General features: G+C 38.9%; 1 protein-coding gene, 1 long non-coding RNA gene and 2 other non-coding genes across 4 annotated transcripts; 1 reads left to right on the top strand and 3 right to left on the bottom strand.

Annotated features, from left to right (window-relative positions):
• Window positions 1–1,670: 1,670 nt before the first annotated feature.
• trnai-aau (transfer RNA isoleucine (anticodon AAU)) lies at window positions 1,671–1,744 on the bottom strand. Its single transcript has one exon. It is a non-coding gene; the product is annotated as a tRNA-Ile (tRNA).
• Window positions 1,745–2,649: 905 nt separating this feature from the next.
• On the top strand, window positions 2,650–2,722 carry trnat-ugu (transfer RNA threonine (anticodon UGU)). The gene has a single exon. It is a non-coding gene; the product is annotated as a tRNA-Thr (tRNA).
• Window positions 2,723–18,007: 15,285 nt separating this feature from the next.
• LOC114458375 (uncharacterized) lies at window positions 18,008–18,711 on the bottom strand. The gene is made up of 3 exons (XR_003673033.1): window positions 18,657–18,711; window positions 18,526–18,590; window positions 18,008–18,066 (listed from the first exon to the last, which is right to left on the bottom strand). It is a non-coding gene; the product is annotated as an uncharacterized LOC114458375 (long non-coding RNA).
• A 2,931-nt stretch (window positions 18,712–21,642) lies between these two features.
• LOC114458386 (NACHT, LRR and PYD domains-containing protein 12-like) lies at window positions 21,643–70,724 on the bottom strand. The gene is given in 14 exon segments (XM_028440763.1): window positions 21,643–21,750; window positions 31,040–31,110; window positions 31,113–31,544; window positions 31,669–31,715; window positions 32,363–32,536; window positions 33,798–33,971; window positions 34,049–35,858; window positions 36,055–36,241; window positions 65,716–65,963; window positions 69,158–69,295; window positions 69,721–69,868; window positions 70,033–70,256; window positions 70,325–70,550; window positions 70,617–70,724. Coding segments are annotated over 14 exon segments (4,095 nt in total).
• Window positions 70,725–72,089: the final 1,365 nt, after the last annotated feature.

The following is a 72,089-nucleotide window of genomic DNA, read 5'->3' as shown; positions in this document are numbered from 1 at the left end:
AAACTCTTCACAGAGTAAAACTTCCTCAAAATTCTCACAGATAAAGTGAAAGGCCTCATTTTTCAGTTGAAACAAAATGGGAATATACCAGACTTTAGTAAACTGCCACAGCCCAATGCATTTTTTTGGACAGAGGTGATCCTTCAGAGCTTCAAAGCATGTTTGTTCCAGACTCTTTACATTGAACTGATGCACTTCCATCATTAGATCAAAAATGTAACTGTTGTCAGAGTGACAGAGATAAAGTAAATTCACTGAGTCCAAGGAGTTTGTAGGTTATAGTGTCTCTCTCAGAAGGGTTTCCCTCATTAAAGAATACTCAATATGCTGCTGAGTCCTTTGATGTGTGACCAGCTCCTGATGATGTCATCAGTAGAGTGTGTGATGATGTCACAGTGAAATTCACACTGACATTCCTTCTGCTGGCTCCTGATTGGTGGATGGCGTGACAGGTTCTGCGTTCTTTGATATCTGTGTGTGTGGGTGGGTCCTCAGCTATCAATCAATCAATCAATCTTTTATTTGTATAGCGCCAAATCATAACCAATGGTATCTCAAGACACTTTACAGTAGAGCAGTCTTAAGGACGGACTCTTCATTTTATGGATACACACATATGCATATATACGTATATACACATACATATGTATCCCACACCCAACATGAATTCATCATGGCGGCAAGGAGAACCTACTGTTAAGCAGCAGGAACCTTGTGTGGATCCCATTCCTATGATGAACAGCCATCCACGTTATGCTGTGTTGGGTGTGTGCAGAGGAAAGGGTGGAGACAGAGTTGTTGAGACTCTGTAACTCCACACTGAGGATCCCACGGACCTGCAAGACAAAAGCCAGAAGGAGTACAGGAGAAAACACACAAGGGAAAAAGCAGACATAGAGGGAGTGTTAGAGAGAGGAATGGGACCCTCTCTGGTCCCTCTCTAACCTAAATGACCTCTCTCTTAACGCCCTCTCCAACCTCTCTCCAACCGAGCATGCCAGACCCCCCCACCGGCAGTCTATGCCTATTGCATCTTAACTATGAGCTATGAGCTGGTTCCTAACTAAAAGCTTTACCAAAGAGGAATGTTTTGAGCCTAACCTTAAAGGTAGAGAGGGTGTCTGCCCCCGAACCGTGGTTGGTAGATGGTTCCAGAGAAGTGGGGCCTGATAACTGAAAGCTCTTCCTCCTATACTACTTCTAGAGACAAATGGAACAACGAGTAGGCCAGCATTTTGAGAGCGTAGTGTTCTGGGGGGATTGTATGGCACTACAAGCTCCTTGAGATAGACTGGTGCCTGTCCATTTAGGGCTTTATAAGTGAGAAGAAGAATCTTGAATTCTATTCTATATTTTATGGGAAGCCAATGCAGAGAGGCTAATACAGGAGTAATGTGATCTTTAACCTAAATTGTTCTGGGATTATTCATCAATAAATTGGTATTTGTCCTACTTGCTGATTTATTAAGATGTCAAAAAGAAGCTTCTTTACTGACAGTCATTCTAGATTTTTGGCAATTTGTGAATTTTCTTCCAGGTGTGGGAATGATTAACAGTTTAGATATTCTTTATCTGTGTTTATTGTATACATATTCATACCTTGTCCTTTCTGACTTATACACTATCATTTACAACACATGAAAGCAGGTTTATGGTCCTTGATTAACATCTGGTCAGTATGGGGTTTGAACCCATGACCTTGGCGTTATTAGCACCACGCTCTGACCAGCTGAGCTAACTGGCCTATGGAGCTGCAAAAATGTGTAAAAATATGGTTGAGTTAAAACAATCATGGTTCTAAACACCTAGAAAGTTGGCAGGTGAAAATTCAGCAGTACTTATCCCTTCGCTTAAAGCTGCAGTATGTTTCTTTTTTTTAATGTTATTTGGTCAAAAATCCATAATCATCGTTGAGCATATTGTAATCCAAAGTGTTCTGAGTAGACAGTGAATCTCTTCTCCTTCTCCAGGCTCTGAAAATGAAGTTTATCAATACAGGATGGATGTCAGCCAATCAGAGTTCTTTCTACCAACACAGCAATCTTATGAGCTGTTTTAAGCATTACTATTGGCTGCTGGAGCTGCTCAATAAAAGTCAGTGTGTTCTTGATCTGAGAGTAGATAAAGTCCCATGACTTTATATTCCAGCAGAAATCTCTAACGTGACTTTTGTCAAATCAAGAGGAAAAATGAAGACTGAGGTGGAGAAGCAACAGAATAAAGGCACAAACATGTTCATGAGGAACAGAGTCACAGAGGTTCCTCTGACTCTGTGTGTGTGGTGGACTTCACTTGATCTGCTTTCAGTCCGTGCACAGTCTGCCCTGAGTCAGAGAGAGTGATAACAAACGAGATAAATAGCTTGTAAAACTAAGAAAAACATTATCTAAGGTGGAGACAGAGAACAGACACATTTCATCTGCAGTGTGGAGTGTGTCTGCTCTGATCAGCTGCTTGTGTGTGAGGATCACACACACACACACACACACACACACACACACACACACACACACACACACACACACACACACACACACACACACACACACACACACACACACACACACACACACACACACACACACACACACACACACACACACACACACACACACACACACACACACACACACACACACACACACACAAGGCCTTATGGCTCAGAGGTTAGAACACTGGTCTTGTAAACCAGGGGTTGTGAGTTCAATTCTCACTGAGGCATTCACTCACTATTACCTACAGGGGGTGTGGCCAATGGTTTTGTTGACACCCTTTAACCGCTCTAGGATTGGTTTGAATGGAAAGCGTTCCTGGTTTATGAAGTCTACAGAGGACCAGGGAAGTGAGCTGAAGCGTCTCCATGGTAACTCCAAGCTGTGACAGCAGGGGGCGTGGTCTCCTTCAGTCCCTGCTGCACATATCTGTGTGTATATTTAACATTTAGATTTAACATTTAGATATAAGATTAAACATTTAGATTTAACATTTAGACTTAGATTTAACATTTAGATATAACATGTAACAGATTTAACATTTAACATTTAGATTTAACATTTAGATATAACATGTAACATTTTGATTTAAATTTAACATTCAGATATAACATATACCATTTAGATTTAGATTTCAATATTTAGATTTAATGCTTTTTTACCTCTATATATGTGGTTACATGTTGTGTTAAATGTAGGAAAATGTGCTAAATATGAGAAAACAGAGATAAATAATGAAAATGTGTTAGCTACAACTTTTATACTACATTTTTACACTAAGCACCCCATAGATGTGGTTAGTTGTGTTTATATTTGGTTACATTCACCAGATCACCATAGTTACAGTCCAGGAACAGTTCAGTTTAATGACCATGTTTTCTGTTATTATCAGTATGTGTATGTGTTATAAAATGATAAACATGTCTTAAACATTAAATGTTTGACCCAAAAAAACTCCTAAAGTGATTATTTGCAGTAAAGACTTGGTACAGTATGGAGTCCATTCATTTAGAATCACACTTGGAAAAATTTTTCTTCTTAAAAAAGAAATGATAACAATATATTATGCTTTCTAATAAAATGTGCACAACTCAATAAGGAGCCATTATAATCCATCAAATCAGTCACAAAAATAATTTCATTAAAATCAATGACCAATAAAAACTGATTTCCTGTCAATAGTCAATATTCTAATTATTGTTCCAGAAAGTTGAATTATGAGGAGAAGAATTGTGGGAAAAAACATTTTGGGAAAAAGAAAAGCCTGTTGATGTAAATCAGAAAAGTTTATTCAGAGAAGAAGAAAGTAGACACACAACTCCCTCAGATTGTTCCCATGACAACAGTCTCTCTGAGTAATGTTTGTCCTCCTTTACACATAATCAATATTATTGATTTAATATAATAAATAAATAAATAAATGGTCCTAAATCAAACAATAAATAAACTACACATATAACACAGGACAAGTCAACAACAGCTGTGTTGCCAGGTTGGGTTTAGAGTTTTTGAAGGAGACGATGTAGATACATTTATGACAGTTTATGGTAGAATTAGAATATAATAACAGCTCTATCTGGATGGCTCTGTGACAGCTACACATTGTTGAGAGGAAAAAATAAATAAACAGGAGACAGAAGGGTCTCATTCATAGACTTATTAAAAAGTTTATTTAGTCACTTTAAAGTATTTAAAAAGCTAAATGAGCCTCTGTTTAGATAGTTTTAGTAGCACAGGCTACATACCTGAGCTAACGTCAGTAAACTCTACTAAACTTACATTATTAGTTTCATGGTTAAAGATGTTAATTTACAGGTTCTCTGTCTGAAAACAGCTGCTGGTTTAAGAGTAAATTAGTGCAGAAAACAACCTTTTGGTCTGTGAAACCATTAAATATTGAGAATCAATCATTTCAGAAAAACAGATGATATTATCAGTTAAACATCTTGTAATAAGTGCAGGTAAATGTAGTATCTATATAGAGCCAGGAGGTGGTGGTAGAGCTACAGTATAGATGTGCTGTTCCACAGGTTGGACCATGCGAATAGATTGTAAACTTTCCATGTGACCAGCAGTGATTAGAACTCAGTGAAGGAGAACCAGCAGACCAACAAGGATGCTTTAAAAGCACAGATTAGTCAGTTCAACTCAGACACAGAGTAGCTCATCTGGAGGACTGGGACCATTCCTGGAGGACTGGGACCATTCCTGGAGGAGGACTGGGACCATTCCTGGAGGACTGGGACCATTCCTGGAGGGCTGGGACCATACCTGGAGGACTGGGACCATTCCTGGGGGGCTGGGACCATTCCTGGTGGAGGACTGGGACCATTCCTGGGGTGCTGGGACCATTTCTGGGGGACTGGGACCATTCCTGGAGGACTGGGACAATTCCTGGAGGACTGGGACCATTCCTGGAGGGCTGGTCTGATGTCAGCTGGACAGTGATGGAGTGTGTGAGGCTGTGAGGGCTTGAAGCACTAGAAATAAAATGTGTTATTTCTGTGTCCAGTAAATACATTTTGTTAGTTTTGTTTTGTTCTCAGAGGAAAAAACTTCAGGGTTCACTGTTCAGTTATTGTTTATTTTATGCATTAAACAGTGTCATAAATGTATTTACCTCCCTATAGGCTACATGATGGAGCCAGTGCACTACTGATACTACTGTAGTCATTTACAATCTCATTCTTATTTTTTTAGTCGAGTCGTAAAAAGTTACTAATAAACAAATTTACACAAATCAAAAAAGAAACAAACTACAAAGCAAAGCCACTCACTGTCACATTAGCATGTGAAGCACAATACAACAACTTAGACTATACACAATGTATCTATAATGACATATCTACAATTACACAAATATAAACATATACACACACATATATTTACACACGCATTAAAACTGTTCTTTCTTGGTTTCTTTTAAAACACTAAAAACTTAGACATATCTCAATATAAACTGTCAATATAATCTCCTGTATAACATAGGAGCAACAAAGACACAAAAAGTGATTTTACCTTTAACTGTAACAACAGATGAATTATATGGTATTTGTCCAAATGTTTCACTATGTTACAATGTTTTTGTTACTTATTCACTCGTTTCACGTGGCTTTTAAAACGTCTCCAGCTGGTTTACCAGGAGATTTTTGACATACATCACAATGCAATGAACTCTGGGTAATTTCCTTACAATACGTCTGTGGAGATGAAACTTACTGAAAAGGAACAAGAAGGGCTGAAAAAGTCAGTGGAAGTTCCCTCACACACTTGATGATGTTCTAATAGGAACAGCCCATCAGCCTTGAATCTCTACTTAATTATGCTTTCAAAAAATATATAGAATGTGAATTAAAACTCAATTTGTCTGAATATTTAATAATTCATATTGAATAAATAATGCATTTATCTATGCATTAGATATGATTTACCATCTTGTTTTTAATAAATGAAGCAGGTGATTAACTATAGATGAAGTTAGTGTACTGGTCATGTCCTACATTTTTTTTTCTCTAAGCAGCATAAATGAAAAATCATGATTTTATTTTATTTTTATTTTACATTAAAGATCTCGTGTTCATCCGTTCTAGTTTTCTTATAAGTGATGTTAACATCTACCTAATAAATCAAAGATGGTCTCTTTGAGTGTGTGTGTGTGTGTGTGTGTGTGTGTGTGTGTGTGTGTGTGTGTGTGTGTGTGTGTGTGCGTGTGTGTGTGTGCGTGTGTGCGTGTGTGCGTGTGTGTGTGTGTGTGGCGTCTGTTCAACCTGAAACTTTATCAAAGCTTGTACACACGCTAAGTGTGTGTATCTGTAATTTTGGAGTAATTTGGTTTTGCAAAACGTTTATTTAAATTTTTCCCTCTTGGAATTGAGCGCGGTATGGAGCGTGCTACTTCCTGTTCCGGGTTCATGACGTCACTGTAGTTTGTCTCTGGTGTGAGAGTGTAGATGTCACAGTCTGTGTTTTCTGATGTGTGTGTGTGTGTGAGACTGCTCCCACTGAGGAGTGATAATAAAAATACAACAGTTTATTAATGTAAAGTTACATTAGGTTAACTGTTATTTATTGCAATGTATATTATAATCATGTTTTTTTGGAAAATAATTTATTTCTTTTCATATTGACTTTTATTATAATCATGTTTTTGGATAATAAACTATGTTTGTATTGACATTACTGCATCAGACACTATTACTTACTCAAGTTATTGACTGAGATTGTCTCTCAGATTGTCAGACTGAACTTGTCATGGGAAATTAGTGAAAGGAAGAAATAATTCTAAAAAGGATTTTCCCAAGAAAAGGAGCCATTCATCATTAGCTTTGACACACACACACACACACGCACACACGCACACACACACACACACACACACACACACACACACACACACACACACACGCACACACGCACACACACACACACACACACACACACACACACACACACACACACACACACACACAATAATCACCCCTGCACTAAGAAATGCTAAATAAATATTATTATTATTTCTATGAATTTATGTCTTTAATCATATTTTACCTAAACCTACAAACTTTATTTATCAATTCATCATGTGCATGTCCCATGGGATTAAACCAGTGAAATCACACACGCTATTTTACTTTGTACCCACAAATATTCCCCTTCTTAACACTACAGAATATGTACACATTTTTTGTACATCTGACCTTCAAAGACATACTCATTTTTTCCATAATAATATAATATATATATAATAATATATAATATAATATTTTCATTTAAATGTTCACCTGCACTATTCACCAATGCACTACTGCACTATTATCTTATTATTATTATTATTATTATTGTATTTTTTATTGTATTTCGTTATTATTATTATTATTATTATTATTATTATTATTATTATTATTATTATTATTATTATTATCTTGGTATTTTATTTAGTTTGCACATATTAGTCTAACTACTCTTATACTTATATATTTATATTTATGTTATACTTCTTTTTTTATTTATTTTTCTTTATTCTAGTTGATTGTTATTATTTAATGTTACACTATCTGAGAGAGCACAGGTCTCTACCTAAACTCCCACATGAATACATACTTCTGACAGACACTGTACTCGTCAAATCAATTCAATGAATCATAAACAATAAGCACTTTATTAATAGAAAGCTGTATTACTGATATGAAATATGTGATTACAAATTGTAAATTGTTTCAAAGAGGTTTGAAGAATATTGCAATTTTTTGTTTGTGGTTTTTTTAATTATTTTTTTCAAAAAAGGCTTTTTTACATTTTTTTGCTATGAGGGGACCTGGGAGTTTTTAATTTTTCAAAGGGGGGTAGAGCAGAAAACATTTGGAACCACTGCATTCAATGACACACTGGATTAGCAGAGTTACTTTAAAAAATAAAATCAGTACAATTACAAGTAACCTGTTAAAAAAAGGAATCAGTAACTTACTCTATGTATCACTATATTATGTGATAGAGTAAGTGATTACTTTTGGATGACTTCAATACCAAACATGCAAATAATGACACAAAAGGATTCTTATTATTCGATTATTACTATTCTCCTTAAGCGCTTTTTTAGGCGTTTGCAGTTATGCACGTGTTCTCCGGTACAGGTTCCTGACACGTCCACCGCACGTAAATCAACCAAAAGTACGTAATCTGTGAATGAAAGAGGTCTGAAGCCAAGGACGCGGGGCCATGATGTCATTATTTTTGGGGATGTCTAGAAATCACTGAACATGGAGTTTTCCCAACGCTTGTAAATGTCATTGAAATCAGTGAAAATGATAAAGTGTACTTTTAATTTGAAAGGCCTTCATTGATAAACAATGTAACAGGTTGATTTGATCAGATTATTGATCAGATTACTGCAGGGTGAGGATCGGACACATTTTTCTGTCTGAGCCACAGTTAAAATCTCTGTTTTTCCCCTCATATTAACACCAGATTAACGTTTGCTTGTGTGGAAAGTCTGATTTTATTTACTTCTTACATTCCTCCATTCCATTCATTCTAAGTTCACTGTCACCCACACATACTCAGGTCCTTTCTGACACTCCCATTTGTACAAATGCTCCATTCTCTCCCTCACCATACCTTCCATTTCTTCCTGTCACCACACAACCTCTCCACATCAGTCCAGTCAAACCCCGCCTCATTCATCATTCTCTTCATATACAGCATCGTTTTCTTCTTCTTCTCACATCCTTCCAACTTATTATTCCACCCTAACACCATTGCTTTCATCAGTCTATCATTTCCCATTTGCATCACATGACCCACTCGCTCCAGCACTTGTTTCTCAATCTTCCACCTTATAGCAGCCTTTTAGAATAGATTTAGGGAAATGTTCAAGTTTTCCTAGAAGTGAATATTTTTATGCATTGGTTGTAAATACAAATCCATCTCAGCTCTAGGTTTCCCTCCAATAATAAATTACATTTACATCGTACGCTCATAAGTAAGGAAATATTTTAAATGGTTTTACTTCTAAATGTTTGAAATGTTTGATATTATTTCCTGGCCATTGATTAGTTTTCAGACTCTTAGTGATTAATGGTTTGGTTGATTCATTTGCACTGTTTATTTTCAAAAGGAGAAGGTTCTGCACTTTAAAGTTCATTTCTCCTCACATTCCTGATTAAATTAGGTTTTCATTTTGTCTCATCTATATTTACATTGCAGTTCTCTGCAGAAAACCATCTTACTGAGTGGAGATGAAATTGTTGCAAATGTACAGCCACTATTTTTTTTCTTCTTTTTGTTCTATAGGCTGAAATGGAAGCAACTTAAATAATGAATCATCAGTCTGGTTTGTGCATTCAGTACATCTTTAGAACCTCTTAAATATTTCTAAGTTAATGCAGAATACTTTTGTCCTACGACGCCAAGAGGTCATCAATGATGACTTGCATGTCAAAGAGTTTCTGTAACGATGGCCTGGCCTTAAGATGGAATCACAGGTTAGAACATTTTCTTTAATGTGACCTATTGTTTGGAAGTATATGACCACCTCTTTCACTAGATATTTCAATCATCTGACAAATTCAGAGAGCATTCCATCTCTATGTTGTGTGTAAACTGTTGTTTATGTGACATATTATATTTTTGTCCCCTTCTTTACAGCTACAATTGTTTTTATTTTTTATAGATTTGTTTGGAATTTCACAGAATTTCACACCACAACCTAAAAACTCATTTCTATGCTGAGTTAGACCAACATATCCCCCGTCTTCTGGCTTTGATCAGTTTTGGATTGTGGTACTTTATGAATGATAACAATGGAACTGGGAGTTTTGGTGAACCTCTGTTTGAACTCCCATGACTTTAGACTAGAGCAGTGCTATATAATGACATCATTACCCACAACAGACATTATAGGAGTTTTTGAATGAATAGCTTTATGCTTTTCCCAGTACAACTCTAAAGCAAGAATGCTTTCACACACTCTTCAGGAACAAGATGATGCCAATATTTGCTGCTGTCCTCGGTACCCACCCAACGTATCTGCATGAAGATGACTCTGGATTTCTAAAGACATGTGACGTAAGTATTTATTTTCATACACTGTATAACATTAGTTACTTTCTTTAGGTGCCACAGCCAGATGAACCAGAAATCAACGACGTACCAGTTCATCTTCTCCTGTCCAGTGCTGGTTCAACAGATACTATTGGCTTCTTCCCTGACAAGGTTGCTGTTGTGCTTGAGGGTAACATAGTTGTGGAGTTCCCCACACTGGCTGAAGGGTATGTCGTGCTTTTCTGACTAATTTATGCACTGCACCTGAGTTACCATAAAAACTTGACCAATACTTGTGACTTCATCCAAAAGTCTTGATGGTCCTGGAAGATGGAAAGTTAAGACCTAGAGTGTTGAGCCTCAAAAATGACCTTTTGTTGAATGAGTAACTGTGATTTCACTTTAAATCATGAAAGGTTAACACACTTGGTTGAACCACACTGAAAGACTGTTTCTTTACATGCGTTTTTAACATAATGTTCAACTTGAAGTTGAAATTGTTCCAATTTTAGACGTGTTTGTGAAGTTTACACATGGAAAGAAAGGTCAATCTTTTGCTACACTTATACAGAAGTTGCTACATATTTTATATTTAAATGTTCATGTGTCATTTAGAATCAGAATTCAGTTTCTTGTGTTTATTTGGTTGTTTAAAGTGATCCTCCACTGTTTTTACAAATGTGGCCTAAAACCTTTGAAATGTCCTTATTAGAAGATCTATGTCTAACAGAACGCATTATTTTGTAACATATTCGTTTTATTAACTTTTTAATATGGGACTACTTTACCATTTTTGAGTTTGTGCAGTGCCATGTTGAAATGACATCAATGATGATGAAAATCACCTCTTTCAGTCCATTGAGTTGTAAAGGAATGAAAGCATTCAGGATCATTTAGCAGCTTTTTTAGTCAAAATGACAAATTGTGCTGCTTTGGGATGCTCTAAAAATCATCCATTCATCCATCCATTTTCAGACCCACTTGTTCCTGACTTACAGGGTCGCGTGGGTCTTCCGGTGCCAATCTCCGGCTCTCATTGGGTGCTAGGCGGGTGTACACCCTGGATAGGGTGCCAGTTGCTCTAAAAATCAGTAAAAGTTAAAAAAGTCGATGCAAACCTCTTTTGTTTACCAAACTATGATAAAAAAAATCCGTGACCCGGAAAAATCTGTGACCGCAGGAGGCGACAGTTCCAACTCTGCTGATTCATAGACACCATGAAGAAGAGAAGAAGAGCTATGGGTGCGTGTAAATACTGGTAACCAGGATCTGCAAAATCCTGGTTGCAGAATCTGGTTCTGCAGGTTCTGCAGGTTGCCTGTATTTATCTGAATATATATATATATATATATATATATATATACACGAAGAGGAGGAAAACCGGGAGAAAGAAAAAGGTAATGTAATGATGGTTGAACTGTATCAGTTTTTAGCTCAGTGTTCTGTTTAGTGCTGCCACACGCCTCTTAAAATACGAAATCTGTCCTTATTTGGCCATTGAATGGGGCGTCCCGTACTGATCCAAAACGGAACACTGTTTGTTCTGTATTTGCATAGGTCATGTCCGTCAGTCCGTCACACACGCACACACGCACGCACACACACACGCACACACGCACACACACACGCACACACGCACACACACACACAAACACACACACACACACACACACAAAAACCTACTAAATCTGAGAATAATGATCAAAATAAAACACAGGAAATACCAAGGCCAGCAACATTGTTGTGACATACGACACACCGGAGCTGTACAAACCCTAAACATGTCCAACTTTAGAGAGTTTTCAGTGTCAAACTGTGGATTGTCTGACATCAAACAGATTCAGGAGAATAGAGATACTTGAACAGTTTTCATTTTTTTTACATGCACAGTCTTTTTCCTTATCCATCAATAATAATTTGAGGTACAACTCTTTAAAATACACCAAAAGGTGAAATTCAAATTTTAAAACAAGCAAAACTTCAGAAATAAATGAATAAAAAGGCCTAAACTCAAGGTTAATGTTAGACGAGACACAGGGAAGAGTTTAGACGAGCCTGCAGACACTAACAATGTATAACAATGTAAAATATAGGAAAGTACAGCTGTAGTAGGTGAAGTGAGGTTGAGTACATCGTGGCATAGTTTATCACACTAGTGGATGCAGTAATAAAAATCACCACTAGATGTCTCAGCCTGTAAAATGCCTTTTTGTACATAGTTTGCACATAGTTTGTATACAAGTATTTTTGTACAGCTTTTGTATGTTGTTTCTGCATATTATAAATGTAGCTTATGTATAGATTTTTTTGTTGTTGCAAACAATGTGGTTATTTAAATTTGATGTTAATTTTTGTACCTTTAATATTGTAATGCTATTATTATTATTTATTCAATGGTTTTTTTATTTGTTGTAAAGATATTGATGTTATATTTGATTTTTATTATTGTCATTTTTTAAGCATCTATTATTGATGCTATATTTGATTTCAATTATTTATCATTTTTTAAGCATCTATATTTTGTAACATGTGTTATACATTAAAGACAATGATAAAAACAAATCTATTAATTTTTTTTTGGTTAGGTATATGTCATTGGGGGGGGGGGGGCACCAAAGAAAATCTGGCCTTGGGCTCCACATTGGGTAGAGCCGACTCTGCACATACTACTATTTAAACTAGACTTCTAACTGGTTAACATTTTTTTCCTGTTCTACTGCATTTATCATTGCTATTGTGAGGCTAATGCAAAGTTATTGCTACGTTAATGTCTTTGCTAGGTTAATGCTAATGCTACATCTATCTATAAAAGCAAGGATTCCTGCATTTCAGGGACAGACAGAGCTGAGACTTTCAACATGGCTGCTGCTTGGTTCAAGAATGTGCAACATCAGATTTGTTTGGACTTTATTGACACCGTTCATAAATTATTTCTTAAATACAGCTTTGCAGATTAACTCAGTGTTGAGAAAATTGTTGATGATGTCACAGGTTTTCTCAAATAAAGCAAGTTCCTTTGCTGATGATGATGTCATAGGTTCTCTCAGAGTCCCAAGCCCGGATAAAGGAGGACGTTTTAGCTAGCAATTCCACCCCACATAACAAACTTTTAATTAAATTTGATATTTTAACATTACAAAACAAAATGTATTTACGTATTGTAGGTCTAAAACATACCTGTCAAGTATCCCGTTTTGGCCGGGAAACTCCCGTATTTTACCCCTCTTTTCCGCCATCTTCCCGTATTAGTATTTTCCCGTAAATATCCCATATTTTATTGTAATAATAATGAAAAGATGCCTTACTAATCTGAACGCCATCACAAGCCTCGTGAGAACTGCACCTGAAATGGCCTGAGTGTCAGTCCTCGCGAGATTAGTGCTGGCAGCGGCAACAAACCCGGAAACAACTCAGAAAAGATGATGAATGAAGACGTTCCAGCGGGAAAAAAACAAAGAACTGGTTTAAATACGTTATTAAATGTTTACCTTCATAAAGAGCAGCAGGATGTGACACAGTTACACGTTCTGTTAGATTTATAACTGAGATTTTAACGTCTACCACAGGGGAAAAAATGACGTAAGTCACCATGAAAAATCAGCCAATCACAAGCTCCACAAATATACACTGTTTTATAAAGTAAGAATGTAAAGTCTAATAAATGTGTCTAATAAGTCATTAGTGAATACCAGAGAACCACATGAGTGAGCTTGAGAAATTATAATAAAATATATAATAAATAAAATGTTAATCTTGAACTTAAAGACAAGCAACGTAAAATTAACAGTAAATATGCAACGTTTTGATTTGTATATAAACTGTAAGTATATTAAATAAACACATGTGCTTCATATACACATTTATGTTTTTATTCAGGCTGTTTTATAATTTAGGAATTAGGGCTATGTTGAGATTCAAGATGTATTGAGTTTTCTATTTTGGCGATATAGAAAAAGGGAGAGCAGTGTTACACCTAAGTGGATAGGGAGGGGGAGGGGAGGGGAGGGGAAAGAGATCAGGGAGGAGAGACTCAAGGTAGGAAATTAAAAAGGTGGGGAAGAATAGATTGTTTCGCAGTGAGGGTGAGATGTGAGGTTGTAGAATATATTGTGCTTATTATGTTGTGTAATCAAGCCAGTATAGTGACAAGTGTGAAGCTTAGCTATAATGGTGGTGGCTGTGAACAGAGGGAATGAGTGAGTGGTAGTACCTAAAGCAGGTATTTGGGATTAACGTGTCTAAGGGTAAGCCCAGTATGAGTTTTATCCCACATCCCAAGGCGTGCCAGTGCATCGTATACCAGTATATGTGCAAAAAAAACCCGCTACTACAAACCCAGGAACTGCCCTGGGCCCGCAGATGCAGCCAGGCCAGCAGAAAGAGCGGGGGCCAGGGAGCCCCAGGCCACCCCGCCGCGGCCGAGCAACCCCCCAGATGCCCCCAAGATCCCAGGCCGAGAAGCAGCCATGGCGCCCCCCACACACATATCCGAGGAAGCCCCAAGCAGCCGAGCACCCAGCGCATCCCCCCACCGACCCCAACCCCCAACCCCAAGGCCCCCCGCCAGCATCCACCCCCCCCCCCCCCCCACCCACCCACACCCAAGTACCCAACCCCCCGAGGGAAGGGCCCAGAGAGCCCCCCGCCCCAGACACCAGCAGAGGAGCCAAGGCCCCCGCCCAGCAGTCGGCCAGAGCCGCACGGAACGCGCAGCCGGCGGGCGCCGGTGGTCCCAGAGCCAGCAGGGTCCGGACCCCAGGCCAGAAGGACCCGGAACGGAAGCAGCACCGAGAGCAGCACCCCCAGGGACGACAACCACGCCCATAGTTGCCGAGGGCACCAAGGGGATGCTGCAAGCCGCCCCGCCGGCCCCCAGGCACACCGACCATGCACCCCAGAGCGCGCCACATCGCCTTTCCTTGATGCCGCCCGCGCAATGTGCCCCAGACAGCAATATTGATTCATATTTGTCAATAATAAATAAACACACAGATTAACACATTCTTGTTCACCTCCCCAAATACTTTTACGTTGGATTTCTAAAAGCGTAGTGGATGTATCAGAAATTGTGATGTGGTCAGTGTTTTTACCAGAAAAGGCCTTCACTGAAGGAAGGTCATTGTTATCACAAGGGTCGTTTCACCTGGTTAGGTGCATTCTTTTCCATTTGCTAATTCCACTAAGGCATATTTATTCATGGGTTCTGTCCAAGACTCTAATAGGATGGACATATTTGTTCCCGTGTCTAATGTAACCCCCTGAAGTTCTCCGTTTATTTTTAGCCACCCTACTATATTGTTCTGCTAAACTGCATGTGAGCTGCCTCTCACCCTCCTGCTAGAGAGGGGAGGGGCCAGGTAGAAGTCCTTCCCACCTCTGAGTGAGCACACCTGAGGGTGATAATGACACAAACCAGTGACTGTGGGTGAAGCTGAGACAGTAGCAGTGCTTAGCTCCAGTGGGAAAGTGTTCTGTCCCCTCACCTGGGACTGAACTTACTGTGTGGTGCAAATGACTCTTTAAATGATTGGATGGGCAGCTGGTAAGCGCTGAGAGATAACTTCTGTTTATCGGACAATTCATTAGACTTAAGACGTAAACGCTGCTAAAATGGAAAATTGAGTTGAATCCATTTATTGTTCATTTGTATAAGTGTTTGTTTTACAGGCAGTGTAAAAATGTTTGAGTTTGATACTTGTTTAGTTTAAGGGGTTATTAAATTTATGTCTGGTGCAAAGTTAACTGTGTTGGTAAAATTATATACATATAAGTATAAATAAGATAAGATTAAATGGTTAATAGTTTATTAAATAAGTAGTTTAAAATGATTTATATTCAGTAGAAATATTAAAGCTGTTGAAAAAGAGACATGAGTTTTTAAGTATTAAGTTAACTTTCTTTCAACAATCTGGGTTTGCTAAATAGGTGGTAAAAAAGAATAATAATTATAAAGAGATGATTTGTTTCTTTGTTAAATAAATAAAATAAACACTAAGTTTATGGTACAGGTTAAATATTTAAAAATGTGGAAGTTAAAATGATTAAATATAATGGACTTATATTGAAGGTTGAAACCCTGTTTAGAAAGTGCCACTTGTTTAAAAATCGGATAACTGCATGAATTATGTGAAAAGAGTTACAGTTGGAAAGCTAAAGTTTATTTCTTTGAATGAATGGTTATCTGATTATTATTGTACTGTGTATTTTTCTTTCGAGGTTTTTCTCCTAAGGCTGATGTGCAAACCTAAAGCCATTACTTCGAAATAAAAAAGAAAGAAGTAAATGAACGTCTGGTTCTTGAGTGAAATCCGGGGCAAACATCCAGTAAAGAGAGGTTCCATCAAGTCAGGAACAGCACAAAATTAAGGAGGACTTGACATATATCGTTTTCAATTATTTCGCATCCCGGGAGCGTGACTTTACTTTGCTCCTTCTCACTTGGTGCAGAGTCTGATAGTCCTTCACCCACTTCATTTTCCAATCCTCCCTCTCTTTCATTAGATTGTCTCTCTCTTCCTTTGTCATTTTCTGAAAATCCTCCTCTGACACTCTCGGACAAGCAGGTGCTCCTTCTTTTATTCCTGAACTCCTTGGTTTCTGACCCCTCTGAGTCTCCCGGGTCCTCTGACCCTCTTGTTGACTCTTCCGCGGAAAGTACCCCGGTAAGTCGGGTCAGATCTGATTTGGGTTTTCCCCTCTTTGACCTCCCTCTCTCGGATTTTGCCTTGGAGGATTTTCTGCCCTGTGATCTCCTTGATATATCTGTCGTGGTACAAAGGAGCTCTGTCTCCTGGGTGTCTGTATTATTTTGGGGGCCCCCATCGTACTCCTCTCTTGTCTGGCTGAAGAGAACTGGCCGTCTGTATTGCGGCCAGAGTTTCGCACTTCTGGCCGCCGCAACTCGTTTTTTGACTGTTTTTCTTCTCTTTGTTGTTTTCTAATTCCCCTTATTGTATCTATTGTTCTCAATTTTTCTTGTCTCTCTGCGTGGGTAATTTTTCTCCATTCCACGGCCACTTCTATTATTCTTGAGTCACTACACTGCATGAGGAACTCCACCTGTTGTGTCTCATTAGCATCACTGCTTATCATCTGAGCCATAGCATGCAGGATATCTATTTTTCCCTCTTTGAATTGCCTCACTAATTTATCTGCTAGTTTCCTGACGGGATCCTGATACGTGTGAGTGGAGTTTCCTTTAGAAAGCATGTATAGAGTTACTCCTTTTCCTAAGTCAAATCTTTCTCTATTTGCTATAGCCTTTGACACCGTTGTATCTTTCAGATGTTTCACTGGGAGCATATCCAATAATCTCACTGCATATTCTCCTGGTGTCTCATTAATCTCTTTAGCTGCTGCCATTTTAAGGATCTCTGATAGACTAAGGACCAGCCCTAAGGGCTCGTCCTCCTCTGAGTCTGAAGCTTTATTAGTTAACATGGATGTGGCCAATTGTAAACTAATATTGGGCCTTTTCTTATTTTTAGGCTTCTGTAACATGTACGTACGCTATCTTAGATTTAGGCACAAGGGTTATACAAACAGATAGTGATGCAATTATTATTATTTGGGCTAGAGTCAGAAGCCTAGATTTAACTCAAGGAGCGGAGAGTAAATACACTGAACACAATTCTGATTTTTGGTGATACCTTATATTGTGATATTTAAATTGAATAAACCAACATTTAGACATTTACAACAATAGACATTATACACATGGCCATACATAGAAAAACACGATATATACAGTTTCTTGGGTCAGTGGGCATTCAATAATTGTGCCATACACATAGTCCATCAATGCCCAACCAGAGTTCCAAGTCCATAGAAGGATAAAGTCCAAGTATCGGAGGGGAATGTATGAAGTTTGTGGGCCCTTACTGTGTTGTGAAGGGGGAAAAAACCGAGGAAAAGAGCGGCTGCACAAAGGAGCCTCCTACCAGCCCGACCAGAGCAGTGGAGGGTCAGTTTGTTCAGTCCAGGCAGAATCTTCAGCTTAGTGCCCAGACTAGGCTCTAGCTCACCATCAACTGGCCTATATGACAAACAGGTCCAATTAAATATACAGTGTGGTACACACATTAAGAAACATTCAAAAATGCTGGTGCTCCATAACACAAGCTGCATTATATTTACTAGTATTTCATTAATCAAATATTGTACAATATAATTAGTTCTTGATATATAAATACGATTAAAGTAATTCTAATATTTGTTATATTAATCAATTCATTGCAGTACTAACATCAACAACCCAGCATCCACAATTAACGTCCATAGCAGCCCAGTGATTGACTGGACTGCATTAAAGTGCATAGATTACAACAAGGAAACTGGTTTAAAGTGCATTCATTCTCATCAACACAGCCATGAGAATAAGCTATAAATCCAACATTGCAATCAACAGATCATAATTAGAGAAATATGGCATACAAGATGTTATTAAATGTGCCAACCAAAGAGCAGCGTAGCAGCTAAGCTAAGCTAAGCTTACCAATTCTGTGGTTCAGTCCGTAAATGGCTCCGTTTCGGACAATCAATGGCTCCGGTATTCGGCTCCTATAGTTGGACATTTACTGCCTTTAGTTTCAAGATGTTCACTAAATAAACAACACCACAACGTACCTGCAGCAAACATCTCCGTCGCATGACCCTCTCACTCCTACCGGCATTCAGCCACAGCTGTGTTTAAACAGTGAGTTGGACGCGCTCTCCCGTGACGGTGCGACGTAACGGCGTGACGTAATGCCGTGACGTAATGACGTAATACGTAGCATTTTATATAAAGGAAAGGAAATTCATTAATTTAATTAATATTAAAGGGTTTTCCACCCGGGTTACACTTCTTCTTCTTCTTTTTAGACTCATATGACTTCTTTTCTTCCTGTTCATCTGACGAGGAATCTTCCTCTCTCCTTTAACTCCTTCTGCCTCTTTCTTGATAAGCAGCAACCTTCCTATTTCTCTCATTTCCCGTGTCCTCATCTGACTCCTCGTCATCATCACTATCCTCTAGACCCTCATTTCCACTCGTGTCTGATCGGTATGAATGGCTCCTGATGCTGTTTACAACATCTCGGTGACATAATCGCGTGCGAGATAGGCCTTTTCAAAGGACTGCGAAACTCCTGGCCACCTGGCTATCTCCGAAGCACTAGGAGTGAAAGATAATTCCAGCGCATGTTGTTTGTCTATCTTTTCCGCGTAATACTCGGGAAATTCAGCGTCATCATCCCATTCTTGAGATTTAGTATCCCAATCTGGGATGTGATTAGAGGGAATGAGGCAATGTCCATTTTTTCCGGCGGGTCTCGGGACCGATCCATCACTACATGGCCATTTGGTATTGTCATATTTTCCCCAATCAATACTTTTTCCCAGCGCATGTTTGCTTCTTACTGGTCGCTCTAAATTTCCTGTCTCATAGTCTGACACATAGAGCTCATATATCCTTTTTGGTTTAATCTTATGTGCCTCTCGTGGTAAAATTGGGGTAGATCGGCCTATTGGTTCTGGTTCAAAAACATCTTCTTCCTCCTCTGATTCTTCCAGTGCATAGGTTACTCTGGATATGGAGGCAGTAGCCTTTTTAGGTCGGATCTCGGGCGTTAGATGAGTTTTCACTCGCGGTTTCTCCAAGACAGGAGACATGTCCTGTAATTGCCTGCCGGCCTCCCTCCTTTCTCTATTAGCCAAATCCATTGTCGCTCTTATTCTTTCTATTATTCCCTCAATTCTTTTTCCTGTTTTATCTTCTAATACCACTATTATATTGGAGAGGGTGTTTTCCACTCCGGTTATGGTTACCCCTAACCATATGGCTATTATTTCAAAAGCCTTTTTATTTCCCCCCATTTCTTTTGGAAATGGGTGTTGACAGTTGAGATCTATCACTAAGCAAGTCTCTTGCATTCCTATCATTTTTAATTGATCCAGAAATCCATCCTGTCCTCATGGTTGAAGACAGACATAGCCTGCCGACATATTCCCGTTTAATGGGAGATATCCCCTTATTCCTATTTTTTCCCATTCTCCCGCTGCTAGTCTTCCAGCCCTAATTTCAGCCTCTCGACACTCATGATGAGCCGTAGTTTTCTTGAAGTCTTCCTTTGAAATTTTCCTGTTTTATTTTTGTTGCTGACCCTGTTTCATAGTCTCTCACCCAGGTGACATGAGTATCTCCGTGGCATTCCAAATTTTGCAGTAGTGCTGTTTATTATTTTTATCTTGCCATTATCCGTCGTTAGCCTTAGCTCCTCTTTTTCTGGTAAATTAATTCTTTTCTCCACTGTCACCATTAATTCTTTCTGTGGTGAGGGAGAGTGTGGCGTTTGGGCAATTTCATCTTCCTCCTCCTCCTCCGTACTTACTTCTATCGGACTGTTATTTATTTTTCTGGGAAGGAGGAGGCTTCCTGAGCTTCTATAAGCATTAATTGTCTCCTCACGCTTTTTTGCCTCTTCTTCTTGCCTTTTTACAATCTGATCATAATGTCTCAATCTTTGTTCCACATGTGTTAACTCCTGTTTGTACTGATCAACTTGTTCCTGGAAAGATCGTTTTTGCAATTCTAAATCGAGCTTTCTCTTCTCTTCAGCTGATCTGTTTGCTATTTCCCCTTTTTTTATTTGAATTTCCTTTTCAGTTTCTAATATTTGTAACTCTCGGTGGTGTTGTTCCTGATTCCTTTTTTCTTTTTCCCACCTTTCCTTTTCAGCCTTTTCACATTTTAATTTTAATTCCTCCAATTTAGATTCAAGGAGAGTTTCTCTTTCTCTGCTCTCATCATTGCTTGGCCCTGCCTCATCTCTATACTGATGATAGGCTGCTGCAGTTTTTCCTTTTAACCACATCCTATGTGCTTCTTCTGCCTTTTTCCAATTCTCGGTATTTTCTTCGAAAACCACGGGCCCTCCGTCGTCTTCTTCTTCACTTTCAGAGCAATCTTCTTTATCTTCAGTGGTTACTAAGTATCGACTACTTAGACCTTCTTCTCCATCTTCCACCAGTGCATCTATTATACCCTCATCTGTGGAATAAGGAGCTGAAGGGGCAAGAGGTAGTAGTTGGGCTACTACTTCCCGATATAGCGAGGCTCCCGCTTGTGGTCCCTCATATGGAGGCGGCTGAGATGTTTTTATCTGATCTTTATCTCCGTCTCTTTTTACTGTTTTAGGCCCTGCACCCCTTTCTTCCGATCTTGATCTTGGTCGCGTCTTTGTCAATACCTTTAACCCTTCTATCTTATAACCGATGTCATCCTCGGGTATTCTTGCTATTTTTGTATGGTGTGAAGCCAAGAGAGTGTTTATATCTTGAAATTTTTCTCTGGTTTGTAGGACCCATATAATCCGACATCCCGTACCTCTGCTTAACCATTTCCTCATTGCTTCATATATCATTAACCTAGCCATATTGTCAGGATGTCCGAACAATCCGTCTCCCCACGTGGTGGTCACCACTGTCTTTGTTTCTCCCGCATTAAAGACAGCTGCCAGAGTTTCCTCTAATTCATCCCAACTCAATTTTGGTTCTTTGTCATAGAAACGGGAATAATACCCATTAACTATTGATACCATCCCGTCATTCTTTATTTCTTCCTTTTCTATCCTTACTTCGTTTGTCGACCTCCTAGGACACGCATCACCAAATGGCGGACCTCGGTCCGGACTCGGACCGAGTGATGGTTCTGTCCGGACCCGTGAGCCGTGACCAATCTCTGATAAATTTACGAGAATAGACGATTTTCATGGAGCATTTTTTCTGACGGTCTGAACTATAGACGGCGGGCGCTGCTACTCGAGTCAATACGGCAATTGCTTCACTCCGTTGAGCCAATCAAATCCTTTGTTTACCCTGCACGGCCGGCGCACCAGAGCAGAGAGGAAGAGACATGGCTTGTTCCAAAAGAAGGAAGGTCGATGCGGAAAACCGTTGTTTTAAAGATGAATGGACGGAGAAGTTTATGTTCATTCTTCCGGCAGGCAGTTCAAAACCAGTGTGCCTCATATGCTCCGAAAACGTCGCATTAATTAAAAGTGGCAACGTGAAGCGGCACTACGAAACAAAGCACAGCTCGTTTGAGCAAAGTTTTCCCCTGAAGTCCGAGCTGAGGGCAAGCAAAATAACCGAACTGCAAGCCCAGTATGACAGGTCTACCCGACTCATCACGCATACATTTACAGCCCAGCAACGTGCAAACGAATGCTCTCTAAAGGTATCGTGGATTTTGGGGCAACAAAAAAAACCATTTAGTGATGGGACAGTTAGGGTTAGGGTTCTCATTAAGAGAAAAAGAACAATCAAAAGAGAAAGGTGATGTCCAAGCTCTGTTCTCATTTTTTTCCCCCTAAAAGAGCAATTTATTATTTATTATGTTCTTAAGATGTTGACCTGTCAGTTTTTTAGGCTGGGACCTCTTTGATTTAAGAAAAATGTAGTCAGTGCTCTGTTTGCTCTTGTTTTGTCCCTAAAAGAGCCACTTTTTATTTATTATTTCCTTTAATTTAAGAGAAAAAATGGTTATTAGGCTCTGTTTTATTTATTTTATTCTGAGGTTTCTGTTTTCTTGAAAAAAAGGCCTTAAATTTATTTGCCTGCAGGACTACTTTTATTTATGGTAAAAGAGCGAGTTTACTATACAAGTTCACTCTGTTAAAGGTTTCCTGCATTGACAATAAATATTATCGAAACCATATGAAATTGTGTGTTGAAATGAAAATGTTCGGACCTTTTACTTGGAGGAAATTCTAGTAACTGGACCTCGGTGACTTTTAATTGAATACCCCTGTCCTAGGATATTGTCTCGTTCTAATATCCCTCCTGTTTTTATCCTTATTGACTGAAATGGGCCATCGCGTTGCCACCCATCTTGCTACTCCACCACCATCTTCCCCACGGGGGTTTCTTGGATTTAACATAGTACATTTAGGCCCTGATATTTCTGCCACCAATGTGTCTCCAAGGTTTGCTCTCACTGTTATAATCACTTTATCGAATTCCACGGCTTCAATCTCTCTGCTAGGTACCCTAGTACCGGTGGAGCATGCTGACATTCCTCCTGTCGACATTCTTCGAGCAGGAGTAAAATGAGGAGGTAACTGCATTTCCTCCGCCATTGCTTTGTCTTACGTTCGTGTCACTGTATTCCCATAAGCGGAGACTGAGGTATCTCCTTAAAAAGGGAGCTCCAATAGCTTTCTTCCCCTCTTATTTCCACGCGTGTTGAATAGGCTTACCTTTACCTGATTCTTTTAATAAAAGACACCTTTCCAATTTTGTGAGCAAAGTGTCAGACCGCACACCTCTAACCTCTCTTTCTTTTTCTTTGCACACTCTATTCAGGGTGATCAGGCCTGACAGAGTGACAAATACTAAAGAGTTTGAGGCTTCTCCACTACTTTCGTACTGAGTTATCTTTTATTCCTTATAGAGTGATAGCCAATCTATTCACTCTCTTCCCACCGACCAGTGTGGTAGGGCAGTGAGACTCTCTTCCTGTATCTCTTTTTTAGGGGCACTCCGTAGGTTCTTTAACAGCATGAGTTAGCCCACCCCGGGCACCCCTATTAAGAGGATACCAAGGGCAGGCTCACTTACCAGAGGCCTAGAAGTGTGTCCTCTACCCAGGCGCCGTCTCAGATGTGGGTGTTTGCTGGCGGTTAATTTAATCAAGTAGGCTTCTTAATAGTTAATGAATTTTTATTATAGGTTTACAAAAATTAAAAGTCAATCAAAAAAGTTTCAAAGTATCAGTCTTAAACTATCAGCCGATAGAGAAAGAAGGGGGTTTCATGAACAACTAGAATGTCCGTGTAAGAGAAGCCCCCGAACACAATATATCAGTGATATATATAGCCTGAAGCATGGCGTGATAATATGTCATAATACATGATCTGACCACCTAAGCGAATAGAAAAACAGGACAAAAGTTCACACAGATGTCATGGCCCAGCTGGCGTAACAGGTGTTCACAAAGGGTGGTTTCCATACTAGTTGTTGTTGTTTGTGGTTAACACTTGATTCATAACAAGGCGTTGTCTTTCTGTTAATTAAAGTGTGACTTCTTACACCTAAAGTGTGACTTCTTACACCTCGAGGTGATAGTTTTAGCACCTTCTGTGGAAAACAGGTGTTGTTTTGGGTATCACTTAACAACATTTGCTTTGCAGCTGTGTTTTTACAAGAAGCTGTAAACAGGTGTGACATGTCAGAACAGGCGAATAGCTGTAATGGTTAAATAAGCATTTTTTGCAGAATAATGAATGAATGATTATTACACACCATACAACACTCTTTAAATCTTTACTCAACCCTTTTGGAAGTGAACCTTTACTTGTTTTATAAATCATTTGGACAGTTTAGAGTTGGATGAGATCTGGAGTTTTAAATAATAATAATAATGATAATCCATGTGTGTGTTCTCTGTATCCTGGGTTATTCTAATGGATCTTTTTTACATTATGAATAATGGTTGGATGTTCATCATGTATGTATTTCCCTAAACTTCTAGACAGTAACTCAAATATGGTAAAACAAGTGTATAATAAAGAGTGTGCAATGCTTTTTTTTTTATTAAGAATTAGCCTTGTTTTGTCAAAGACAGCAATAGAAATACTCCAGTAGATCCCGTGGTCCAAGATCACACCTAAACATGTGACTTTGTTCACTCTTTTTATGTCTATATTTACATCTATATTTTTCCTCTGATTACCAAATAACAAAATTAGTTTTATTTAGGTTTAATGATAATTTATTGAGATCAAAGCATTGTTTTAGTCTACACATCTCCATAGTGACCATCCTCAAGAGCTGCTGCAAGTCCACATCAGTACAAAGCATATTGGTGTAGCCCCTTTAACCTTGATATATGATAAATGATCCCATGATATGTTTATTTATAATTTTAATGTGCTTGGGTTTGTTATTTTTACTTTCACATTTGTTAAATTATACCAAATAAAATGTAAAGACCAGCCATCACACAGAATTCATTAAAGTATCTTTAATTTTTCCTCATGGCTGGTGGCAAACAGTGGTGCAGTATGCAACCCCAGTCTCAGCAACACATCTGTGGCTCCTGGTCCAAACACAGAAGTGCTGCCCGCCTTCCACAACTCACACAGTTAGCTCCTCCCCATCCACTGAGCAAATGGATGCTAACTCTCCACGTGCACTGACGGCAAACTCTCATGCACTGCTGTCAAACCCACACTTAAGCAGAGAAAGTCTGACCTCAGGCTGAATGTCCATGGGATTCTCAGACTAAATGCTGTCATTGTCCCGTGTGCATGACTCTAAACCAGAATCACAAGAACAGCAGCACCACCTTCCTTATCATCTGCCCTTTCTCCTCTCCCCCCTGCAGTGGCACCGTCCTTTTTTTTTTCTCATTCCCCTGTCAAAATAAAAGCTTCTTCAAAATAAAATGCAGTTAAACACATATAACATAAACATATTTTCAGGTCAAATAAACATCAAATTTATTTTAACTTTTAATAAACAACTTATGAAGAAGTTTTTATGATATTAACCTTCAACTGTTAAACATTGTTTTCTTAACCTGGTTATATCTTCTTAACCTGGTTACATTGGTATCATCTGCATCATCACTTTCTTTACAAATATCATTGATATACATTATGAACATTTTCGGGCCTAAAACCGACCCCTGTGGTACCCCACATTTAACATTCAAACAACATGATTTGTTCTGGGATATCTGTACAAACTGTTTTCTGTTACATAAATAACTGTTTATCCATTAAACTGTATTAAATGCCTTCTTAAGATCTAAGATCACTTCAATTACATATTCATTTTTTATCAATACTATCAATTATTTCTTTGATTAAATCTGTTAGTCCTTGTGCTGTTGATCCATTATTCCTGAAACCATACTGCCTATCTGTTAATAATTCATTTTTTTCTGCAAAACTATCAAATCTATTTAAAAATATTATTTCCAATATTTTAGTGAACTGTGCTAATATTGAAATTGGCCTGTTTCAAAGGACAAGTTAAGGCAGACATACACAGTGCAATTTTTGGCCCATTTTGAGCCGATTTTCGACTCGTGCGAGTATTTTGTGTGAGTCTCTGCTAGATCGTGTGTCGTGCATCGTGTAGTATACATGGGGTCACAAGAAGCGATTAACACCTCACGACCAGCTCCCGATCAGTAATCGTAGGTCGTAAGGAAATCAAACATGTTTGAAATCCAGTCGCTCCTCGTGTGGTATCTCACAGTTGAAGCAGCGCCACGTACCGGCTTACCGTAAACGCTCACACTGCGCATGCGTGAACACCGTAGGACCGCTGTAAAACTGATGGACTGTACTGTCCACGTCTGTCCAGCCAGTTCCTGGTTCATCACATCACCATCTTTTCTTTTTTAAAGCTCTTTTTGCTGAGATTTGCGAGTGTCTCTCCAATTCGGGGTTTTTCTTCTTCGTCCGTTTCAATGGCAACGCTTCAGTCTTCTTCTTCTTCTAATTTGTACGTTGCATTTCCGGAAACAAGACCCCGACGTGTCATATATGAACGTACAGTGTGAGCAGTCAGATCGTATCAGAGTGTCGGTCCGTACAGTGTGAGAACATGAATCCTGAGCTGCAGACATTCAGGTTCTGCGTTGCACAGTTTGAGCTGGAGCTGAGTACAGCAATTGGAAAAATCACACAGTGTATCTTAGCCTTAAAATAGATCTACTAATGGTGCACTGATTCTATCAATCACACACTTTAAAGTTTGTATATCTATATCATCAACATCTTTGCTTGTTTTGTTCTTAAAACGTGTGACTATGTCACAGATTTCTCTTTCTATTGGTTTCAGATTCATTGTGTTGGGGTTTGAGTTGACGTCATCTGATGCATCTATTTTTGTTCCTTCTAACTTTATTTATTCTGCCAGTTTTGGTCCAATATTTATAAAATAATGATTGAATCTATTTACTATATCCTCCTTATCATTAATCATACTGTTGTTTTCCATAAAGTATGGGGGGTATCGGTTATCATTATTTTTATTTCTCATTATACCATTTAATATTTAACATATACCTCTTTAGTTATTCTTGTTGTATCTAGTTTATTTATAAAATATTCCTTTTTACACATTCTAATTATGTTAATGAGTTTTTTTAAATACCTTTTATATTTATTTTCAGTTTCTATTGTTCTATTTTTTATAAATAATCTATATAAAGTGTTCTTTTTTTACAGGCATTTTGAAGCCCTTTTGTCATCCCCGGTTTATCACAATACTTTGAATTCCTTTTATATTTTACAACTGGACAATTTTCATCATACAGCATTTTAAATATATTTAATAATTCTTTATAAGCTGTATTTACCTCCTTTTCCTTATATATAGTTTTCCAGTTTAGTTTTTGTTGTTCATTCTTGAATTTATTGAGCGTTTTCTCTGTTATGATTCTTTTACACAGTTTCTCATTCTTTCTTAATTTTACTGCTACAGTTGTAGACCACAAAGACTGGGAGATAATCACATATCATTTATTAAAACTCCATATATTATGTTGTCATCCATTATGTTGGTAAATATATTATCTATTTATGTGGCACTATTTGATGTTATTCTTGTTGGTTTATTTATCAAAGATAAAATACTCATACTGAACATTATGTTAATAAATTCAGCTGTACCTCTATTGCTACTTGTATTTAATAGGTCAATGTTAAAGTCTCCACAAATGAACACTTCTTTGTTATTAAAGTTAGAAAATAGTTCTTCCATAGCTTTAGTGAAAGTATCCATTTTGGATCCCAGAGTTCTATATACACAACTAACAAGGATATTTTTCTTTCTTTCCCTGATCATCTCTAATGTTATACCTTCCATTACTTGCTCAATCATAGTTGTCATCTTTTCAACTTTAATAAAGTTCAGGTTTGTGTCAATATAAAGTGAAACTTATCTGTTCTATCTAAATACACAAATTCATACCAGGCCTAGTGGTTAAGGACGCTGGGCTTGTAATCGGAGGGTTGCCTGTTCAAGCCTCACCTGGGCCGTCACTGTGGGATGTTGAGCAAGTCCCTTAACCCCGAACTGCTCCCCAGGCGCCGCAAAAATGGCTGCCCACTGCTCCTCAGGGATGGGTTAAATGTAGAGGACAAATTCCATTAATGTAATAACATTACATGGCCAATTAAAGGCGAAAGCCCCAATTTAATCTTAATTTTTAAGATTAATTTTAATTTAATCTTTAATCTTTAATTGTTTATCAATCAGTATTTACAATTACTTACTAACACATTAAAGACATTTTTTTCAGGGTTTATGTCATTTTCATACATAGCTGTCATATTGTACCCATGTATTTGTTACTATATTTAATACTGGATTACCAAGTTGGCAACACGATCCCTGATTCCATCATTTGTACTTTTGGAGCTCCTCCATTTCTCTGATTACTAGAACCTTTGCTTCTTCAGGCGTGTCCAGTCATTTTATCCAGACTTTACAATTCCTGGTCCATGTGGACTGAAGGTTCCCTTGTTTCTTCAGGGCACTAGCTTGTCTCAATATGTCTGAGGTCTTTTTTGTTAAGTGCTCATTTATGTACACTGCTGTACCTCTATACATTATTGAGGGGGATACATTTTCTATCAGGCACAGTGAGACAGGCTGAAATCATTTGTATCTCCTGATAACATGTTCTGGTCCACAGTCCTGTATCACCATGTATCTGTGTTGAGAATGTCTGAATAAATGCTATGAAGTTATGATGATCAACAGAGGGTGAAATAAAAAAATACACCAATATCTAAAGATCAGATCTCCTGTGTAAAGGAAAGTGAGTTACATCAACAACTACTGTGGGCAGTGCTGCAGTAAGTTCATCAGAACATCATTGAGTGAAAAAGGTGGATCTGAGTCTGACAGTGTGTTCAAATGTTCACAGTGGTGTTGATTTTACTGTATCACAAGTTGGACACATTGATCTATAGACTGAATTACAGCGTGTTTGAGTCTAGAACCCAGAGAGTATTTAGCTAACGTTTAGTTAGCAGGCTGGTAGCCTAGCAACATTACACTTTCATAGAAAAAAGAGAATATATGACATTGTCAAGCAGAGCTATGAATACTATTAACATGAGCAACACGTAATGTACAGAATAGAAAATTGCATTTATTTCGGTAGACATATTATTATTATCAAATTATATATCATTTAGGGGTCTATTGTGTCTGCTTTATAGGTATATATGAGTTGTTTAATGTGTATTAAGTTAAATATTTAAAATATAATTATTTTTATTTAACGATTTAGATTGTTACGATCATGCACTTCATGCATGATCGTAACAATCCACATTTAGTTCTAATAATAAGCGAAACTGATATCTAAACACAGAATTGGAGCTCCGTCCTTCATGCACGCTCCCGCAGCAGGGGATACAGATTCTGTTGGGGGTCACTGCTTAAGACAAGGCAGCTAACGGCTGTGTCCTAATGTTCCCTCCTATCTCCTTTCTGATACATCCTTTACCACAATTCATTGCGGCAATATTTAAAGGGAAGGGCACACCCGAGCGTTTATGGAAACTCACGATGACCGATGAGTAACAGAGATCATGTAAGTTATCAATGCAATAATATGAATAACTTTAAATACATAATCTAAAACCCATATATTATTATATGCAGACACATCAGATTATAACTGACATAAAACAGACACTCTGTGGTTCTAGAAAAAGGATCAGAGACATTTTTATCCACATGATGTTTTATTCAACATAATTCATATTAGTGAGTAGAAGGTGAGTGTGATCAACCATTCTCAATGTGACGTTCTCTTAGTTTACCTTTAGTTCCTCGTAGCCATGGTAACCTCTTTACCTTTGATCTACATTCAAACCTGTGATTTTTGACAAATCAGTGGAAAGTGTTAGAAATGAGCTTTTAGTCCATTTTAGGAAATGTGTAGTTTTTTATCCACGACAGACGTCACTAACCTTCACCACTGTCAGATTATTACGTCACCTAGTGGAAGTGTGTCTGATTGTCAAAACAAATGTGATGGTCATTTTATAACTCCTTTCCTTAACTTCTTGATGTCATCCACAGGGTTAAGGAAAAGTGGATAGGAAAGGAGATAGGAGGGATTATTAGGACGCAACCAAGGACCTCCAAAGACAGGAAGTGACTTTAATGTGGAAGTGTTGCAGCTTTGACCACTGGAGGGAGGCCCAGGATCCTTTAGTTTAACTATTAACTTCATTAGAATTAAATTATTAATAATTATTCATTAATTTATTTGTGTATCAAAAAATAGAATTAAATAGTTAAGTATAACTGAATGTATGGAAGATATTTAATTTCATGCCTAAGGAATGTTAAAATGAAATAATTCCAATAAGTGAAGATGGTCCATTTGCTTCTCCTTCTATTTAAATGTTGTTTAGTCTTGAAGCTTAAATTAAAGTAACTATGAGGTTTGTGAGAAAATAATATTGATCTCAAATGTTTAAGTTCTGACATTTGTTTGTTTTTCTGTTACAATTCAAGGATTTTCACCTGAGAATCCTCCTCTGTTCAATGTTCTAATCAATACATTCATCAACTCAGAAATAAAACCACTTTATTATAGGAATCAACTGTTTCATTTATCATAGAACTTCCTTGAGTTCTGCATCTTACTGCTGATCCCACAGTGCAATAGACTCACACACAAGTCAACTCATCTAAGTCCAACAATAAAGAGACAAAGATGCTCTAATCGTAGATCTGCTCATATCTACAGTAGACCTGTTGGTAGAAGCTTTAAAAGGCAGCTATGATGCAGCTGTTTGGTCTCTGAGTTCATCACTAATCAAACATCACTAACAATTACACACATTCAATGAAAACACACCAGCCACCAACGAACCGCAATAAATGAGAAGAGTTTTAAACCTAGATGACTCAGAGACACGTCTGTCTGTCCGTCTGTCTCATAAATGACACACAGACACTGAGGAACTAATGGAACTTACGGAACCAAGAGGACAAAACCCAAAGCCAGGATACAGAGTGTCAGTGAAGGAGGTACAGACGGTGTGGTGAGTGTCAGAGAGTCAGAGGAGACTTCATAGAAGGACAGACGTCCAGCAGGACAGTCCACATACACTCCTACTCTACTAGAGGAACCACAGGGACAGATACGCCTGTCTATGTTGTTGTGTCTGAAGGTGTAAAAACCACTGATACTGTTACATCTCAGACTCCAGGAATGATTATTATGTCCAAACCAACTATCATCAATGATTCCTTTCCTTCTGATTCCTCTGTAACTCACTGCTATATTAACATATCCATTCCTCTCCACCTCCCAGTAACAGCGACCAGTCAGACCAGTACTACACAGAACCTGCCAGGTATGAAATCTGTCCTGATGATGAGGATAAAACTTCAAAAGCACACATGTCACCATCCTGTTGTTGTCAGACAGTCTGAGGTTTCTGCTGATGGAGTTTTTGTCGAGGTGAATGTGACAGAAATCTGATGAGACACAAAGAAACAACAGTTGATCATGTGATGCTTCATTCTCTCTGTATCACTGACATGTTCATTCACTCAGAGCTTCATGAAGACATTTTGAATGAACACACACACACACACTTACACTTCCTCAAACCAGCTTTGATCCTCTGGTCTCCTCCATGGTCCACCCTGCAGGAGCAAACACAGGCAGTGATTTACACACCTAAAGAGTCCAAAGTGCTGCTCAGAAACCTGATGCCATCTCCATCAAGCTCTCCATGTTTCTACTGGTTTGTCTTCAACAGCTTCACCTTCTTCATCTCCTTCAAAGTGTTCCTCTCTTCATCCTCACTGATTGGTTCCACCTCCTCTGATCTCTCTCATTCCTTCATCAGCTCCTCATAGTTCTCCATCAGCCTCTCCTCACTCCTCACTACCTTCTTATCTCTGTCCTTCATTCCTCTAACCTGTCCCAGTCCTCCTCCTTTAGTGTCCCACCTCTCACACCTTCATCACATTCCTTTGATACAGCTCTCTGTCACACATGTGATGGGGATTGATGTGAACATGTGATGAGCTGCTGTGATGTGTCTCACCTCAGAGTCTGCAGTCTGTGAGAGAGCAGCTTCACTGCTGAGTCTCCTGGATGGTTGTAGCTCAGGTCCAGCTCTCTCACACTGGAGGAGTTGGAGCTCAAAGCTGCTGCCAGAGAAGCCCCGCCCACCTCTGTGATGACACAACCTGAAAGACTGGATTCAGAAAAACATCCACAACTCAGGAAACAAGTGAGGAGATGAGGAACAGGACAATGTTGATGGAACATGTGATCCACTGACCTGAGAGAGTCCAGTTTACAGTGAGGACTCTTCAGTCCTTCACACAGCAGCTTCACTCCTGAATCCTGCAGATCATTGTTACTCAGGTCCAGATGTTGCACACTGGAGGACTGAGAGCTGAGGACTGAGGACAGAGCTGCACAGCTTCTCTCTGAGAGACCACAGAAACTCAGTCTGTGGGAGAAAGACATTTACTTATTAATAATAATCATCAACATCACATTATTGACAGGATTCAAACATCTGCTGTACACTTCATCTGCTTTATTACCTCCACCAAGGAGGAAAGATTTCAGCTGCCAGAGGGACTCCTGATCAATAAACTGATTCTGGATCAGTTTCAAAGAAAAATGTCTATCTCTCATCATCATAATATATCATATCTGGGTTTGTAATTGATGGGTCTGTATAAAATGTGACTCAGTTATATTGGGTTGGTTGATCCCACTGAGTTTCATCCAAATCAGATCCAGATTGTGAAGTTCATTGATTTATTTTCTTTTTTTAAAGTGTGTGTCCATACATTGTGACCTACTGGATGTTTATTAATGTGACATAAATGTGGGTCCAAGCCTTTAAAGTGTGAATGATCATGGTACCATGATCAGGATCATTGATCATTGATAACTGATCATATCTGTGAAGAGGAGGTTCAGAGCTTGGTGGAGGTTTGCACCTTACACTGTTCATTTAGTAGACTAAACATTTTCAACATAGTTTTTGTTGATTAAAGTTTTTCAAGTGACAATAACTAAACTGCAACTAATTTAGTAAAACTAAACTATAGATATAGATATATATATCAGGCCGTTTGGGTACCCTACATTTATAGCACGTAGGCAACATTGTGTCTATAAACATTAGGTAAGAAGTTGGTACCACCCACTCTACTTTTTTCTTAGAGTATTTTTGTGGATTAGTCAGCCTATTTAAGTTATTTTTATTTCTGCTGAGATTAGAGGTTGATAGGCTGGGGTTTTGTTTTAATTACATTGATTTGGAAAAACCTATGGGTCCCTACCTCCCCCACATCTTTATTGAAAAGTGCTCTGCCTAGAAATATAAAGGTTTGTTTGCACAATCTCTTTGTTGTCCACCTTCATTTTGTGTCTTTATTCAGTTATGGTCTACCTTTTTGTGGCCATAACATCAACTAAAACTAAGTTGCATTTTAGTCAAAAGACTATGACTAAAACTAAATTATAATGTGCTGTTCAAATGAACACTGGAGCTCTCTGAGTGCTTTTGTTAAATTTACTAATGAAGATGACAATTTTTTTCTTGGAGTTGATAAATTGTGTCTGAGAAAAGATTAAATGTATTTTCATAAGATATATTTATATTTTTGTTATGAACACAATTCTCACAGAAATCCAGTCTTAATGTGAGGGTTGTAAAAATGTTGAGTCCTTCGATTCCCTGTGTTCCCACTGACCTGAGAGAGTCTAGTTTACAGTGAGGACTCTTCAGTCCTTCACACAGCAGCTCCACTGCTAAATCCTGCAGATGGTTGTTACTTAGGTTCAGATGTTTCACACTGGAGAACCGAGAGCTGAGGACTGAGGACAGAGCTGCACAGCTTCTCTCTGAGAGACCACAGAAACTCAACCTGATGAAGAATCAGAGAAACCTTACAGATGTTTGTCTGTGAGTGAATTAAAGACATGTTCTTCTAAAGTCACATACTCAGCTTTCTTGGAGGCTTTGATCACTGGGAGCAGCTTCAAAAAAGCTTCCTCTGAAGGAGAGAAACTCTTCAGGTCAAACACATCCAGATGTTCTTGTGATGACAGTAAGATGAAGACCAGAGCTGACCACTGAGCAGGAGACAGTTTCTCTGTGGAGAGATTTCCTGATCTCATGGACTCTTGGATCTGCTCCAGCAGAGAGCGATCATTCACTTCATTCAGACAGTGGAACAGGTTGATGCTTCTTTCTGTGGACAAACTCTCACTCAGCTTCTCCTTGATGTATTCAACTGTTCTCTGATTGGTCTGTGAGTCACTTCCTGTTTGTGTCAACAGGCCTTGTAGGAGCCTCTGATTGGTCGGCAGTGAAAGACCCAGCAGGAAACGGAGGAACAAGTCCAAGTGTCCGTTTGGACTCCGTAAGGCCTCATCCACAGCGCTCTGATGGAGAAGGTTTAAGTCAGGCTTAACTCCACTATGGAGAAGGTTCAGAGATTGATGTTCCAGCAGGTTGACTTTAGAGCTCATGAAGGTTTGATGGACGTGAAGAGCAGCCAGAAACTCCTGAAGGCTCAGGTGGATAAAGGTGAACACCTTGTCCTGGTACAGGCTGATCTCCTCAATGAAGACCTGTGTGAACACTCCTGAGCACACTGAGGCTGCTCTGAGGTCCATGCCACCCTCTGTCAGGTCACTCTCATAAAAGATCAGCTTTCCTTTCTGCAGCTGCTCAAAAGCCAGTTTTCCCAGAGACTCCATCATCTCCCTGCTCTGTGGACTCCAGTGTGGATCTGTGGCAGCTCCTCCATCAAACTTCACCATCTTGACTTTGTTCTGAAGGACCACATAGTGGCTGTAGATCTGAGTCAGTGTCCTGGGCAGCTCTGCCTTTTCTCTGCTCTTCAACATGTCCTCCAGAACTGTAGCAGTGATCCAGCAGAAGAGCGGGATGTGGCACATGATGTGGAGGCTACGACACGTCCTGATGTGGGACATGATCCTGCTGACCTGCTCCTCATCTGTGGACCTCCTCCTGAAGTACTCCTCCTTCTGAGGGTCAGTAAACCCTCTGACCTCTGTCACCATGTCCACACACTCAGGAGGGATCTGATTGGCTGCTGCAGGCCGTGTGGTTATCCAGAGGCAGGCTGATGGAAGCAGATCTCCTCTGATGAGGTTTTTCAGCAGAACCTCCACTGAGGTGGTCTCTGAGACATCAGTCAGGGTCTGAGTGCTGAGGAAGTCCAGAGGGAGCCGACACTCATCCAGACCATCCAAGATGAACAAAACCAGGAAGTCCTGGAAGCTGCAGATTCCTGCTTCCTTGCTTCCAGAGAAGAAGTGATCAACAAGTCCCACCAAGCTGAAGCTCCTCCCCCTCAGCACGTTCAGCTCTCTGAAGGTCAGTGGGAATGTGTAGCGGACCTCCTGCTGGACTTTGTCTTCAGCCCAGTCCACAGTGAACTTGTGTGTTAAGAATGTTTTCCCAATGCCAGCCACACCCTTTGTCATCACTGTCCTGATTGGTCGAGGTCTTCCAGGAGGGGCTTTAAAGAGCTCTTCTAGTGTGATGGCTCTTTCTGCTGCGTCTGATCTCCTGGATGCTGTTTCTATCTGCATGACCTCGTGCTCCTGGTTGACCTCTCCACTCCCTCCCTCTGTGATGTAGAGCTCTGTGAAGATCTCCTTCAGGAGGGTTTGACTTCCTGCTTTAGCCACACCCTCAGACACACACTGGAACTTCTTCTTCAGCTTGGACTTCAGCTTACATTGGTATCGATGAGCCTTTGTTCCTGAATGAAAACAAACTTAATGTTAGAGTGGAGAAGTCAGAGCAGGTTTGAACATTGGAGATCAAAGTGTGTGATGTTCTCAGTGTGAATGGTTCCTCAGATTAAATGTGACTGATTGAATGATGCTTTGAAAAAGAAAAGCCAGCTTTTTGTCCTTCATGTGATGTTCCTCACAGTGAAGATGTTCACATGCTCTTACTGCTCTGCAGACGCTCAGCCAGCTCCTCCTGCTTCATCCTCTTCAGGAAATACAGTGTGATGTTCAGAAAGGCCTCCCTGCTCAACCTCTGCTCCTCATCTTCATCCTCCATCTGACTCTCTGAGCACTCTGGATCATCTCCATCCACAATCTTCTGTATGTGTTTGAGTTCAGCCTTAACAAAGCTGATGATGTTGTCCTCCAGCAGCTGGAACACAAACACATTAAAGGTGATGAGTGAAGGCCTGCTCCAATCATCAGTGAGAGCCTGAAGCTGTGTGTGTGTGTGTGTGTGTGTGTGTGTGTGTGTGTGTGTGTGTGTGTGTGTGTGTGTGTGTGTGTGTGTGTGTGTGTGTGTGTGTGTGTGTGTGTGTGTGTGTGTGTGTGTGTGTGTGTGTGTGTGTGTGTGTGTGTGTGTGTGCAGTAGTTAGATCACAGACTGACACAGGTTTAGTGTCTTTGTAGACGTACACACCGTAAAGATGGAGTCAGGCTCAGCTCCAGAGGAACCATCCACACCCTCCAAGCTGCTGTGGAGAAGACACAGACACTCAGACATGCTCAGGAGCAGATGGAGGAAAGCACAGGAAGCTCTGCTAACATCATGTGAACATCAATAACAGTGGGTGCTTTCCTGCAGAGCCACAGTGCAGTGAGTGTGGAGCAGCCTTTGGAGCTCAGCTCACGTGTGGAACATCTCAGCATGTTTCCACTGAACAGGAGAACAAGTCTGTTGGACTGAGGCTTTATTTGGCTTCAATCCTTCACAAATCTGATGATCACACGCTGTCTAACCCGGGGTTTCCACTGGATACGTCTCCGCTGCGCCACAGCACCGCTGTCCGCCGTCCGGTAATTCACACCGGTTGCGTTATGAGTGCGCCGCGGTGCACTCCGGTTGAACGAATGTGACGTCACGAGACCGAGCAGTTCTCACGATATTTATATAATCGCGCGAGAACGCAGTTCAAAGTATGTGATATAACCCTCTGATTATAAGGCCAGCATCCTTAACCACTAGGCCACCACTCCCACAACATGTCATGCTGCTGTCATTCAAACAACAACACAGAATCACACAGAGATTTTAGAGAAGTCTGACCCTCAGCTCTCTTCAAAAAGTCACACATTTCACATTTTAAACATTATTACTGTTCACGTATCAATAAGTGAGTCATTGTTCAGGATGTTTGTTTGTTTCTTGATCCTTGATTTCATTCACAGCTTTGGTCAGAATCCACTGGAAAAAGTCTGTTCACACATTCTTAACCTCCTATTATCCTCAAATACCACCAACATATTTTACTCTTGGGGTCAATCTGACCCCAGGGATATTTACCTCCAGAAAATCATTTTTAAGTTTTAAGGGGTATGTTACTAATCTAGATGACCTCTTATCTCGCTAATTTCCAGGATTTAATCAGTGTGTGTTGAACTACAAAGCTAGCTAACGTCTTACCGAGCTAAATCACCATGGTAACTTGTGCTGAACGGCTTGCCTGCTCGGCACCAGGTTTTTCTCCGGCTAGGATCTTAGCGAGTGATAAAGTCCCGCCTCCTGACCAATCAGATCTCTTAGAAAGCGAGCTGTCCAATAAAAGGTGATGTGTGAACTTGTCACTGTGTGGATCTGATATGATGCTGACAGGAGAGAGAATATTTAGACATTGATGAAATCCTTTCATTTACTGATGACATCATTTAGTAAACATATAGATTCATATCTGATGAACTGATCAACAGTCAGTATGACAGATCGTACGCACAAACGGGTGAAGTCATATATTAATTCAATGAATTAATTCATATATGACTTCACTCGTCCACACATACAGATCTAGACACAGGCTTCATCAGCTGACTCTGTGATTGCGTAAAAACATAAGACTATTAATGATATTAATCCATTAATATCATAAATAATCTCATTTTTATACATTAACAGTGTGAGCAGCTATAAATAGCGTGTTGTTATCGACCTTCGTAAGACAGCTTCTCTCTGACAGGGAATGTTTGGTTAGTTGACGCCCGTTAATGGAGATTAATCCAGGATATAATAATCTAGATTAGTAGCATAGGGCCTTAGTGTCAGACACTTTGTTTATTTGTTGAATCTTTAAATAAGGCCTTGATAATGAAACATAAACCTGTTCTCTAGCGCCACCATCAGGACAAACTTCTATATCAGAGGTCTTCAACAGGGGGTCCGCGACCCCTATGGGGTCCGCGGAGGTACTGCAGGGGGGTCGCGAAAGTTTTGGTTAATTTGACATTTTTTTTATATTCCCCCCGCAATTTTTTCAATAAATTGAAATGTCTTTAAATACACATTAACATGAATCCAACACACTGTAGTGAACAGATAAATGGAGGCAGAAGATGTCTTTCAGTCAGCAATGCACACGTTCAGCGACACACAGGAGCTCTTTCAAGCTGGGCACTGGTTCATTCACCTGTCCCATCATACATTAGTGACTAATGTATGCCATCCATAGCTGGTTTGAGGATTCACTGCCCATACTACATGTATGTTTAAGATTAAAACATGAATCTGTCAATTATGTTAATAGTTCAGTATTGTATGCAAGATAACAGGTATGTTTATGCATGCCAGTGGCACTAACAACCATCAATAATTTTCGTTTCCACATTTATGTTGAACAAAAATGTCCATTTGAACAGCTTTTATGCAAAATGTTGTTACATGCAATTTGACAGACATTGTTGATCTTGGCAGGTATTAGTTTATTATGTTATGTTATGTTTATGAATGGCAGTGGCATGGCCACCCTACTCACTGTACCTTGCATATGTTTAAACTAAAAACAAGAATATATAAACTTGTGTGTTATTTGAATATCTTAGTATTGAATGCACAATAGTACATTTATATATGGCACTATAGGACCAGTTTAATATAAAACACAATTTTATACAATATATATAAGTAGGGGGTCCCCGCTCCATCTCTCCATCGGTTTGGGGGTCCTTGGCCTGGAAAACGTTGAAGACCCCTGTTCTATATTATAATTAATTTATCTGGAATATTTTTTATCCAAATCTTCCAACATTAATGAGCACTAGAGTATGAACCCTATTTGTTGTGGTGATGGTATGATCTTTGACCTTTACTGCAGCGCCACCATCAGGTCAAACTTTCACTTTTACAATTAGTGGATCTGGAAAATATTTCATCTAAATATTTTCTAATGTGTGGTGAACATTCATGAATCTCACACAATGAACCATAGTGATTGATGTTGGTGACCCCCCCCATAGACATATTGATTTACTTTTTTCTATTTTTTTTATTGTAACATATATAATAATAATAATAATAATAATAAAAACTCAAAGCGTGAACAGAAACAATTATTAATTCACACCAGTCATACTAGTGGTGGTAAGCTACATTGTAGCCACAGGTGCCCTGGGGCAGACTGACAGAAGTGTGGCTGCCATTTGGTGCCTACTCTGACCACCACCACCATCATTCATACACAGTTCATACACATTCCTATGGAGTTATTCACTATAAAGTTTCACTCCTCTTTTAACAGCAGCAGAGTTATTTATTTATTTATTTATTTATGGTTTTATTGTTTTTGTGGTTGTTTTTTTTTGTGTGAGTGGTTTCACATGTTTGAAAATGAAAAAATGAAATATCAGTTTTACTTTACAATGTCATGTATCAACTCTGCCTCTGTAGGTGTGTAGATGTAAAGTCACACACACACACGTTTTACACCAATGTGTGTAATATGTGTTCATCACAATGAATAAATATCATCATGATCATCTTATGTTTAATCAATTGTATCAAATTAAGAAAAGTCTTATTTGTTGAGTGATAAAATTGTCAAATTGTCAAATTGACCCCAATAATAATAGGAGGGTTAAAGGGATTGCTGCTACCGTATATGGTCAATTGGAGGCGTGTCTTAATGTAAATGAGCCTGAACGTGTGCTAGCTTTAGAACAGGTTGGATTAATCAACACTGCTGTGTGTACGACCTCTGTCCAAACGCTTCATCAGTGGCGGCTGCTGGTCTTTCATGCAGGGGAAGCTCATTTTCTGCCTACTTCAGAAAACGTATCTGTTTATTTAAATGTGAATTCTACCCTACGTTCCTTTAAAAGAAAATGATCTGTGACCCTGTCGTACCATGGTCAAAAGTCTCACAACACAAGCAGTAACAGTCTCCACAAACACCAAAAACAGACACTAGGTTTGTCAGAAGTTGATGAAAACAAAGACAAATTCGCTATGAGAGGATCAGCAAAGTCTCCGTGTCAACACAGAGCAACGGACTGAAATATTTGAAAAACCCGCCTGTGTGCTTACAACGTCATACTCTCTGATTGGCTCATTTCGCTGTCAATCAAAATTGAATTAGCCTGAGACAGATCATCCAATCATCATCCATTATTCCAGCGTCCGGAACAGACAGAGCCAGTCCACTGCTCCATAGACCTCCTGTGAATCCCGGCGTCCGATGGGCGGGACTAAGTGCGTCATAACCGAGCATTTATCCAATGAGCGTCTAGTTTGACTGCAGTGGATCAACCACTAAATCCTCTCCCATTGAAGTCAATTGAAGCTGAACTTCACCACTGTTTATTAATTCTGAACTAAAGATACATGTGTTCCGTCATATATTTAGTCAATGAAATGTACACACAACACTACATATTTGACCACTGATTTTAGGGGAAGCTGAGGTTCCCTTGTAGTCTTAAAGCATCCGCCACTGCGCTTCATAAATACTGATTCTTTTTGTACTGGTGCACATTCTACATTTCATTGGTCTGAACGTATTTAGAACCAGTTCTATGAACAATCAATAAATGAGGCCCCTGGACCATCAGGAAGACAACCAGCAACCTTCTTTATGTGGACTCACCGTGGGTCAGTAGATGGAGCTACTTTGAAGTTAATATGTTTGTCCATGGACTGGTCACTTTGAAAGGACACACAGCTGGGTCCAGGTGTGAACTGCTTCCTGGTCCTTACACACACACACACACACACACACACACACACACACACACACACACACACACACACACACACACACACACACACACACACACACACACACACACACACACACACACACACACACACACACACACACACACACACACACACACAGTGTAATGCTGATGTACAGAGGTGTGAATGCTGAGCTCTGACGTGGTCTCACCTCTGATCTTCAGTCTGGACCTCATGTTGTTCCTTCACCGTGTCCTGATCCATCTCCACGTCATGAGATGATGAGCTGAAAATATGAGTGTGAGACAGACAGAGCTACCTGAGTATCATGGTAAAGAGTGACAACACATATTAGAGAAGATAAAAGATGTCAAAGCTCTAAGTTTCACAACTGATATTTGGAGCTCTGAAGTTTAACAGCACACTGACTGGATGAGAGTTAGTGCTACACGCTGTGATGCAAACGCTAAATGCTACACACTGTGATGATAACGCTTAATGCTATATACTGTAATGCTAATGCTAAATGCTACACACTGTGATAACGCTAAATGCTACACACTGTGATGATAACGCTAAATGCTACACACTGTGATGCTAACACTAAATGCTACACACTGTGATGATAACGCTAAATGCTACACACTGTGATGCTAATGCTAAATGCTACACACTGTGATCTTAACTAGGGTTGCCACCCGTCCCTTAACATACGGAATTGTTCCTTATTTGACCTCCTTATCCTACACATTAAATCAAATCCCAGTAGTTTATTAAATCAGTCCAACCATGATGTCTACTGTATCATTCTCAGGAGATGATGATGATTGTTCATATCTACAGTGTTGTTTTCCTGAAGCTGTTTGACCGTGGGACACTGAAAACTCTTTAAAGTTGGACATTTTTAGGGTTAGAGCAGCTCTGGTGTGTGTGTCGTCTCTCTACTCTCCAATAGTCCCTGAAAGCACCACACACACACATCCATGTACACAGGACACACCACAGAGAGCAGGGGTCCTACGTAGATCCCACCACCACAATGTTGCTGGTCTTGGCATTTCCTGTGTTTTACTTTGTGTGTGACGGTCTGTTTAGTGTTCTGGTCATTTATGCAAATACGGAACAAACAGCATTCTGTTTTTGCTCAGTACGAGACGCATCATTTAATGGTCAAATAAGGTACGATTCCGTATTTTAAGGGATGGGTGGCAACTCTATTCACAACTAAAAAATAAAAACTAGAATATTTGCATTTCTTGAAGAAAATGCAAGTGAGGATGCAGGTGCTGGCACTGTATTAGCTTAGCATTAGCGTTAACTTAGCATTATTATTAGCCTAGCATTAGCAATAGGCTAGCATTAGCAATAGCCTAGCATTAACACTAACCTAACATTAGCAAAAACTTAGTGTAAACATTATCCAAGCACTAGCATTAGCCTAATGAGTTGAAAAAGTTATAAGTTAAGCATGAATTCATATATATGAACAGTTCTTTTCACCAGTAGGGTTTGGATTTAGAACCAGATTCAACAAAAGGAACAGGAACTGGTTCCTCACGTTTAGAACCTGTTTATCACACTGTCACAACTTAAACAGTAACATCATCACTCTCAATGAGTGACTTAAAGTCACACCTAATAGTACATATTCCTGTCTGCCACATATACACATGTGAACTGTTCAGCAGGCATTAGGCTAATACAGTAGCATTAACATATATAATATGAATAATTATAACCTTTCACTATTAGGTCTTTACAATTACTTGTGGTGCATTCAATGTGCCTTTGAAAAACAGGATAGATTTAAATAAAACATTAAAAAAATGCCCCGTGACCCTGAAAACAGGAACAAGTGGGTCAGAAAATGGATGGATGAAAAAATGGCTGCAACCATGGATTTTACTGATGCAGGCACGCAGTGACTGATGCATCTCGATTTCACCCGTCAATTGTACCGATGCACGCTGAATGGATCGATACACTTGCATCGCGCATGTTTGATTAGTATGGATTCATCTCCACATGCTTAGTTGGTTCAGATCCTTTCACAAGGTTCAATGTCGAGGCAAAGCCAGCTTTGTACTGACCCTCGTTACTGAAGCAGTCTGATTTAAAGTGGTTAGCACACACATACAAGCTACCACGAACCGTAGCTAGCACGTTGTCTGTTCTTCTGTAGCTGGGACAGAATATAGGCACTTGTGTTGATTTGTACAACCAACAACATTGAAAAAAACTACTGCTATCTCATTGCGGGACACACCAAACTCCACCTCGGGGATGAACGCCCCCCTCTCGACTGTCCGCTATTAGTGCTCAGAGGAGGTCGGCCTATGAAAATGACTCCTTTGGTGACATCACGACAGGAGCTTAATCTGAACAGCCTGTAGGAGCACCGTTTAACCAGTGGGTGGTCTGCAGAGACCATGCAGGAACCACTTGTTTTCCTCATTCTTGGAGTTAGAAGGCTCAGGGAGGACCAGTTTATAGATGTAGAGACCAGAAAAGCTCAAGGTTGTTTCTGTGGAAATAGCATAGCTAGCAGCAGCAGTTAGCATAGTTAGTAGCAGCAGTTAGCATAGCCAGTAGCAGCAGTTAGCGTAGCTAATAGCAGCAGTTAGCATAGCCAATGGTAGCAGTTAGCATAGCCAATGGTAACAGCAGTTAACGTAGCTAGTTGCATCAGTTAGCGTAGCTAGTAGCAGCAGTTAGCATAGCTAGTAGCAGCAGTTAGCATAGCTAGCAGCCTTAGTCAGCGTAGCTAGTAGCAACCTTAGTCAGCGTAGCTAGTAGCAGCAGTCAGCGTAGCTAGTAGCAGCAGTCAGCGTAGCCAGTAGTAGCAGTCAGCGTAGCCAGTAGTAGCAGTTAGCATAGCTAATAGCAGCAGTTAGCATAACCAGTAGCAGCAGTTAGCATAGCTAGTAGCAGCAGTTAGTGTAGCTAGTAGTAGCAGTTAGCATAGCTAGCAGCCTTAGTCAGCGTAGCTAGTAGCAGCAGTCAGCGTAGCTAGTAGCAGCAGTCTGCATAGCCAGTAGCAGCAGTTAGCGTAGCTAATAGCAGCAGTTAGCATAGCTAGTAGCAGCAGTTAGTGTAGCTAGTAGCATCAGTTAGCGTAGCTAGTAGTAGCAGTTAGCATAGCTAGTAGCAGCAGTTAGCATAACTAGCAGCCTTAGTCAGCGTAGCTAGTAGCAGCAGTCAGCATAGCTAGTAGCAGCAGTTAGCATAGCCAGTAGCAGCAGTTAGCATAGCTAGTAGCAGCAGTTAGCATAGCTAGTAGCATCAGTTAGCGTAGCTAGTAGTAGCAGTTAGCACAGCTAGTAGCAACAGTTAGCATAGCTAGCAACATCAGTCAGCGTAGCTAGAAGCAGCACGTGTAGCGATGATGCTAATGCAAGAAAACCTGCCTCCAACAGACAGGACACAGGAGTAGAAATTGGTTGGATTTTTTTTTTTTTTTGTTTTAATTTTAAAAAAGTATGAAAAGGTTGAATTGGTTTAAAAAGGTTGAACAAAGTTTAAATGAGTGTAAAAAGTGTAAAAAAGTTGTAAAAAGCTGAAATGTGTTGAAAGTTTTGTGATAAAATGATAAACTGGTGAAATCACAACAGTGAAAGTCAGCATGTTTATGCCTTCGTCCATCCACTCATTTTATTATATCCATGTCTTTTAAGGCTCTTATTAAATAGTCTAGCCTGGGGTTCGGGCCGCCACCATCTTAGCATATGTCGTCACCAGTGCGTGAATTTAGACTCCAATTACATTAATGTATATAATATCTTCCTTGCAATATAAACTGGCTCACAATATGCTATATTTTTTATAGTTTCCACTGTATCCAGAATAATAATAATCTTTCTCAACAGGAACTGTTGATTGATTTGTCACATGACTGCTACAGAGTTTGAGTTTATTTTATTTAGTTTTACATCTACCTGTAGCTCTATGTTTTTTAGACTATGTTTTGCCATTACAGTTGGGACCTTTGTAAGTGAATACTTTAGTTACATTACAGCAACCAAATGAAACTGTATCAACTCAGTGAATTAATAAAAATAACCTGTGTAAAGGCTTTTTCAAATAAAAAAATTATCCTGTGAAATATGTGACCTGTTGACCTGCACAACTCAAAGAATCAGAATCAAGAATCGTTTAGAACAGGAATCAAAATTGAGAATCAGAATCGTTAAAATCCAAACGATGCCCAACCCTAGTCCAGAACCATCTCTTGGGTTTTTCTTCCATTGATGGTGATAAAGTTGGCATCACACAGCCAACAAAGTGAGGGATACAGTGTCATCAGAACATAGTTTACATTAACACTGCTAGTGTTCTATGTTTCTAGTCATAATGTCTTCCTCTAACAGACTGAAGGTCATTTGAAGGTCTTCAGTTAGAACATAAACAAAGCTCATTATGGTTTCTCTTTTAGTTCTGTGGCCTTGTTTCATAGAAAACATCTGTTTGTTCATTAGCTCTGATTGATTTAAGATAAATGGACATTAGTGTTTGTCTAAACTAACACGTGTTCTTTCACTTTGAAAACAAAAATAAACAAAACTGAGATATTGATATTTTATTTTTATTTATTTTTTAGTAAAAAATTATTTTATTGTAATGCGCATGTGCATATATGCTCATAATCGATCTCAGTACGAGGTAAACTCAGTCCGTGACACAGGTGTTTATGAACGATCCTCAATCATAACTCTGTTGATCACTCTATCAAAGTCACTGATCTTCCACTGGCAGCTCTTTCCTTTTTCTGCTGACTCATTACATCCATGCTCTCTGTCAGTTTCAGGGGTGTCCAAACTTGGTCCTGGAGGGTCGGGGGTCCAACGTGTTTTTAATGTGTCTGTTCTAACACAGCTGGGAGACTCATTAGAAAAACTGCTTCAGGATATCAGAAGTGTTGGATCAGGGACACATTGACATCCTGGTGGACCACGTTTAGACACCCCTGGTATAGACATATGAACTACAGATACATGAGGTGTGGCCACACCCCCTCCCATTTGCACCCCCACAGCCCATCAGCCTCGAATCCCTATTTAATTATGCTTTAAAAAAAAATAAGAATCTGAATTAAAACCCAATTTGTCTGAATAATTAATATTGAATAATTAATGCATTTGATATGATTTTCCATCTTGTTTTTAATATCGTTATGTTTGAAGGCTGAAATGTGGCAAAAGGTCAAAAAGTTCAAGGGGGCCGAATACTTTCGCAAGGCACTGTATATCTATGTACATTTAAATGCTTTTATATTTAGTACATTTATAACTCAAATCACTCTCAAAATTGTGTAGGAAGTTATTGTCTCTTTAAAATGGACACATACTGTTCTTACATCAACTTTATATGTTTATTTCCTCTGATATCTAATTAATAAACATCCACAGTGACAGGAGGTGTCACCACCTTGTTTTCTTTACACATCTAGCAGCCGAAGAAGAAGCGGTGGGCATTCTTGTTTCAGATAGGGGGTGTTCCCGTGATAAACGGAAACGCCCATTTTTGGCCGCGGATGGACGATCTTGAGTTTTATGGGGTATGTTACTAATCTAGATTACCTATTATCTAACGCTAACTTCCAGGATTTAATCAGTGTGTCCTGGACTACAAAGCTAACGTCTTACAGAGCTAAATCACCATGGTAACTTATGCTGAACGGCTTGCCTGCTCAGCACCAGGTTTTTCTCTGTCTCGGATCTTAGTGAGTGATAAAGTCAGAATATTGATGCAATCCTTTCATTTACTGATGACATCATTTAGTAAAGATATAGATTTATATCAGATAGACTGATCTACAGTCAGTATGACAGATCATATGCACAGACGGGTGAAGTCATATATTAATTCAATGAATTAATTAATTTATGACCTCACTCGTCCACACATACAGATCTAGACACAGGCTTCATCAGCTGACTGTGAATGTGTAAAAGCATGAGATTATTTATGATAATCCATTAAATGTGATATTTCATCTAATGGATTAATATCATAAATAATCTCACACTTTTACACATTAACAGTATCAACAGCTTCCTGTCTGTGTTCTTTCATTCCTACCTTTTCTGTAACAACTGTGTTGTTTTTGGTCTGAATTATGGATTTTAATTATTCATCATTTTAAACTTCAGTAACACCTGACCTGGTCAGACCAGATTATGAAGTGGATCAGATCTGAGGGAGTACAAAAGCTCCGCCTCCTGGTGCGCTGCACTACTGTTGCTATTCACAGTCATCATGGATATAAATTCATGATATTTATTTAATCAATCAATCAATAAAATGTTATTTATAAAAAGAAGCTGCTTTCATACAGTAAGTATAAGATCAGAAGATGTTCCTCCTGTAAAGACACTGACAGTTTTCTCCATTGTAGTGATTGGTCAGACGCTGCAAGCTCCACCCCTTTCATGTGAATGTGCACGTATCCAGACTGAAAACACTTGGCTATAATTAGCGTGTTGTTATTGACCTTCGTAGGACAGCTTCTCTCTGACAGGGAATGTTTGGTTAGTTGAAGCTAACAGAGATTAATCCAGGATATAATAATCTAGATTAGTAGCATAGGGCCTTAGTGTCAGACACTTTGTTTATTTGTTGAATCCATAAATAATAAACCTTGATAATGAAACATTAACCTGTTCTCTAGCGCCACCATCAAGACTAACTTTCACTTTTACAGTTAGTGGATCTGGTGAACATTCATAGACATATATATTTACTTATTTTTATCTCTTTATATAATGATAATAATAGAGTCAAAGCATGAACAGAAACAATTATTCATTCACACCAGTCATACTAGTGGTGGTAAGCTACATTGTAGCCACAGGTGCCCTGGGGCAGACTACCACCATCATTCATACAGTTCATACACATTCCTATGGAGTTTTATTTATTTATTTTTTACTTTATGGGTTTTTTTTTATGTTTTTGTGGTTGTTTTTTGTGTGTGAGGGGTTTCACATGTTTGAAAATGAAAAAATGAAATATCAGTTTTACTTTACAATGTCATGTATCAACTCTGTAGGTGTGGAGATGTAAAGTCACACACACACACACACACACACACACACACACACACACACACACACACACACACACACACACACACAGTGTAACACTGATGTACAGAGGTGTGAGTGCTGAGCTCTGACGTGGTCTCACCTCTGATCTTCAGTCTGGATCTCATGTTGTTCCTTCACCGTGTCCTGATCCATCTCCACGTCATGAGATAGAAATATGAGTGTGAGACAGACAGAGCTACCTGAGTATCATGGTAAAGAGTGAAAACACACATTAGAGAAGATAAAAGATGTCAAAGCTTTGAGTTTCACAACAAATATCTGGAGCTCTGAAGTTTAACAGCACACTGACTGGATAAGAGTTAGTGCTACACACTGCCACATCCTAAACAGAAAATCAAATCCCAGTAGTTTATTAAATCAGTCCAACCATCATGTGTCTACTGTATCATCCTCAGGAGATGATGATGATTGTTCATATCTACAGTGTTGTTTTCCTGAAGCTGTTTGACCGTGGGACACTGAAAACTCTCTAAAGTTGGACATTTTTAGGGTTAGAGCAGCTCTGGTGTGTGTCGTCTCTCTACTCTCCAACAGTCCCTGAAAGCACCACACACACACATCCACACATGTACACAGGACACACCACAGAGAGCAGGGGTCCTAAGTAGATCCCACCACCACAATGTTGCTGGTCTTGGCATTTCCTGTGTTTTACTTTATGTGTGACGGTCTGACGGACATGTTTAGTGTTTTGGTGATTTATGCAAATACGGAACAAACAGCATTCTGTTTTGGGACGCACCATTTAATGGTCAAATAAGGTACGATTCCGTATTTTAAGGGACAGGTGGCAACTCTATTCACAACTAAAAAATTAAAACTAGAATATTTGCATTTCTTGAAGAAAATGCAAGTGAGGATGCAGGTGCTGGCACTGCATTAGCTTAGCATTAACGTTAACTTAGCATTATTATTAGCCTAGCATTAGCAATAGGCTTGAATTAGCAATAGCCTAACATTAGCACTAACCTAACATTAGCTTAGCATTAGCAAAAACTTAGTGTAAACATTATCCAAGCTTTAGCATTAGCCTAATGGGTTGAAAAAGTTGAAAAGTTAGAAATTGCTTAAAACAGCATGAATTCATATATATGAACAGTTCTTTTCACCAGTAGGGTTTGGATTTAGATCCAGATTCAACATAAGGAACAGGAACTGGTTCCTCACGTTTAGAACCAGTTTATCACACTGTCACAACTTAAACAGTAAACAGTGACATTCTCAATGAGTGACTTAAAGTCACACTTATAATAATAGTACATATTTCTGTCTGCCACAGATAGTAATGTGAACTGTTCAGCAGGCATTAGGCTAATACAGTAGCATTAACATATATAATATGAATAATAATTACAACCTTTCACTATTTGGTCTTTACAACTACTTGTGGTGCATTCAATGTGCCTTTGAAAAACAGGATAGATTGAAATACAACATAAATAAATGCCCCGTGACCCTGAAAATAGGAACAAGTGGGTCAGAAAATGGATGGATGAAAAAATGGATGCAATCATGGATTTTACTGATGCAGGCACGCAGTGACTGATGCATCTCGATTTCACCCATCAATTGTACCGATGCACACTGAATGGATCGATACACTTGCATTGCGCATCTTTGATTAGCATCGATTAATCTCCACATACTTAGTTGGTTCAGATCCTTTCACAAGGTTCAATGTCGAGGCAAAGCCAGCTTTGTACTGACCCTCGTTACTGAAGCAGTCCGATTTAAAGTGGTTAGCACACACATACAAGCTACCATGAACCGTAGCTAGCACGTTGTCTGTTCTTCTGTAGCTGTTGTACAACCAACAACAAAGCCATTTGCATGTGTTTAGCTCTGAGCGACAACATTGAAAAACACTACTGCTATCTCACTGCGGGACACACCAAACTCCACCTCGGGGATGAACGCCCCCCTCTCGAATGTCCCCTATCAGTGCGCAGAGGAGGTCGGCCTATGAAAATGACTCCTTTGGTGACATCACGACAGGAGCTTAATCTGAACAGCCTGTAGGAGCACCGTTTAACCAGTGGGTGGTCTGCAGAGACCATGCAGGAACCACTTGTTTTCCTCATTCTTGGAGTTAGAAGGCTCAGGGAGGACCAGTTTATAGATGTAGAGACCAGAAAAGCTCAAGGTTGTTTCTGTGGAAATAGCATAGCTAGCAGCAGCAGTTAGCATAGTTAGTAGCAGCAGTTAGCATAGCCAGTAGCAGCAGTTAGTGTAGCTAATAGCAGCAGTTAGCATAGCCAATGGTAGCAGTTAGCATAGCCACTTGTTTTCCTCATTCTGGGAGTTGGAAGGATCAGGGAGGACCAGTTTATAGATGTAGAGACCAGAAAAGCTCAAGGTTGTATCTGTGGAAATAGCGTAGCTAGCAGCAGCAGTTAAAATAGCTAGTAGCAGCAGTTAGCATAACCAGTAGCAGCAGTTAGCATAGCTAGTAGCAGCAGTTAGCACAGCTAGTAACAGCAGTTAGCATAGCCAGTAGCAGCAGTTAGCATAACCAGTAGCAGCAGTTAGCATAACCAGTAGCAGCAGTTAGCATAGCCAGTAGCAGCAGTTAGCATAGCTAGCAGCAGCAGTTAAAATAGCTAGTAGCAGCAGTTAGCATAACCAGTAGCAGCAGTTAGCATAGCTAGTAACAGCAGTTAGCATAGCCAGTAACAGCAGTTAGCATAGCCAGTAGCAGCAGTTAGCATAACCAGTAGCAGCAGTTAGCATAACCAGTAGCAGCAGTTAGCATAGCTAGTAGCAGCAGTTAGCATAGCCAGTAGCAGCAGTTAGCATAGCTAGTAGAAGCAGTTAGCGTAGCTAATAGCATCAGTTAGCGTAGCTAGTAGTAGCAGTTAGCATAGCCAGTAGCAGCAGTTAGCATAGCCAATGGTAGCAGTTAGCATAGCCACTTGTTTTCCTCATTCTGGGAGTTGGAAGGATCAGGGAGGACCAGTTTATAGATGTAGAGACCAGAAAAGCTCAAGGTTGTATCTGTGGAAATAGCGTAGCTAGCAGCAGCAGTTAACATAGCTAGTAGCAGCAGTTAGCATAACCAGTAGCAGCAGTTAGCATAGCTAGTAGCAGCAGTTAGCACAGCTAGTAACAGCAGTTAGCATAGCCAGTAGCAGCAGTTAGCATAACCAGTAGCAGCAGTTAGCATAACCAGTAGCAGCAGTTAGCATAGCTAGTAGCAGCAGTTAGCATAGCCAGTAGCAGCAGTTAGCGTAGCTAATAGCATCAGTTAGCGTAGCTAGTAGTAGCAGTTAGCATAGCCAGTAGCAGCAGTTAGCGTAGCTAGTAACATCAGTTAGCGTAGCTAGTAGTATTCTTCCTGAGTCTTGGAAGAGTGCGGACGTGTTTCAGGAGCTCTCTGGGAATACAACACTCCCGTCTGATAAACACGACCTTGAGCGAACAGCTGCATCTGAAGGGAACCAAAAGACAGCCTGAGCCTGGGAAAACTGGGCCCAGAACATGTCTACAAGAGGAGACAAAAAAAAAACTGGATATGGAAGAGATGAAAGAAATGATTAAGGACCTGAGACAGGACATGAGACAGGACATAAGACAGGAGATCATGTCCTTAAGAGAAGATATCTCTATGAAGATAGAGAACATAACGAAGGCCCTGGAGAAATCATTGGAAGCCGTGGAAAGAGAAGTCAAGGTACTGAAAGAAGAAAATGTAAAGAATGCTGAAAAGATAAAAACGCTGGATGCGAGGGTTGAAGATCTGGAAAGAAAAGAAAAAGAAAAGGATCTGATCATCACGGGCCTAAAGATTAGGCCAAGGAGCTACGCCAGTGCGACAAGACAAGCAGATGATCAGACGATCGAAGACACAAAATCGATTGAAGAACAGGTGATTGATTACCTGGAATCGAAAGGTATCGAAGTAAATCCTGACAACATCAACAACTGCCACCTGCTGCCAAAACGCAAAGATACCAGAGATGTGAAAATCACATTCACCAACGTGAAATTCAAAGCTGAACTACTGAAACAAGGGAAAAAACTTATGGGAACGATGGTGTTTATGAACGAGAACCTGAAGAAGCAGAATGCAAGTATCGCATGGAAGGCACGACAACTGAAGAAAGGAGGAAAAATTGTGAAAACTTGGACCAGAGGCTGCAGGATCTACATTACACCCCCAGGAGGAGAGAATGGAAAACCCATTCTCATCGAAAGGATGGAAGACATGGAAAAATACGAATGAGGTACCTAAACGACAAGAACACTGATAAAAATCATGGATATGGAAAGAATCACTAAAAATCATCCACAACATCATCAACACCAACAACGGGAGATTAATCAAGTGGACGAAGTGGACCCGAACAACTTTTCACACTGGAGACAATACATGAACTGCCATTACTACACAGAGGATGAATTCAAAGTGGAAACAAGGACAGAAAAATTTTGAAGACATTAAGGATTACATCTCCACATTGTATAATTTTGACATAATAGCACTATCAGAAACTTGGTTGAATGAAAAAAAAGGGATGGAGTTTATGATGAAAGGATATGAATTTGTCTATAAGAACAGATTACATAAGCCAGGAGGAGGGGTGGCACTATTCATAAAAGAAAATATTGAGATGGAGATTATAGAATCGATGAGTTTAACCATGGAAGAAGTGATGGAATGTATAACAGTGAAAATTACAAGTCCAGAGGGACGTAAGATAATAATCTGTTGTTTGTATCGTGCACCTGACTGTAAAATAGACATATTTAATGAGAAACTAACTAAAATGATAGAAGACATTAAAAATAAGAAATTACTGATATGTGGAGACTTCAATATAAACATTCTAAATCCTTTAAAAAATACACACATTGAAGACTTTACTAATTACATGTACACAAATGAATTAAAACCTCTCATAACGAAACCAACCAGAATTAATAAACACAGCTCAACACTGATAGACAACATCTTCACAAACATACAAAACACAGATCTAAAGAGTGGTATACTAATAAATGACATCTGATCATTTACCAATATTTACGATACTTAACACTAAAAAAAAGAGGAACCTTGGAAATCATAACACACAGACATACAGAAGACTGGAAGGAGAAAAACAACTAGAAAACTTTAAACAACAGATAAAAAGAGAGACGTGGAAGAGTATTTTCAATGAAGAAGACGTGAACGTAGCATATGACACATTTACAGACACAATAACGACAATTTACGATAAATGCTGCCCTTTGAAACAAATAACAACCAAAAGTAAAACAAACAACGTACCATGGATTAATAAGAAAATAGCCAACGCATGCAAAAAGAAAAACATATTATATAAAAAATATATAACAGAAAAAACATTAAAAGCAGAAGTATGTTATAAAAAATACAGAAACAAAGTCAACAATTTACTAAGAGAAAAAAAAAGAGAATATTATGAAAAACAATTAAAAGAGAATAAAAACAAAAACAAAAAATTGTGGGACATAATAAACACCATAACCATGCGCAAAAGTAAAGAAAAAAATGCAGACCATTTTATAATAAACAATGTAAAAGAATACAATAAAAATATAATAGCACAAGAACTCAACAGTTTTTTCATAAATACTGGAAAAAACACGGAGAAACGGATTAATAAACACCCAACACTTAAATGGAACCATTTTGACAATGAGAAGAAAGACATTGATAAGTACCTTGTACTTGAAGAAGTAACAGAAGCAGAGGTGGATAGAATAATCACAACTTGTACCTCAAAAAAATCTAGAGACGTTAATAATCTAACAATGAGTCTAATAAAAACCATAACAGCTGAAATAACCCCACCATTAACACATATAAGTAATCTATCATTTAAGAATGGTGTTTTCACAGAAAAAATGAAAATTGCAAAAATCAGACCGATTTACAAGGGTGGAGAAAAATGTAATTTCACTAATTATCGACCTATATCAATATTACCACAATTATCAAAAATTCTGGAAAAACTGTTTATGAACAGACTCGACAAATTTATAGAAGACAATAATATACTACATGAAGGGCAATATGGATTTAGAAAAGGACGTTCAACAGCAATGGCTATAATTGACATCACGGAGAATATAAGAGAAGCATTAGCAAAAAAACTATTTGTATTCGGAATTTTTCTGGACCTAAAAAAAGCCTTTGACACAATTAACCATGATATACTAGAAGAAAAACTTCAAAATTATGGAATAAAGCACAACGCCTTAAAATGGATTAAAAGCTATATGACAAATAGGAGACAATATGTTGACTTTGAAGAACACACATCAAAATGCCAAACCATACAATGTGGTGTGCCACAGGGTTCAATTTTAGGGCCAAAACTGTTCATTTTATACATAAACGATATTTTCAAAGTCTCAAATTGCCTCAAACTAACGTTGTTTGCAGATGACACAACCATCCTATGCTCAGGTAAAGATATTAAAACTCTAATAGAGTCAACAAATGATGAACTATCAAAAATTCAAACATGGTTAGATGTAAATAAACTAGCCCTAAACGTCAGTAAAACAAAATTCATCAAATTTGGAAAGAGAAAAATAACAGGAGATATAAGACTGAAACTAAACATGGAAATAATAGAACAAGTAAAAGAATATAGGGTTCTAGGAGTGTGGATGGACGACAAGCTGACCTGGAAAAAACATATACAAATAGTTAAAAACAAAGTTGCTAAAAGCAGTTACATCCTATGGAAGCTTCAACAAATCCTACATACCAAATCACTTAAAACAATCTATTCTTCACTCATAGCATCACACTTAAATTACTGCTCTGAAATATGGGGTAATAACTACAAAACGTATCTTGAACCACTATTTAGGCTACAAAAAAAAGCTATAAGAATTCTACATAAAGCACCATACAACGCACACACAAACGAACTATTCGAGAAGGCAAAATACCTAAAACTGCAAGAAATAATACACTACAACACACAAATACATGCATTTAGGGCCTCATCTAAGAAACTACCACATCAAATACAAAAACGTTTCACATACAATCTAAATTCCTATGACTTAAGACATAATAATGTGTTCAGACCAAACAGGATAAAATCTAACGTTGGTAAACATAGTACTGTGTATAGAGCCATGATATTCTGGAATAGCCTTGACGCAGAGACACAACAATCAGTAAACCTGACAAGATTTAAGGAGAAAACGAGGAGGATGTTTCTACACACATACAGATCTCAAGTCAACTCCTCATCGAACTCTACAGCGACGACATGGAACTCATCAACTGGTCATTGAGCGCCATTGACAAAATCTTCACGACGAGAGTTGGAGGAACGTAAACAACGACTGGAAAAGAAAGCTCGAGGAGATACGGAAGAAAAGGACAATGAGGAGGAGTAACAACAGGAACAATGACTGAGACGAGAATACATCACAAAAAAAAAAAAAAAAAAAAAAAAGATGAGAATGTTTGACAAGGGAAGAAACGAAGTTTGATGCAAAATTATCTGTGATTAAAATAGGGGACGGATCTGGATAAGCATAATGCTTTTTTCCGTCGCCCTTTCCGGCATGCAAAAGGACAAAAAAAAAAAAAAAACAATGATGTGATTTTGCTCTGAATGTCAAAATGAAATTTTGTGTTTGCAACCATGTCGGAAATGAACTGAATAAATAAATAAAATAAAATAAACCATTGACTTTGCATGTAATCTGTTCGCTTGTCCCGCAGAAACCGCGTTTGGTGTAAACGCAGCATAAGACTGTACTTTAGGTGAAAGAGTGGGAACTGGTGCAGCTGTTGAAGCAGGTTGTGAAGGAGAAGGAGTGACTAGGATAGGTTCAGTAGAGGTAGGTAGACATTGGGCACGTCTGCACATATTGCGATGAACTTCTATATGACCCACATCTCTGCACTGTAAAGTACAACAGCAAATCAACATATCTAAAACAAATGGAAGCAAAATAAAATGATTACTACAGACAAAGAGTAGAACAAGGACAAAAATAACTTGTAGAACTAATAGGATCATTTTTTTAATCAGCATTGATATCAGATGTGCATTTACACAATAGGCTGTCTGCGTCCATGTGAATCTTACATTAAAATGTTATTGTATTTTGCACATGGACATCAAAGTGCTTCTCCATATTAAATAACTTAAATGACTGTAGTTTTGGGCAAATGGGGCAGTGATACTGCTTGCAGCACGTTGTGCAGCAGCTCACCTCAGGTTTGACGTCTTTTTTGAAAAATGAAACGTGCATCTGACAAAAAAAAAAAAAACGTTTAAAACATTAACATCAGTGAGTGAACAAGGTTCATTTGGAAAAAGTTGCTTTAATTCTACAACAATAATTCTTCGGTTATTTTGTTTCAAAACCAGATATTTTCCGGTCTAGATGTAGAATCAAAGGTACTTTTTTTAAAAAAACAAAACAATATGTTACCATTGGTATTTTGATTATCTTAAAATAAATCAGAAATGCATCGTTTTTTTTTTGTGTTTTTTTTGGGGAATTTGGTTTTCCAGTTTCTGGTTTTAAATTAATAAAACAGAAAAACAATCCATATTTTTTAAATTTGGTTTTGAAACTAAATAACCAAAGAACGAAGGGTACACAAATCCGTGTATCATTCATTCATCGTTATGTAACAAAAACATGAAAAAAAAAAACACTCATTATTTGATATTTGTTTCCAAAACCAAAATGAAAAAACAAAAAAACGCCTTGTTTTTCAAATTCAAGCTCTTTTGCTTCAGTACAGAAAAGAAAAAACAGAAAACAAACACCTTTATTCATTTTCTCCATCACCGATTGGTCAAAGAATGTGACCCGGAAGTAAAGCGTTACACATTCTGTGATATCTTTAGCTCTGCAACACTTAGGAGTCTCTAAATCCTCCTAAATGTCTGTGAGGAGGTTCTGTGTCCAACACCAGCTAAAGTGAAAAGGACACGTTTCTGATGCACAGTTGGAAGCAGCGATCTTATCAAACCAAACTGGATGAGAGTTCACTTCTGGGTCACGTACTTTGGCAAATATGAAATATGATACACGGATTTATAACAAACATTGGTCAGAGAATGATTTCTATGTAACAATCGACACAAAACCTTCAAATCTACATTTAAAATGTGTACAGTTTCAATTTACATTATGACGAATCTCTGCTAAATAAGACAAACCATGCCATCCTTTTTAATGGACACATTAATACAATAATAACTCAAACGATATTGTTATATTTCCCAGGGTAAACTGTGAAACCGTTATTATAAAAACACACTCGATTACGACTGTAATTACAATCTACTGGTATCAAAATTAACCCTTGCGACTAATTTCAATGGCATGACATAATAGAAAGCTTTAAAATTTTACCTATTTTAAAGAAAAATAGCCCACGTTAGCTCAGCCTCATTTAAAAAAAATGCTTTGTGCTAATGTTGTGATTGTATTTTACATCAACAGATCATCTGAAGAAACTAATAGTAAAAGTCTGCAGCTGGACCCCTCTCGTCTGAACACCGCAAACGTTGAAAATTAATAATTTTATCGATAATTTAACATAAACAAAACTCTTTACTTACCATGTTCTGAGCAAGGCTGTTCCGAGAAACACGTGTACCACTACTGTCTCGTCTAACAATAGAAGAAGAAGAGTAGCTTCTTCTTCTTTGGTTGTTGACGGCAGTTGGCACCCAAAATGTTGCATTACTGCCACCTTCAGGAGAAAAGCTGCTGTGCAGGAACTCATATATGGAGGGTTAGCTTCCGGGCCAGGGGCATGGAGGTTCTGCAGCTGGACCCCTCTCGCATATTTTGTGTTTTTCCTGTTGAAACAATCAGGGGTTCTCGTGACAAAAGCTTTAAACAAACATAAAAATTGTTTAAAAATGATAATAAATTGTATATCTATGAATAGTTCTGCAGTAGTTGAAAAGATCTGATGCAGTGGAAACAAAAATAATATTAATGGATTACATTTTTATTGCCTTTTTATGAGACAGAGGTTTGTAGACAGGAGTACAAGTGTTATTTTTTTCTTTAAAACTGTCCTTGTGTCAAAAATAACAATGCATTAAAATCAATTCTGTTATCAATAATTGTCATGGTTTAGGCTGTATTATTAACATCAAACATATTTCACTTTGCACCTTATTTTTTGGAGATATCTCATATATTGTGTTTTTGCTGTTTAAAATATCAGAGGTTCTCATTATAAAAAACTTCATACAAACATATAAAGGGTTTGAAAATGATAATAAATTGTATATCTATGGACAGTTCTGAAGTATTTGAAGAGATGCAGTAGAAGTTAAAAAAAAAACTCATGCAGTACAATTTTATTGCACTTTAATGAGATGGAACATTTGTGTACATGAAGTGTACAAGTGTATGTAAAGATAAAGGAGTGAACAAGGGTTCATTAGCATGTTAGCTCTCTGAAAAGCTTCAAATCTTTCTAAACAGATTCTGTAACATTCACAGCTTCTCCATCAGCTGCTCTGCATTTCATTATGAGGTGCATTCACTTTCCCCAGGAGAGTGTGGGAAAATAGAGTCTCTATAGGAAACCCTAACATATGATCCCTGATATCCAGGTTAGAAGAGTGTTTAGATTGATCAGAAAGAGCTGAACTAGTTTGATCTAAAACACTTCTTTATCAAAGTCTCTTCTTTACAGTAGAATATATTCAACCATTAGCAGGAGCCAGAAAATCCCAGGTTGAGTGAAGGCAGCACAGGTGCAGGTGGTTAATTGTTCACCTCTCCTCTCTGTGTGACCTGACTCACTTTGACTTTCACACGTCATTGAACACTAACTAAACCAGATACACAGACTCATTGTGACCCTGTATTGACTGTGTTTGGGGACAATCAGCATCACTTCTAGATTGTGGATATCCATCAGATGGTACTATTGATATGTTCAACAGTGATAAACAGTGAATGAAAGCTGCTTAAACTGTTTACTGTTATTAATAATTCAACTTCACTTCCATGCCTCTTATTAAGAGATTTTATTAACTCACCTGTTCACTGGTGTTGTGGATTATCCTGCAGCTGCTCCCAGGGTTTTCTCCAGTGCTGTTGAGCGTAGGGGACCCCAATGTTGTAGTGATGGAGCCCCCTACGCGCCGTTTTCAACAATGTAGGGGGATTTTCTGTTGTTTTTTCATTTTTTAATCAATACTATCGTAATAATTGTTGCACACTTGGACACAAAGGGACTTCCAGATGTTCACGGGTTTTTTGATCTGAATAATCCAGAAAGACATACATCAGCCTCACCATCTATTTAATACAGGCGATCTGGACGGATGCTCCAGTCTTTACCTGAGGACCCCTGCAGCCCTTTAGCTGCCCCTGATGCTGCCCGTGTGTATGTAATAACTGTCCATGTATATAAGCTCTGAGGAGAGCAGACAGTCTGTTCTCCTCAGAGCTTACAGACTGGAGAACACCACCATGTAGTAGTTTTCATTAAAATCCTACATGTCCCATGATTCTTAGCTCTTGTCTGTAGTCCTTGTTCTCCTGGGACGTGTTTTAAAGGTGTTTCTACTGTCGTAGCTGGTCTGTCAGTCTGTCCTCTAAGCTGGTGTTCATCTCTCCTCTGTTTCACCAGGAGGTGAAATACAGGTGTGTTACATTTATTGATGGTGGATACAATGCTGAGCAGTGTTTACTGTGACACCAACTACACAGAGACGTCCACACGCTCCTAAAATCTGAGTTTTACATTTATTTGGTGCTTCACTGGTGTCTGCCTGAGTATGTTTGAGCCTTAAACAGTGTAGCTTCAACCAGGACGTAGCATGTAGCGACACATGAAGCTGTTTGTCATGTTTATAACTCACAAAGGATCATTCTACATGTACACGCACGGATCTGATAATCAAGATCACATTACTCCTGTATTAGCCTCTCTGCATTGGCTTCCCATAAAATATAGAATAGAATTCAAGATTCTTCTTCTCACTTATAAAGCCCTAAATGGACAGGCACCAGTCTATCTCAAGGAGCTTGTAGTGCCATACAATCCCCCCAGAACACTACGCTCTCAAAATGCTGGCCTACTCGTTGTTCCATTTGTCTCTAGAAGTAGTATAGGAGGAAGAGCTTTCAGTTATCAGGCCCCACTTCTCTGGAACCATCTACCAACCACGGTTCGGGGGGCAGACAACCTCTCTACCTTTAAGGTTAGGCTCAAAACATTCCTCTTTGGTAAAGCTTTTAGTTAGGAACCAGCTCATAGCTCATAGTTAAGATGCAATAGGCATAGACTGCCAGGGGGGGGGGTCTGGCATGCTCGGTTGGAGAGAGGTTGGAGAGGGCGTTAAGAGAGAGGTCATTTAGGTTAGAGAGGGACCGGAGAGGGTCCCATTCCTCTCTCTAACACTCCCTCTATGTCTGCTTCTTCCCTTGTGTGTTTGCTCCTGTACTCCTTCTGGCTTTTGTCTTGCAGGTCCGTGGGATCCTCAGTGTGGAGTTACAGAGTCTCAACAACTCTGTCTCCACCCTTTCCTCTGCACACACCCAACACAGCATAACGTGGATGGCTGTTCATCATAGGAATGGGATCCACACAAGGTTCCTGCTGCTTAACAGAAGGTTTTCCTTGCCGCCATGATGAATTCATGTTGGGTGTGGGATACATATGTATGTGTATATACGTATATATGCATATGTGTGTATCCATAAAATGAAGAGTCCGTCCTTAAGACTGCTCTACTGTAAAGTGTCTTGAGATACCATTGGTTATGATTTGGCGCTATACAAATAAAAGATTGATTGATTGATTGATAGCTGAAACAACCCCCCCCCCCCCCCCCCCCACCCACACACACATATCAAAGAATGCAGAACCTGTCATGCCATCCACCAATCAGGAGCCAGCAGAAGGAATGTCAGTGTGAATTTCACTGTGACATCATCACACTCTGCTGATGACATCATCAGGAGTTGGTCACACATCAAAGGACTCAGCAGCATATTGAGTATTCTTTAATGAGGGAAACCCTTCTGAGAGAGACACTATAACCTACAAACCCCTTGGACTCAGTGAATTTACTTTATCTCTGTCACTCTGACAACAGTTATATTTTTGATCTAATGATGGAAGTGCATCAGTTCAATGTAAAGAGTCTGGAACAAACATGCTTTGAAGCTCTGAAGGATCACCTCTGTCCGGAAAAATGCATTGGGCTGTGGCAGTTTACTAAAGTCTGGTATATTCCCATTTTGTTTCAACTGAAGTATGAGGCCTTTCACTTTATCTGTGAGAATTTTGAGGAAGTTTCACTCTGTGAAGAGTTTTTGCAGCTTGAGGTGCAGGAGCTGGCTGATATCCTGGGTCAGGATGACCTTACTGTGACCCAGGAGATCACAGTTTATCAAAGTGTTTTAAGATGGATAAACCACATGCCTGAGGAACGACAGGGAGCCATTTCTACTCTGATACCAAAGGTACGACTGGGGCTGATGGACAAAAGTTACATCACAGACAATGTGCTTAACAATGATGTGGTAAAAACAAACCCTGAGTCCCACCTCCTGGTCTCTGATACCCTTAAAGTCATGTCTCAACCTTCGTTACTCTGCTCTAAGTCTGGGATCAACAACACCTTGTTTTGCCGTCGCTTGCCAAATGCCGTCTTACTGATGTTTAGATTCTTTTCTAAGACCATAGAGGCCTTTGACTACAGAACTAATAGCTGGATCACAGTTCACACTTATCCTAGTCTGGAGGATACCATGACTCACTTATTCGTCTACAGCACTGTCTTCCTTGGTAGATGCTTCTACATTGTGGGTGGTGGTTCAAGATGGACCAACCCCTCTAACAGAGTGTGGAGGTATAACCTAGTCACACACACTTGGCAGGAGATGTCACCAATGCAGGAGTCACGGGCCTTAATGAGTGTTACTGAGCTAAAGGGATACATCTACGCTATGGGAGGCTACAGGGATGATTTTACCTCACTAAGAACTGCTGAACGCTACCAGCCCAACATCAACCAGTGGACGTTCATTGCATCAATGAATGAAGAGAGGATCAGCGCCAGCTGCACCACACTGAACAACAAGATTTACATATGTGGAGGAATGAATAATACAGTACTGAATACTGCTGAGTATTACAACCCAGACACCAACCAGTGGACACTGATCACTCCCATGGGAACACCTCGGTATGGACTTGGAGTCGTTGCATATATGGGCCACATTTTTGCAGTTGGAGGAAGCTATGGGTCCAGAGATCTGAAGTCTGCTGAGGCTTATGACCCAGTGACCAACACCTGGTACGATGTCCCTGAAATGGTCCACAGACACAGTTACTTTGACATTGCAGTGATGAACAAGAAGATCTTTGTTGTCTCTTGTCGCGCAGGAAACAGAATTGTTGAGTGCTATGACTACACTACAAATACTTGGTCTGTAGTATTTTCTGGCATAGACCACAATGATTGGGTGAGTTGCTGTGTGATTTCTAGACTTCCCAACATGGCTGAGTACTGTTCACCTCATTAACCCATCATACCCAGGACACAGGTCTAAAAAAAGTCTAAACTAGATACTGAGATGGAGCAAATGTTATTTTCCATGATCCTAACTGGGAGTGTAACCTGCTCTGACCAGGTCTGTGTGTATCAATAAAAGTGTTTAAAGACATTAGAAGAACTAATGTGTGAATAAATGGATCAGTTCATGTCCCAGCTCAAATGGAATGGTTTTAATCAGCCTGGATCAACCTGAGTTAGTGATGATCTAGAAAAAAAATACTACATTTTAGTGGTGACAACATATAGCAGACGTGTAGATGTACTGAATTTCATTAGAATTAATGTTGTGATTAGCACATATTTACTTTAAATATCAAGACAGAACAATGCAATTCTGTGACACAACAAATCATTGAACATTTTTTTTTATATTTTTATATTTTAACATTTAGAATAATGCACTATATTATAATACAACACCTACAGGTATAGTGTAAATGTCTCAAGGGAACAAAAACAACAATGGTGCAGGACAAGGACATTTCTACTTTCTGTTAGTTTACTACTAGTTTACTAGTCAGTAACACAAATCTTAAAATCAAAGAACACAATGTGTGAGAAGGCCGGCCCTGGCCTACATCATAAGGTGGACAATATTTATATTTTATAATATCAACAGAACTGAGGCTCTCTGTCACCAACATAATACATGAATGTATGAATGAGGTTTTATCAGCTGACTAATGTAGATATAAATCTATATGTTTCCTATAGGATGTGATGGTAAATAAAGGATAAATATTCTCTCTCCTGTCAACAACACATCAGATTCAAACACAGACGTGTTCACAATGATCCTCCTTTTATTGGACAGCTTGTTTTCTAAGAGAACTGATTGTCAGGAGGCGGAGCTTTAGTACTCGCTCAGATTCTAGCCAGAACATAACCTGGTCCAGACCAGGTTAGGTGTTCAGCCTAAGTTACCATGGTGATTTAGCCTTGTAAGAAGTTAGCCAGCGTCTGAGTTAAATGCAGGAAGTTAGAGAGAGAGAGAAGAGGAAATCCAGTTTCAGAGGACAGGGTCTTTGTGTATTCTTCTTGTTTTATGTTTATTAAGTTATTCATGTTTGTTTGGGGTATTTTCCAGAATTTTTGTGCATATTTGTGGTCATTTTGTGAAATTCCACAGTAAATTTGTGTACTTTTGTTGTCCTTTTGTTCATTTTGCTATTATTTTGTGTGTTGTTCCTTCATTTTGAGCGTTTACTTTGGGGTGTGGCCAATACTAGACTGAGTATTGTGTGGCCCACGTCTGGTCCAAACCTAAAGCTAATAAATGATTGCTAATCAGGAAATGTCCAAATGAAGCTCTGTGATGATGGGCTTTTATTGTTAGACACGTTGTCCTAACCAACAGGACAGAGGAGTTCATCTGTTGACCAATATCATAGTTAATGTTGTTGTGGACTGTCCAAGAAAAGCTGCTGCTCTCTATTTGATCTAAAAACAAAGCCTTTGCTGCAAATTAGAGATAAAATATAAGAAAAAAACACTACATTTGAGGAGAATTCTTAAAACAAGAGACATTATCTGTTCATGCAGCAAGTTAAATTTACTAAATAATAAATCTTGAAAAAAATATGTTAAATTCTAAAATAAGAAGGTCCTGATAAATATTATAAAGGGTTTAAATAAGCAAAAATGACTGATTAATAGATTAAATTACTTGAAATCAAACTTCCTACAGCACAATAAGTGAAATATACTGAAAAACAAATTATTCTTGTTAAAAAAAATGTTTGTTTTTTTTAATTTTGCAAATGAAAGCTTCGGAACAAGAATAAAACAACTAATCTAAGTAAACAATGACTCAGCATTAGTGAAAAATGATTAAGCTGTTTCTTGATACAAGTTGACTCATTTTGAAATAAACCTAAATCTATATTAAAACTAAAACCAAAATTTTAAAACCAGTTTTTGTTCTTAGAATAAACATCTTATCAGAATCACAACCAGGAGTATGAGTACCATCAACATTTATTAACAGTATGAACCGTACACCAGAAACACTGGTTGCTGCACACTTTTTATGTCAAATTTAAGACAATTTAAGACTTTTTTTTAAAGCAAAACCAACAGCAATGAACAAAACACATAATATGCTGCTGTATAAAGTGCTGTGATTTGTCACGTGAAGAAGGCAAAAACAAAATGATCAAACATTTGTGCAACACTACAATGTAAAGTATTCAAACATGTCTCAGTTCAAGGTCCATCTAACATGTGAGACCTAAGGACACTGAGGGAAAACTTGTGGCGTAGCTAGCCAAGTCAGGCACAAAACAACTTATTCAAAGGCATTGCAAACAAAAACAACTGTGAACTTGTAATAGAGAATAAGAACGCTACGTCAACTGTATAAACTATGGAAGTATATCTGTACCATAATTCAATTTAAAATCCATTAACAGAAATGCTTTTTTCATTTTCAGAATATAGCTGCATTTTTAACTCATAAATAAAATGAATAATAAATCATCCATTTTCATTTTCTTCTTCCCTTAAACATGACGCTCTGGTGGGAGGAGTCAATGCAGACTGGAGAAGAATTACAAACGGTGGAAAATCAGATGATTTCAGGTCAAAATAATGTGAGCAGCTGATTTTCTGAGGGTGCACAGATCCTAGATGACTAAGATAGTTTATAAATGTGATGACTGGACTACAATAGAGTTACACATAAGTAGTTTGATATTTGCAACCACTGTTTATTTGTCAAAAGTCACATATTAATTCAATTGTGATCCTGCTGTGTAATGGAATTTTATTTTGTATTGTGTGCTGTGTTTTTAGTGTGCTTTGTATTGGTTTTATTTTTGCAGTGCATTTTTAGCTTTTGTTTTATGAACCTTGCCAGTCACATGCTGTCAGTTGATCAACCCCATCACATGACTATGTCCAACCCCTGAGGCTAATCATCACACCTGAGGTTAATCAGCACCTGTGGCTGGAGCACAACAAAAGGGGCAGACAGGAGAAGGAGCAGAGGGAGGAAAAAATGACAGACAGGAGAAGGAGCAGCAGGGAAGCTGTGGGTCATCACCAGGTTCCCAGGGCACAGGACGGCACATGCACCGGGGATCACAAGTGTTGCGAGGCGATATACACGCAGGGGCAGAGGAGGACTCTGCCTTCCGTGTGAGTACTCTTGGGGAACGTAGTAACACTTGTTGGACAAAGTCAGATCGGGGATATTGTTGTGGGACGTTTGACTGCCGATAGCTGTTCTGTGTAGGTGTCCCAGCGTGTGGAGGACTGGAGCCAGCGGGAAATATCGAGACTGATTGGAGTGTTAAGAGCCACATACACGCAGAGGCAGAGGGGAACTCTGCCTTGCCCTGTAGTGACGTGGCAACACCCCTCCTTCGGACGTAGTCTCGGACCCCCGTGCTGGCCTATGTTTTGCATTTTCACGGGACCCTGAGCCGGTGACCAGAGGGATCTACCGCCTTGGGACAAGAGAGAGCGGAGGACCTGGGTGTAGCTGCACATTGCACTTTATCGTGGATAGTGACTTTTTCCCTTACTTTATTCGTTCCTTAGCCCACATTGTTAATGGATTTTAGCATACATTGATTTTAATTTGTGTGCATTCTAATCTGTTTTACCTTAATCTTTGTAATAAATTTGTGACTTCTGCAGTTGCTGTCCTCCTTGGTAACTAAGGGGTGCTCACACCCGGTCACTTTACTCTCCCTCCATAAACATTTGGTCAATTCACTGTTATTCAAACTTCCCCAGTAACTCCCCAACCCCCATTACACAATGAAACTTTATTTATACAGGGACAATTCCAACAATAGTCACCTCGTAGCGTGAGATAACAGGCAACACATTGTGTAATCATTGGTTTCTAAGAAGGGTTTACAGATGAAAAGCTCTATTATAGCTAAGTGTGGCTAATATGCCAACTATTGTAATATACAGTTTTTAATAGACATGATATTTACAGTCATAATATATTGTGTTTCTGGGTGTGCAAAGGTTGCCGATGTGTTTGAGTGAATTAATATTCTTTTGATATTTATTTGAAAATATGTTTTAAATAATATTTCATCCCAAGGTTCCTTTATCAATGCAGATATGGTAAACAATACCAAAAGTCCATATATTCATAATAAAACTTTATAAATCGTGACCAAACCATAACACTGCATTTTTATTTTTTTTATTCATTATTAAATAATGATGACATGTATGGTGACCATATGTGTGGTTTTAGACATGTCCTCTTTTGTTTTCATGTGGTGTCAGGGCTGTGTGGGGATATTTTACAAATTTCTGGGTTTTCCAGGGACTTTGAACGCATCTCGAGGCATGCGTTAATTTAAAAGACGTACCTCCACAAAAATGTGTTCTGTCACCTGCAGTCACAGATTTTTTTATGATATAGATATAGAATCAACTGCACTTTGTAAAAAAGACAAACAAAATGATATAACGTGTTACCATTGTTATTTTGATTTAAAAAAACAATCAGAAATACCCCAATTTTTTTTGTATTTGGTTTTTATTTTTTTCCTGTTTCTGGTTTTTCTGTTTTCCTGATTCTGGTTTTATATTAATTAAAAAATTACAGGAAAAAAGTTCCACTAAAGTAGATGTTTTATGTAATAACATGCTCCATAGTTAATTATTAGTTATTTTTGCTGTGTCAGCATGTCTTTCATGTAATGTACAGGAAGTGACTTTAATTCAATTTGTTAAAAATTATTTCCTAGACAAACAAATGCAGTTATTCTGCATCATGCAGTGATAGACACAAACACATATACAGCTGTTATGTTACTGCACAATATCATATAAGTTAGCTGTTAGCATAATAGCTTTATATTGTAACAGCTCTGCTGTTTGTTGGATGTGTCCGTTGTAGATGTTCCTAATTCCTACAGCGTTGGCAGTCAGTGAAGGCAACTTGAGGATGCGTAGTGGAGATGTGTGTTTACAGTCTATGGTGTAGAGAGTTTGTGTCAGAAATTAACTTTGGATTCATCTTTGTAATTTACCTTTCCATGTTTTATTTGGTGTGGTCACAGCAAACAGTGACTCAGTGTGTGTGTGTGTGTGTGTGTGTGAGAGTGTGTGAGAGAGAGAGAGAGAGCATTTAGGGGCCCCATCCATGAAGTCAGCAAAATGAAGGTCCATCGTTCTATGTGATAAACACATGTATTTATTTATCTGAATAATATTCACTGTTATGTAGGATGTTTACTATTATTTGGGCCATAGTATATCGTCATCTTAAAGATGTAAATCCTTGTTTTAATCAGAAATAAAAATGGCCAAAAATAGTGGAAAAAGTTGTGAAATGGGATTTTAAAAACCACAGAAATTGGTTAAAAGTTGCAAATTAGAATGGACAAAAACGGACAGAAAAAGTGTTTTCAAAGTGTCAATATTGGAGCAATTAGTTTAAACTTTCAAAAATGGGCATGACAAATGGAGTATGTGGTTAAATTGGCAAAAATAATCATGAAATACGATGAAAAAGGATAAAAGTGACAGTAATTGGTCAACATATGTGACATTAGATGCAAAAGTGGTGGAAAGGAATTGTACACTGCAAAAAGTGCCCTACTAAAAACAAGGAAAAAAATCTTCACATAAGACATTTTGTCTTATTTTAAGCAAAAAAATCTGCCAATGGGGTAAGCATTTTTCTCTTGCTAAAAATTATTATTTCGAGAATATTTTTCTTATTATAAAACAAGAAAGAAACACTAAATTTAAGCAAATAAATAGCTAGAAATAAGCAAAATGTCCTCAAAAAATTGAATAATTTCAGAAAAAAAATTTTATTTAGTGAAAAATTGTGGGGCATTTTACTTAAATGTTGCTTGATTTAAGCAAAATGTTCTTAATAAATACTAATATTTAAGGAAAATATTCCTATTTTGGGAAAGAAAATCTTAAAAATTTAACTTTTGTGTCTTGATCTAAGCAAAGTTTTCTAGATTTCAAGAATAGGGTAAGACATGTTTGCTAATAACATTACTTGTTTTACTGATGTAGTACCTATTTTAAGCATCAATACACTTAATATTAGACACAGTTTAAGGAGAATTATCTTAAAATAAGACCATTTTAAAAACAGGATTTCTAATTTAAAAAAAATGTATTCACTGTAAGGTGAACATTATTCATTACTGGTCACAGAGGATTTCACAACAGACATGTCAAAATGCCAAAAAGGTTTATACTTGGTAATGCCTTCACCTTTGCCTTGAACGTACTTTAACAAGTCAGATTAAGATGTCAAAGTTACATAACTGTTGTTTAACAAACACTCAAAGTTTTGAAATAACAACTCCAACACAAGTAGAAATGGGAATAGATACACTCACTCAGTGAAGGACCTCCACTCAACAATGGCTTTTTTGTAGCATCTCGGTCATGGATAGAGTCCAGTAGAATCTCAGTTTGCAGCACTGAGAGCAGTGTTGAAATACACTTTGGGTATGTGAGGTGGAAGGCATAGTAATAGGCCATCAGGTACACAAGTCCTTCGTCCAGCTTGGTACTTGCAAAGGTGGTCACCGGTGTGTTGTCAATTGCGATTATGCAGTTGTCATTGGAAATGAGCAGCACTGGGGAAGACAGGGGTTGCTGTTGGAGATATCCCTCAGGGTCTTCTGCTGTCTAAATGACAAAACATTAGAATAAAAAATTGAGATGATCAATATGAGAAAATAAATTGTCAGTGTGTGTTTTTTGCTATAACAGCAGCCCCAACATAAGGTAACAACTACAAAACAATTTACCAATAAAGTAAAAGCAAAAAAATCTCACCTTAAGTACATGAAAAAAGGCTTCGCTGCAAGGGCCCAACTTCTTGGGTGGAGATACACCAGATGGAAAGAGGTCTGGAAGAGCCGTAAACACTGCTAAGGCATGGTCCGCTAGTTTGAAGAAATCACAAAAAACAAAGCAAAAAAACAAAAACATTAGCATCTATTCTGACCTTTATCTATACTAATTTATTATTATTATATACTTGCTAATGCAATCTCACCACTGTTGAGTGTCTTGGGAAGCTTCATGGCTTTCTTCATTACTCCATAGAACTTGACCTTGGAAAAGAAGTCTTCCCCTCTCACCATAGTCTCTGCAATGAAGTTTGAGTTCTTGGGTTGGACAATTCTCTGGACCTCATCCAAAACCTTAAAACAAATACATTGGCTTAGGCTTGCAAATATTTATCCATAAATCACAAAGTAAATAGCATGTTTTTTCAACAACTAAAAGAGATACATATGTTGTAATTTGTATGTGAAAATGCAACTAAATTTACAACATACTGTATGGTAGAAGCTTTGTTACTTACATGGTCCAATTCTTTGAAACAGGGATAGGCCTCTAGGACTTTTGTTGGTCTGTCTGGCTCCTTCAGAACACCACATGTGATGAAGCCTCTTCTTGCTTCAAACTCCAGGTTGAGTAAATGGGTTACAGCTGCTTTGTTTGTCTTTTTAGACTTGTACATGTCTTGGAGGGTCTTGTAGTGTCTACTCTGGCTCTTTTGGCTGTCCAGCAGGTCAGGAGAACTCACTGAAAGGCATAAAAAGGTGTTGTAGGTTTTAAGGATTCAACGGTGAATAAATGAAAAGACACTGAACCTGCTTCATCTTCACTGCTTTCCTGACGGGGCTCTGGAGTACTAGTTGTAGTAGGTGACTTTTCCAGAATGATGGTCGATGCTTGACTTGATGTGGTGGAGTTTCCATCAAAATCGCTGGAGTCACCCTTCTCAAATGTTAGGCGACGTCTTTTTGAAGGGGTAGAAGCCTTCTTTGGACTTTTGACATTTGAGAGTCTCTTCATAAGCCTCTTGGCAACATGCCTCTGCAAGATTAAATAAAACTTAATACTGTATGTAACATTACACAGATACTGAGCCAAAAGACATACATTGTCTTTTAACATGGGGTAGTACTCCACTAATCTCTTCGCCATAGAATCCACCTCATGCTTGGAGGGGTACCTAGATTCTTGTAGTGCTCTTGCAATGGATATCATGTTCGTCATGGTGTTCCTTATGAGTCTGCAGAAGAGCTCTTTGGAAAGCTCAGTGGAAGTAGTGCCAACACGCTTTTGCTCAAAGAAAGATGAACAAGCCTGCTCAAGTTCACCATCCGTGTAGACTATGTACTCCATACTTAAGTTATGTGCAGTCGGTGTACATGTACATTTATTTATTAATCATTTATTGATGTAAAAAAAATTGTACATTTTTGCACTCACTATCCTGGTTTAGTAAGCCTACTGTAGGTGAGAACCCCAATTATTTTACTATTAATAGTTTGACTGTATACATTTGGTATCAGTAAGCAGTGTCATCACAAACTAATATAGCTATAAACATCAGAAGCTTACAGTTTAAACTCATGATATGAAATTATCATTATATTTATTTGTTTCTAATAAATATTTATTGGGATTTCATTTTTATAGGATGACCATGACACTTTGACCAAACAAGCTACTTCAATAGTGCTGTGTGCAAGAGAGAAACACCATCTTTCACAGGTATGTGTATGTCAGCAGGGGAAAACTGTAACCTACAATTATAAAACAATCATTTTTGCATCTTCTTTTTTCAGAGTGGTGTCAATGTTGTCGTGGCAGCAATACAGCAGTATCAAGCTCTGTTGGTGTCCAATTTGAGGAGTCTGCTTCAAAGTGTCTTTCAGCAACATCCAGGAAACGAACTAGAAGCGGAGGCAATGGCAGTGTTTGACCAGATTGAGGATCCCTTTGCAGCAGTTTCAACAACATACTGGCAGGACAGTGTGATAAAAAACACTTTTCAATATGTAGAATCAGAGGAGGTGGCAGTGGGATACACGGCATGTTTCAAAAAGAAGGGAACAAAAAGACTTCTATCCACTAAACCCAAATGCTTTCATTATATCCCCCTCATACAAAGAAATTGCACCCTTTATTCTCTACTCGACCATCTGCTTTGCAAATAATACGTTATTCTGATGAAATTGAAATATGTAACCCACTCGGCTCTGATGCTTCCAAGAATAAGTTAATTATGTTTTATTATACATTGGGAAATATTCCTCCATGAACCGCCACCTTAACGTGGTGGAGGGGTTTGAGTACCCGCATGATCCTGAGAGCTATGTTGTCGGGGGCTTAATGTCCCTGGTAGGGTTTCCCAAGGCAAGCAGGTCCCAGGTGATGGGTCCGACTAAGAGCGGTTCAATAGCCATATATGTACATGAAAAAAACAAAGGCAGTTCACGTCGCCCGGATTGGTGCTACCGGGGCCCCACCTTGGAGCCAGGCCCGGGGTTGGGGCTCGAGTGCGAGCCCCTGGTGGCCGGGGCTTTGCCCATGGGCCCCGGCCGGGCAGAGCCCGAAATGACGACG

Source organism: Gouania willdenowi, unplaced genomic scaffold (assembly GCF_900634775.1).
Source record: "Gouania willdenowi unplaced genomic scaffold, fGouWil2.1 scaffold_10_arrow_ctg1, whole genome shotgun sequence".
Classification (NCBI taxonomy): domain Eukaryota; kingdom Metazoa; phylum Chordata; class Actinopteri; order Blenniiformes; family Gobiesocidae; genus Gouania; species Gouania willdenowi.
Note: the sequence above shows the minus strand (reverse complement) of the source record. Positions and strands in the feature narration are given on the sequence as shown.